General features: G+C 37.6%; 1 protein-coding gene across 3 annotated transcripts; it reads right to left on the bottom strand.

Moving 5' to 3' along the window:
* Positions 1 to 948: 948 nt before the first annotated feature.
* Positions 949 to 37429, bottom strand: SNX16 (sorting nexin 16). Of its 3 annotated transcripts, XM_013988064.3 has the most exons (9): positions 37360 to 37429; positions 35387 to 35634; positions 35154 to 35299; positions 30454 to 30540; positions 22005 to 22153; positions 14385 to 14454; positions 5173 to 5309; positions 4169 to 4288; positions 949 to 3454 (listed from the first exon to the last, which is right to left on the bottom strand). In XM_013988064.3, the coding sequence occupies exons 2-9, from the start codon at positions 35532 to 35534 to the stop codon at positions 3361 to 3363; spliced, it is 951 nt and encodes a 316-aa protein (XP_013843518.1). In that variant the 5' UTR covers positions 35535 to 35634; positions 37360 to 37429; the 3' UTR covers positions 949 to 3360. The 3 variants fall into 3 exon arrangements, 2 of the variants coding, with proteins under 2 accessions (XP_013843518.1, XP_001926737.1); XM_001926702.6 differs by having other exon boundaries at positions 35154 to 35634; XR_014843068.1 differs by lacking the exons at positions 949 to 3454; positions 4169 to 4288; positions 5173 to 5309; positions 14385 to 14454 and adding an exon at positions 19357 to 21419 and having other exon boundaries at positions 21700 to 22153; positions 35154 to 35634.
* Between the last annotated feature and the right edge of the window lie 23519 nt (positions 37430 to 60948).

Genomic DNA, 60948 nt, shown 5'->3' with positions numbered 1-60948 from the left:
GATAGAAAAATAAAGAAACATTTACTACACAAAAACATAATTCATAAACTTCTATATAATAGCTAGAGGTGAACTACGATTTGCTTAGAGCGTCCCAGAAAAACAAAACAGAGAGACAGTAATACAGTCTTTAGGATAAAAAAAAATCAAATGTTTAGGATTAGCACAGGTTTTACTGGAACTGAGACCTGAGAATTTCCTCCCATGAATTCTCATAAAGGGTACACAATGAGGTAGAGAAGGCATCAGTGTTAAACACACACATATGTCACTTGTGATGGAACATGATGGAGGATAATGTGAGAAAAAGACTGTCTATATATATATATATGACTGGGTCACTGTGCTATACAGCAGAAATTTACAGAACATTGTAAATCAACTATAATTTAAAAAAATGTATTGAAAATACAAGTTTTGATGACTGTTTTTGCTAGTGGAAGCCAATAACATAGAAGTGCAAGGCAGTAAAACTAATCCTATGAAGCATCAAAATGGGGATCAAATATGTAGCTCTCTGAAAATCTCTCGGAAGACAAATTTTAGTTTCCATTCTTTACCAGTTGGGAACACAAACTTTTTTTTTTTTTTTAGGACTGCACATGTGGCATATGGAAGTTCCCAGGCTAGGGGTCCAATCAGAGCTGTAGTTATGATTAACATCATCCAAAACCTCTATTCTATAAGTAATAAAAATCCATTTCAAAGCCAGACTAATTATTCTTAGACTTCAGGCCACTGTTCCTTTCTAATCTCATAGACCAATGGACCAGACTACAAGATTCACCTGATGACCCTGGTTTTCCAAATAAATGTGCTTTAAATGGCTAATCCAAATATAATAGATAGAATCCATTTAAAAATGCTAAATTTTATGGTTGTACTGCTTATACATGGACTTCGTTTTCAAAAGCTTAAATTAAAAGATTATTCACAAAATACTTTCTGTTTATGTTCAAATTCTTTATTAACATTAGGTACATTTGAAGTGCACTGCACCTATTTACAAAGACTTAAAATGATCAGAAATATAAAGTGTAAACTTAAAGAGAAAATCACAGACTCATTCCGTTCTGTGAAATGCAGCAGTTAACTATAATTAAATTTACAATAATTTTAAGGGATAGGAAGAGGAACTTAGAAACTGAAGGGGAAAAATGGTATTCAAGATCTGAACAACACAGCTATTGTTGTATTGAAAAAATAATTTATTAAATGAATATAACACTGGGAATAAAATGCATTATAAAAGTAAAAAAAAGTAAATTCTAAATATAAATAATAGTAGTTTCCCTAATTAACAAGTTGTTCTTCACACATTCAAAGTTTTAAATATAATCTTCTGACTTTTTTGGCCACCCCCTTGGGCATATGAAATTCCCAGGCCAGGGATCGAATTTGAGCTAGAGCTGCAACCTAGGCCACAGCGGTGGCAATGCCGATCTTTAACCCACTTCACTGGGCCATGGATCAAACCTGTGCCTCAGCAGCAACTACAGTCACCACAGAGACAATACCAGATCCCTAACCCACTGTGCCACAGCAGGAACTCCTGAAAGGCCAAATTTGGAAACTGTATGGTTCACTTTAAAACAGACATGCATGCAGCCCTATAATATCTGGTATTTAACAAAGATGATCTTGTTTTATCAGACTGAAAATGATATTAATTTAAATGATTGTTCTTTTAAAAACATTAAAGTCTAGAATAATATTTTGAAATGAACAAGTAGATCATTTTATTATATTCTTTCTGTCTGCCAGGATAGTAAACATATTTCTAATACAGTTTGTGGAAAATATTCTGAGATGGAGCATACCTGTACATTTTGATGAAGACTTTTAAAACTGTTGGTACTTTGGTAAAAAGTAGTCTCCTTTTTAGATCAAAGCTTAACAAAAGCCATAGTATCTATTAGTTTATGTCAGTAGAATTTTAACCACCATATCTTAATATGTATATCAAGATACTAAATTTTTAGATAGTGAAGAAAAAAACGGAGATTGTCATTTCACTTCTCTAATAAGTTCCCTTCAGTTTTTAGAAAGCACATGTAGTTCAGTATATCAACTGTGATTTCAAAATGCTAGCATGATTACAATGTTATTCATAGCAATATGCAAAACAGTAGAAACACAAATTAAACGAATAACTTCATACTATAAAAATGAAACAAGGCACTTTCAACAACTATATGCAAAGCTAAAATAAACATTTTTTTTTCATAAAGCAGACACACAGGCCCTAAAGAGACCTCTGTAAAAAGTGAAATAGTGAAGGCACTACATCTTTTTCCTAACTCCACTTACTAAAGAAATTCACCAATTAAAGTTGGCACAAAAGAGTTTAATTATCATAAAGTGCATCACTTGGTTAAATATATTATGAAAACCAGCATCAATACATTATAGCATCATATTCACATATACAGAAACAAAACTGCAATGCCAGGAACTGACATAGGAACTCTGCAGGATATATGGCTTTTTCTCTTTTTTTTTTTTTCATATAACTGCCTATTTGCTTAGAATCTATATTTTCAAAAGAGTATGCCTTGATTAGCAAAAAGAGGTAGTGTTCTGAAAAAGGCAAACCCACTGATTCTATAAATAGAGATTCAAGATAAAGGTTATGTGGAAATTAAACAAGTACAACATATAATACACTGGTATACTTATTATAGTATTTTGACATTAAACCAATTAGCTTTTAAAATCAAGGCTATTTTATCTCATTAGCTATGTTATTATAGCTCTTTCAAAGAGTTTTCTTTGGTACTAGAAAGTTTTCTTCTTTTAAATAGTAACATTCCAAATAAGCAGCTTTTATTTAGAGGTGATAAACATGTAAGTATTTAACACTCAATTCATCTTTATCAGTGATTTAAACCATTAATGAAAATGTATCATGTCAGAGACACAAAAAGTATACATCCAACCCAGATAACAACATGCAATTTGCAATTTATGTCCACTTAGTCAATATAACTGGTGATTTAAACAGACTTGCATATATACACATACACAAACAAGTGTGTACATCCACATTCGTCTGGGGCAATATACAGGCAAAACACCAAAATAATTTATGCACAGTATTTAAGGATGTGGGCCTTGAAGACAGAACTCCAGATTTTTTTAAGTGTATTAAACACAAAGATTGGCTAAAAGACAATTTAAAGCAACAGTGAATATATTTTTTACTCCAATAACTTAAAAAAAACTTTATGTAAACTTTATACATGTGCAATCTTGCCGTTTTCTGTAAATGCTTCAGTCTCTTTTTTTCTTTTTAAATATTTGCCACTCTACTCTAAATTTACAGAAACATAAAAAATGGAAGGAACCGCTTAAGATGCATTAGTCTTCCGCATTATATGCTACTTCTGCTACTTCTATGTCTGATACAGAATTATCAGGTTCACTAAAGCTTGAGCATTGCTTATTATCAGCTCTGCAAAAAAAAGAGAAACACAATGAAGAGACTGGATGCATATTATTTCACTTCACTATTACCTTTACAATTTTTCACCTCATGTAAAGAAGACTTAAATATTTAATGGAAAAACATTCAGTGAAAAAATATTTCAGTAGGAAGTTAATATTTTAAAGTTGTCACTGCCAAATAACACCTTTAGAGATGTATTTTTAACTCAGGTCCATTTTTCAACAAAAATCTAGTTTGTAATGACTTTTGCCAACATAAAATTTGTTTTCATAATTACAGCTTAACCATTATCACTAAAGTATTAATGGTGACCTTGGATTTATAAGTAATAAAAATTCTATGTGCTTTCAAATATACTGTCTTTTTCTCATTCTTATTAGATAGGCAGGGTGGCTGATTTTAGTCTTCCACTTTTTGCATGGAAAAGACTGACATTGAGAGTGATTAGAGACTTTGTCAAAGTTACAAAATTAATGAATTAACTGAGTCACAGCCTAGTTAATTCAGGCTTACTTTCAAAAGAAGAAATAAAATTTACAGCCTGCCTGTGAAAGATTGATTTTTAGGGACATCCTAGAATAGCTATAGTCTCCCTCTGTTTGCTCAGCAGATTCATGATAAAATGACACCGAGTTGATAAAAACTTACTCTGTAGAGTATTATGACTATTTCCTCCAATTATTTGGAAAATTATGCTATAAAAAGGCAAATATTATATACCTAGATTCTTTGTCCAAGACATCCTGATCAACCTCAAGTGCAGGGGACTCCACCTTTAGGATCTGTCCACCTTCTATTCCTGACACGAGTAGTGATCCTTCAGGTTCTAGAGATAATGTCCTAAAAGTAAGGTACAGCAAGAGGTTATTTTCTATGAACAAAACAGGTATATTTATTGTTGTCAGTGCGTGTGCGTGTAGCTGTGTAGCTTGAGTGGCCTTCAGTTATTCCTTTTTTTTTTTTTTTTTTTGGTCTTTTTGCCTTTTCTAAGGCTGCTTCCACAGCATATGGAGGTTCCCAAGCTAAGGGTCCAATCAGAGATGTACTCATACTCTTAATAAGCTGCTGACTCTGGGAGTCAACAGTAAAATCAGTACTTACGATTTTAAAGGACTTTTTTTTTTTTTTCCTTTGATGGCCACACATGTGACATACGGAAGTTTGCAGGCCATGGGTTGACCTGGAGCTGCAGCTGCTGGTCTACACCACAAGCCATAGCAACACAGGATCTGAGCTGTATCTGCAATCCATACCACACCTCACAGCAAAGCTGGAACTTAACCCACTGAACAAGGCTAGGGACTGAACCCCATTCTCATGGATACCAGCTGGATTTATTACTGATGAGCCACAAATGGGAACTCCTAAAAGGATTTTTAACATTAATTCAATACATGCTGATGTGAAGGCAGACTAGAAACTTAGTGTAGGAAAAGTTGGCATAAATGCCTAGAAACAAAGGTACTATTTAAATAGGTTAAAATAAATAATGATTATCTTGTTGAGCAGCTATAGGTCTACTTTTCCAGATGCTTTCTGGCCTTCAAATGTTCAGCCTCCTAAATAAGTAATCCAAAAGCAATTTTTCCAATCTACAAGGAAGTATACCAAGAGTCTAAGACTTTGGGAATCGGAAATTTCCTAAATTATATCAACCTTAGGGCATTTAGCCCAGAGTATCAGGCTGAATTAGTGAGACTAAAGATGCAGGCATCACAACATACCTGATTCTGTTTTCTAGAGAGTCTATATGAAGTTGTTTCTCATTGAGCAGTTTCTTCAATGATTCCAGCTCCTTTTGTTTTTCAAGTAGTTCTTTTTGAAAACGGTAGTTTGTTTCTTCTAAAGTTTCACAGAAAGCCTTAAAAACAAACAAACAACAAATAAAAAACACATACAGAAAAGGAATAAAATTATTTATGCAGTATCTTTCGCAAGAGTATAACCGAAGAGGAGTTCTTGTCATGGCTCAGCAGTTAATGAGCCTGACTAGTATCCGTGAGGACAAGGGTTTGATCCCTGGCCTCGATCAGTGGGTTCAGGATCTGGTGATGCCGTGACCTGTGGTGTCGGTCACAGACGCAGCTCAGATTTCCTCTTGCTGTGGCTGTGGTGTAGGCTGGCAGCTGGATCTCTGATTCGACCCCTAGCCTGGGAACCTCCATGTGCCTAGGGTATGGCCCTAAAAAAAAATAAACAGTGTATATAACAGAAGAGTCAAAGAACACAGATAACCAAACTAATATGTATACAACCCGGATAATTTCTTCTCTACCTTCATCTTTTTAAGTCTCTTTTAAAAAAAATTTCATTAAGTTGTAAGCCAGGGCACCTGAAATGAATATGTGATATCCCTCTGGTGTACAACTGGGAAAAAATGACTTAAGAACCACTGTTTTAGTTTCTATTCTCCTTAGTCTGTTTTTGCCCAGTCCTAGATGATTACACTTAAAAACAAAAAACAAAAAACCAAAACTGTGGCTATTGATTCCATTTGTATTAGTTCAGGAGACATACCCTTTAATAACAACTTCTTTATCTGTGATAATGTTTCCCCTTGCTTCTCCTTTTTGTCATTCAAGGACATTCTTTATACCCAGGAAACTAAACACTGCTGAAATAAAGATTAAAACAAAACCAAAAAAAACCCCAACAAAATCATACTGTCATGAAAAATGATGTCATGAAAAAATATGGATTGCTTACTGTGATGAGCCGATCAATGCTTTTAATTGTCCCTAGTTATCTATATCATTCTCTGTCTCCTCTGCAACTATTTTAAACCTTCACCCCTGGCAAATCCAACATGTTACTGCTGGTGATCTCAAGCCCAGCAGATGATCTTTATTTCTATACCAGAAAAGTCACTGACTCCCAGAATTCTAAATACATGTGTATCCTGTACTTGTCCTCAAGAATACGTGCCTCTTCAAGTGAAGTCCTGTGTCTGTTGGAAGCTTGCCCCCTCATATACACTCCCTTCCTGCCTCTCTCTCTTTGGTGTGTTTGTCTTGGCCACACCAGCAGCATTGGGAAGTTCCTGGGCCAGGGACTGAACTCCAGCCATGGCAGTGACAATGCTTAGTCCTTAGCCTCCAGGCCACCAGGGAACTCCACCACACACACACACACACACACACACACACATACACACTCTCTTTCTCTCTCTCTCTCTCTCTCAAATTTTCAACCATTTCCCCTCTTTTGGTCCTTAAGTTTACTTGACTAAAGTTTTAAGTAAACTCTAAAAATATCTCCATTAAAAAAAAATACTCTCTCGATATAAGTCTCTCTAGCTACTAACTTCTCTTGCTCCTTTCAAAACGAAAAGGTTTTCCACAAAAAGGTTCTTATCAGATTAAGAGTTTTATTCTTTTCTCTACTAATTATGCCCAAGCAATGCTAACAATGACTTCTAGTCGTCAAATCCAAAGTTCTGTTTTTCTCAGAGTTCCCTTTGTGTGCAGTGGAAATGAATCCAACTAGTAACCATGAGGTTGCAGGTTTGATCCCTGGCCTCAGTCAGTGGGTTAAGGATCTGGTGTTGCCATGAACTGTGGTGTAGGTCACAGACGTGGCTTGGATCCTGCGTTGCTGTGGCTGTGGTCGGCAGCTGTGGCTCTGATGAGATCCCTAGCTTGGGAACCTCCATATGCTGCAGGTGTGGCCCTAAAAGAGCAAAAAAAAAAAAAAAAATTTGTTTCTCTCAACTTCATAGTATATCACTACTGACTTAAACACTTATAAAAAATGTATTTTAAAAATGGAATCCTCTTTCATTGGCATCTGTAAAACTTTCTGGTTCCCCTTACTTTTTAATCGCTCCTAGTTTTCTCCCTGTTCTTCATGTGGGTATTCATCTGCGTTTTATCTTTGATTATGTATTCTCTTGTTCTATATGCCATCCTTAGACAATTACTGTTATCACTTCAACTATAACCTATGTTATATGCTATCAACTTCCAATTTTGTTTTCTGTTAATCTCTAGCCCAGGCCTTTCCTGAGGACATAGATGTCATTCATACGCCTAATGGTCCTCATCTTTAACTGGATGTATCAATGGTAAGTCAAAATGCATTCCCAAGGGAATATCTGCTCTATCACCTCATCATCAAGGCCACTAAGCAGGCATCTTAGATCACTGCGCCTCCCTACTTTCTATGACCTAGGTAACCCAGGCTTTTTCACTTTCCCCCTCTTCTCCCCCAATGTCTCCTTAATATCTCTGTGCTTTTGTGACTTACTGTCTCTATTCATTTCTATCGTCTTTGGTTCTTAACCAAATTACACCACCAGTAAACGAACTGGCTTAACTATGTTCACTTTGGCACTTCAAGCTGGCTTTCTTAAAAAGAGATCTGATCATATTACCTATGATTCAGTACTGCCTAAAGGACAAGGCCAAATATCTTACTTTGGAAAATAAGGTGCCTTATGATGTGAAATATATGCCTTTCACTTCCATTTTGCACTTGTTCTACTATTTTTCCTTTTCTTCGGTCCTCCACATATTCCATGTTGCAATATGCTATATACTCCCATCTATAAAAACAAAAATATTGCACCTCCCTACTTTTTATGATCTAGGTAACCCAGGCTATAAATATTGTTTTTATAGATGGGAGTATATAGCATATACCATTCTGTGCTTGCTGTTACCCAACCACATAAGATGGACGTAATAAACATTCCCAAATTTAAAAACCTGGATATATTTACATTATGAAAAAAAAAATGGACAGTTTTCAACTATCACACAAACAGAAACATAAGACCATAGAGAAAAACAAAAGAAATGAACCACAAATAACTTCCATTGATAAATAATATGGTTGACTAGATAAACTAAGGCCTCTAGCTATAAAATATTTAGTACAACCCCAACTTTTAAAACAGCCATGTGGGCAAGTAACAAAGCTAAATCTCAGGGGGCAAAAATGAAGAGAAATCAAAACAAGTGTCATCACATGGGCACTGGCACTCACAGCGTCAGGCTGCTCTGTGGTAACCTTGAATCTTGAACACTAAAATGGGCAAGAGATGAAGAGTAGTCAGGCACACTTTGGGGGCAAGTGGTAAGAAACGGGACACTCAGTATTGTCTGTCTCATCCTGGCCTCTGAGCTGGGAGAGAAAAAGTCTTTCCTGAAGAATCTATAATCAGGGGCTAATGCCTCAGGTGGATGTTGGGTCTGAATTTATACTATCACAATTTGTCAGAAGCATCCAAGCTGTGAAAAGAACATAAAAATTGGTCTAGGATTTTCTGCTGTGGTGCAATGGGATTGGTGGCATCTCTGAAGCACCAAAACACATGTTCAATCCCTGGCCTAGCATAGTAGATCAGTAGATTAAGTATCTGGTGTTGCCACAGCTGCTACAGAGGTTGTAACTGTGGTTCAGATCCGATCCTTGGCTTGGGAACTCCATATACTGAGATGCAGCAAAAAAAAAAAAAAAGTCCAAGATCAATGATACTCAACATATCTCTGCAGAAGGACATAGCCTCAACCTCAGCTATATGGCACTCCTACAGACCAAGTTCTAATCAAAGTGAATATATAATCTAAAATTACAAAACACAATAGGAAATCATCCAACAAAAGAGTGGACAGACCCAATAAAGAGAAAGATGAAAATCTCATAAACTTAAAGATAACATAACTACTCAATAGAGACTATAATATATGAACATCTTGAAAATATTTTTAAAAAGCCACTATTTTTTTTTTTTTTTTTGCTGCATCTCAGTATATGGAGTTCCCCACTTTTACTTGAGACAAACCAAATAGAGTATCAAAACATGAAAAATATAATCAGTAACATTAAAATCTTTTTTTTTTTTTGGTCTTTTTAGAGCCACGTCCACAGCATATGGAGGTTCCCAGGCTAAGGGTCAAATCAGAGCCACGGCCTACGTTGAATTGGAACTATAGCTGCCAGCCTACACCACAGCCACAGCAATGCCAGATCCGAGCTGCATCTGTAACCTACACCACAGCTCATGGCAACGCTGGATCCTTAACCCACTGAGCAAGACCAGGGATCGAACCTGTGTCCTCGTGGATACTAGTTGGGTTCTTAACCTGCAGGAATATTTCAGTGACATAATTCCAACGATACATTTAACAAATACACAATGACAACAAGTGAATTCAGTATACCACTTTTGGCAATTAATGAATTAAATAGAAAAAAAAGCTTGTAAACATTTAGAAGATTTGAATAATAAAATTAACAAGCTTTAGCTGATAGCTAGATATTGAACCCTGAGCACAACAGTTAGGAAATAACAAAAAACTTTTTTCAAGTACACATGTAAAATTTAGAAAATTTATCAGGTATATGTAGATCTTAAGATTACAAAACACTGTCTCAACAATAACAATCAGTGTCATAGAGAATACATTCTTTGACAACTCAAATAGATGACAAAAGTCAATGTTAGAAAAAGCTTGAAAAACTTAAGAGAATTCTAAATTTAGGGGACAAAGAAGATAGTTTAAAGATTGTGTAAAATATGATTACAAAAATACTATTTATTAAGACTCTCCTCAGGCCTCCTTATTCTCAGAGATACAACACTATGGTTTTGTTTTTGGTTTTTTTTGCTTTTTAGGGTAGAACCTGCGGCATATGGAGGTTCCTGGGCTAGAGGGTCTAATCAGAGCTGTAGCTGTTGGCCTAAGCCACAGCCACAGCAACCCAGGATTTGAGCCGCTTATGCACCTACATCACAGCTCACGGCAATGCTGGATCCTTAACCCACTGAGTAAGGCCAGGGATTGAACTGGCATCTTCATGGATGTTAGATTCATTAACCACTGAGCCATGACGGGAACTCTCACAACACTATTGAAATTAGGCCAAATAATAACCAAACAATGGCCTCTAAATGTTCAAGTGAAATGAAGAGTTGCATGACTTACTTTAAATCAATAGCTGGACATAATTAAGCTTAATGAGGAAGGAATGTCCAAGAGTCAAGACAGGCCAAAAGCTAGGCCTTTTGTGCTGGTTAGCCAAGTTGTGAATGCAAAGGGAAAGTTCTTGGAGGGAATGTGCAGTGCTAGTCCAACCAGTACATGAATGATAAGAAAGCAAAAACAGCTTTATTGCTGACATGGAGAAAGTCTGAATGGTCGAGACAGAAGATCAAACTGACACAACACTCCCTTAACCAAAGCCTGATCCAAACAAAGGCCCTAACTTATCACTTCTGTGAAGGCTGAGAGAGGTGAGGAAGCTGCAGAAGAAAAGTCTGGAGCTAGCAGAGACTGGTTCATGAGGTTTAAGGGAAGAAGTCATCTCCATGACATAAAGGTGCAAGGTGAAGTAGCAAGTGCTGATGTAGAAGTTACAGCAAGTTAGGAGATAATTAATGAAGGTAGCTAACTGAAACAACAGACTTTCAATGTACATGGAACCACTCTATATTGGAGAAGATGCCATCTAGGACTTTCATAGCCAGAGAGGAAATGTCAATGCCTGACTTCAAAGCTTCAAGGGACAGTCTGACTCTCTTGTTAGGGGCTAATACAGCTGGAGACCTTACGGGGACGACAGTGCTAACATACCATTCCAAAAATCCGCTATTACAGCTCTTCAGAATTAGGCTAAATCTAATCTGCCTGTTGTCTGTAAATGGAAGAACAAAGACAGATGAGAGTACATCTGTTTAAAAAATGGTCTACCGAATATTTTAGGGCCACTGTTGAGACCTACTGCTAAGAAAAAAAAAGACTGATTTCAAAATATTATTGCTCATTGACAATGTACCTGATCACCCAAGTACTGAGGGAGAGGGACAACAAGTTGTTTTCATGACTGCTAACCAATGTCCATTCTGCTACCCATGTATCAAAGAGTAATTTTGCCTTGCAGGTCTTATTATTTAAGAGTTACATTTCATAAGGCTATAGCTACCATCAATAGTTATTCCTCTAATGGATCTGGGCAAAGTCAACTGAGAATCTGGAAAGAATTTACCAGTTTACCGTTCTAAGACGCCACTAAGAACATTCGTGATTCATGGAAAGAGGGCAAAATATCAATATTCATAAGATGTGGATGAAGTTGATTTCAACCTTTTTGGATGACTTTGAAGGCTTCAAGACTTCAGTGCAGGAAGTAACTGCAGATGTGGTAGCAAGAGAACTAGAATTAATTGTGAGCCTTAACATGGGACTGAATTATTGCAGTCCATGATAAAACTTAACGGCTGGGGAATTTCTTCTAATGGATCAGCAAAGAAAGTGGTTTCTTGTCTTTTTTTTTTTTTTTTTTTGTCTTTTTGCCTTTTCTAGGGCTGCTCCAGGCTAGGGGTCTAATTGGAGCTGTAGCTGCCGGGCCTATGCCAGAGCCACAGCAATGTGGGATCTGAGCCACGTCTGCAACCTACCCCACAGCTCACAGCAACACTAGATCCTGAATCCACTGAGCAAGGTCAGGGATTGAACCCGCAACCTCATGGTTCTTAGTCGGATTTGTTAACCACTGCGCCATGACGGGAACTCCAAAAGGGGTTTCTTGAGAAGGAATCTACTCCTAGTAAAGAAGCAAATAAAGTGGTTTCCTATATATTTTTTTTTTTTGTCTTTTCCAGAGCCATACCCACGGCATATGGAGGTTCCCAGGCTAGGGGTCCAATTGGAGCTGTAGCTGCTGGCCTACGCTACAGCCACGTGGGATCCAAGCTGTGTCTGCCACCTTCACCACAGCTCACAGCAACGCCAGATCCTTAACCCACTGAGCCGAAGCCAGGGATCGAACCCGCAACCTCATGGTTCCTAGTCAGATTCGTTAACCACTGAACCATGACGGGAACTTCCGGAAAGTAGTTTCTTAAGATGGAATCTACTCCTAGTGAAGAGGCTGTTAAGACTGTTGAAACGACACCAAAGGATTTAGAATATTACATGAAACTTAGTTGATAAAGCAGCAGCAAGGTTTGAGAGGATCGACTCCAGTTTTGAAAAATGTTCTACTGTGGGTAAAATGCTATCAAATAGCATTGCATGCTACAGAGAAATGGTTAGTGAATGAAGAGTCAATCGATGTGGCAAACTTCATTGTTGACTCATTTTAAGAAATCACCACAGCCACCCTAACCTTCAGCAACCACCACCTTGATTGTTTAGCAGCCATCAACAATATTAAGGCAAGACCCTCCACCAGCAAAAAGATTAGGACTTGGTTAAAGACTTAGATGATGGTTAGCATGTTTAAGCAATAACTTGTTTTTAAAGTATATACATTGCTTTTTTAGACATACTGCTATTGCATACTTGATAGACAACAGTATAGTGTAAACATAATCTTTATATGAACTGGGAAACCAAAAAATTTGTGTGATCTGCTTTATTGCAATATTTGCTTTATCACAGCAGTCTGGAAATTGAACCTATAGTATCTTTGAGGTATGCCTGAGTCCTGAAGAAGACTATTTTAAGATGCATACTGTAATACCTACAGCAACTGCTCAAAAATAACTAAGAAAAAGTAAAAATTTCTACAGGGGAATCAAAATGGCATATGAAAAACATTAATTTTAAACAGTAGGCAGTAAAGGAGGAAAAGGATCAAAAGAGATAAGACAGAAAACAAACTCCAAGATGGCAGATATAAAAGGCAAAGAGGTCAGACTGAATAAAAGGCAAAGATCCAACTATATACTGTATACAAGAGACAGAGCTTAGATTGAAAAAACACAGGCTGAAAGCACAAAGGTAGAAAAAGATATACAATGCAAATCATAGTGGTAAGAGAGCTGTAGTAAATAAGATTGCATGGTATTGGCATATGGATAGATAATGAGATCAATGAAAGAGAATCAAGAGTCCAGAAAAAGCCCCTTCTTTTCATATTCACTTGACTTTTGATAAAAGTGCCAACACAATTCAATACAGTGTACCAAAACAATTAGATATCTATAGAACCTTAAGATTTTTTCCTCACACCTCATAAAAATTAGCTCAGGATGGATCATAGACCTAAATGTAAGAGCTAAAACTATGATTTTATTTATATGAAATATCCAGGAAACACATATTTGCAGAAACTGAGAGCAGATCAGTAGTCGTCTGGGTCTGGGAGCATGGATTAACTATAAAATGGCTTGCAGAATTTTTTTTGAGGTGATGGGAATTTCCAAAACTGGCTTATGGCAATGGAGGAATAATTCCACAAGCTTACTAAAAGTTATTATATTGTACATTTACAATGAAATAGCAAATAGCAAATTTTATGAATGAAAATGTTACTTCAATAAAACTTTTTAAAAAGCTATAGCATTCACTCTAACACAAAGAACTGACTCAGTTTAACTGAAAACATTACAAACAAACTTATGAATTAAATCTGTTCCATTTAAAAACTATTAAACACTTGAGGGAAAGACTTGCATAAAATCCTAGCTAATCTATTACCACCAAATCTGTTTGTAAATCTAGTCAACTTTTTCAAGAAACAGGCCACTTTAACATGTCAATTAATGCAATTTGAGTAGCGTCAAGGTTGAGCTGAATTGATAACAAGATAATAACGGCTACCTCTGAAGATTAGTTTGATTTTATCTGTAGGTTCTTTACTTTGATACTTAGATGGAAGAAAATTCAGAATACAAATAATGCGTTTAAATATAAAACAAACTTCCAAATAATTTTCTTTTTTTTCTGAAACAATTTGAAGACAATAAATGCAATATTGACTTTTAGAACTTCATTGACTAACATGTATGAATTTTTATTTTTTTCACTGAATTAGGCCCATGTATTTCAATGAAAGAAAGCTTTGACCTCAAACATTAAAAGCTTTATGTGCAAAACTACCATGGGCTGAAATTATAATTTTGCTGTTGTTCCATTCAAGAAACAATGTAGTTATTGTATGGTATTATTTGTTCCTCTTTTCATGTGATATATAATACAGCACTTACCCTGCTTTCTTCTAGGCTATCAAATGGACCTGGTGGATCATCCAGACAAAGAAATTCTCTCACTGCAAGGCTTTCAAAGGAAAAAAAAAATTAGCTGGGGCACAAATAAATTTACAAAAGACAGCAGAAAGCAAAAGTTACTTTCAAGCTATGTTTTAAGCAAGTTGGTTCTGCTGATAAAGGAAAATAAGCAAGATGGTTTACGTGTTTTCACACAAGTAACAAAATACAAATATAAAATCTGCAGAAGATACAAAGATTTTAGATCTTATGAACATAGAGATTGTGAATCTATGTTACATAAAAACTGTATGAAATAGAAGTTCTGGTGGCTGTGTGGGTTTATGATCTAACATTGTCAGTGATGTGGCTTGGGTCGCTGCTGTTTGATCCCTAGCCCAGGAGCTTCTGTATGCATGGGTAGGCCAAAAATACATAAATAAAACACTGAACTGTGGCACCAGCCCTTATTGATTAATGGTAATATAATTTCAATCCTTGTATTTTAAAGGATTAAGAAGAAAAATTTGCTAAATCAGGATATATGTGCAATAATTCTGAAAAGAGAACAGTAAAATATCTGCTGTGCTGATTGAATGATGTAATTATTTCATCAAAGAAATGGAAAGATATTCCACGATCTTGGGTTAGAAAAACTAATATTGCAAAAATAGCCATATTACCCAAAGCAATCTACAGATTCAATGCAATCCCTATTAAATTACCCATGACATTTTTCACAGAATTAGAACAAACAATCCACAAATTTATATGGAACCATAAAAGACCCCAAATTGCCAAAGCAATCCTGAAGAACAAAAACCAAGTAGCAGGCATAACTCTCCCAAACTTTGGGCAATATTACAGAGCCACAGTAATCACGACAGTGTGGTACTGGTACTGAAACAGACATACAGACCAACGGAACAGAACTGAGAACCCAGAAATAAACCCAGACACTTACGGTCAATTAAACTTCAACAAAGGAAGCAAGAATATAAAATGGGAAAAAGACAGTCTTTTCAGTAAATGGTGATGGGAAAACTGGGCAGCTGCATATAAATCAATGAAACTGGAACACACTCTCACACCATGCACAAAATATAAACTCAAAATAGCTTAAAGACTTAAATGTAAGACAGACACCATCAAACTCCTAGAAGAGAACAGAGGCAAAACATTCTCTGACATCAAACTTACAAGTTTTTTTTCTTAGGTCAGTCTCCCAAGGGAACAAAAATAAAAGCAAAAATAAACCAACGAGACCTAATCAAACTGACAAGCTTTTGCACAGCAAAGGAAACCATAAAAAAAACCCCAAAAAGACAACCTATGGAATGGGAGAAAATAGTTTCAAATGATGCAACTGACAAGGGCTTAATCTCTAAAATATGCAAACAACTTATAGAACTCAACAGCAAAAAACACCAACAACCCTATTGAAAAATGGGCAAAAGACCTGAAATAGACATTCCTCCAAAGAAGATATAGAGATGGCCAACAAGCACATGAAAAAATGTTCAACACCACTGATTATTAGAGAAATGCAAAAATCAAAACTGCTATGAGATACCACCTGGTCAGAATCGCCATCATTAGTAAGTCCACAAGTAGCTGGAGAGGGTATGGAGAAAAAGAACCCTCCTGCACTGTTGGTGGGACTGTAAATTGGTACAACCACTATAGAAAACAGTATGAAGGTACCTCAGAAAACTAAATACAGAACTACCATATGACTCAGCAACCCCACTCTTGGGCATATATCCAGACAAAACTTTCCTTGAAAAAGATACATGCACCCATATGTTCACTGCAGCACTATTCACAATAGCCAAAACATGGAAACTACCTAAATGTCCACTGACAGATGAATGGATTAAAAAGATGTGGTATATATACACGATGGAATACTACTAGCCATAAAAAAGAATGAAATAATGCCATTTGCAGCGACATGGATGGAACTAGAGACTCTCATACTAAGTGAAATAAGCCAGAAAGAGAAAGACAAATACCATATGAAATCACTTATAGCTGGAATCTAATATACGGCACAAATGAACCTTTCTACAGAAAAGAAACTTATGGACTTGGAGAACAGACTTGTGGTTGCTGAGGGGGAGGGAGTAGAGGTGGACTGGGAATCTGGGGTTAACTGATGCAAACTATTGCCTTTGGAATGGATAAGCAATGAGATCCTGCTGTATGGCACTGGGAACTATATGTAGTCATTCATGATGAGGATAATGTGAGAAAAAGAATGTATATATGTATGTGTTACTGGGTCACTCTGCTGTACAGTAGAAAATTGACAGAACACTGTAAAACAAGTATAATGGAAAAAATAAAAAAATCATTTAAAAATGCATTTCGAAGTAACAGAAGCCAGAATAAAATAGTAAATAGCAACATTTTAGCTATAAGAGATTATGCAATGAGACCTCCTTTCTCCATCCATCTTTACATATCTTTCATCTTGACAACCTGAGTTACATGCTATTTTTGGATACAGGACTGTGCCTATTCTCTTCTATGTTTTGATATAATATTCCCTCTCATTTGGAAAGTCCTTCTTTACTTTCTCTTTGTTGGTTCAAGTATCATTAATTCTTTAAACACCAGCTCAAATGTCACCCTCTAGGAAAGCTTCCTCTAATTCTCTCGGTCTAAAGTTCTCTCTACTTCTTCTGAAAGAGATCCAGCTCTATCCATCATTGTTTGTTGGGGGTATGTCTTTCTCCTTTTCAGTTTTCTTAAATAAAGGATTGGCATCTAAGGCACTTTTGTGTAGCCATAATACCTCATATATAGTAGGACCTAAATGTTTATTCGACAAAAAACCCAGTAATAAATCTATTTATCATAAAATATCAACATTTTAATCTTTTTTCTTACTTTGTATTCTTTAACTGCATCTGAAATATTCTCTTAAAACATTTATACCAACAATTCTTAATATCCTTTCAAGTTATTTTCTTTCACTTCTGCTGTGTTAACAGAAAAGTTGTAATACTAAATAAGAGCTGCCAGTTGTGTAATGGCAAGCTCTTAGTCAACATGATAGTTAAGAAATTACTGTGTTGTGAGGGTCTAAGGAATCAAAAAGGAAAGTGAAAGAAATATATAATGAATTAATATCAAATAATTGTTTGTATAAAGATAATAATTTTCTATGCTGCCATTCCAACTCTAATTAGGAAACTAATAGGCATACCAATAGGTACAACAAACTAATAGCTATTTTAAATAGTGATTCTTAAATAAATAGTTTCATGTTTTTATAAAGAAGTGCTGTGATTTTGTTTTTTTCTCCTTTCCTCCCCTAGGGGAAATTCATAAATGGCTGTTGGGCACCTCAGACTTTCTAAGTATTTTCTAGTTATCTCTTCTGACTTGTTTTCATCCTCGTATTTATAATCTTAATCTAGCCTTCAAGGTTCATATCCTACTCCCTTCTTCTAGTATTGCTTGACTCATTGCAAACAGGGCTGAACATCCTCTTCTCTGAATTCCTGCTACTTTTATAATCTGTATCATACCATGTAGCACTTTACAAATGCAAAGAATTCAAATCAGTTAAGTATTTCCTCAATTTCTTCAAAGAATTCAAATCAGTTAAGTATTCCCTCAATTTCTTTTATAATCTTCTTAGTATAACAAGGGGCAAATGCTTAAGATACAGATTAATAACCCTCTCCTCTATATTTTAAACATTAATTTATTAAAAAACTGCTTAAGGAGTTCCCACTGTGGCTAGGGAAAAGTAATCTGACTAGTATCCATGAGGACGTAGGTTCTATCCTTGGCCTCCCTCAGCGGGTTGGGGATCCAGCTTGCTGTGAGCTGTGGTATAGATCACAGATGCGACTCGGATCCCTTGTTGCTGTGCCTGTATTATAGGCCAGCAGCTGCAGCTTCAATCTGACCCCCAGCCTAGGAACCTCTATATGCTGCAGGTGGGGCCTTAAAAAAAACCAACCCCCCCCCCAAAAAAAAGGCCATCATGGAACATGATGGAACATAATGTGAAGAAAAGAATGTATATAAATGTAAACTGGGTCATTTCACTGTACAGCAGAAACTGACAAAACATTGTGAATCAACTATAATACAAAAAGTTTTTTTTTTTTTTAAAGAAACTGCTTAAATTGTGAAGTAAAAGAACACTACTCAGCACCTACAAAAAAGACAGTGAGTACCCTAGAAAAACAAGATATACACACCTTATTTAGAGTTCTATCTGAGTCATCTTACTATATTCCTTAAACATCTGAGACATGATGAAAGTAAGTAGGGAAGTAAATGTGAGGCACACAAGAAGCTTTCATGCAAGGCTTTTAGAACATTTAATATTCTAAGAATGTCAAATGACACCTTTCCCCAACTTATTTGACAAAGAAATCTTTCTTTCCTTGAAACATTTATTTATGAATTGAGCAAGACCACTGTCACTGTTTTAAGGGTTGCAGTTTTAGAAACAGGATCTTAAATGTTTAGTGTACCGAGATTTATGATCACAATTTTAAAAAAGAGATACATCTCAACTAAGATACACTTTTCCTATTTAAAAAAATCAAGCCTGGTGGCCTAGCGGTTAAGGATTTGGCATTGTCACTGCGGTGACTCCGGTTCGATTCCTGACCCGGGAACTTCCATGTACTGTGCGCACAGCAAACAAAAAAATCGTAAAGTCACAAGATGAATTCCTCAACCTGGTTCACACTATCTGATATTTCATTGGATAAAAGAAGTATAGTAATTTATAAAATAAATTTAATTTTAATTTACCATATTTTCAATACAGAGACATAAATAAGGAATGAGAGAAAGGGGGTGGGGTGCATTGACTTCTTAGCTGTGAAAGTCTTCTTTTATGGTGTGGTATAAAATATGTTGTTCTCAAAGGATTTCTCTATGATTTTAGAGTTTGTTGGTTTTTCTTCCTGCTTTGTGTATCTGAATTAACATTAACTTTTTTTTTTTTTTCCTTTGGAGAGATATAAAAAATATAGAAAAGTAGGAAGCATCTATGTTCACACCACCTAGACTTGGACACAGAGTTGCTAAGTTTTGTCATGTTTGTTTCAAGACTATTGAAAAGTTCTGAAATAGTACACCAGGAAATACTAATAGTTCTGCCATTCATTCATTCAATAGGTACTTATAGGGCATGGATTCTGTTAGCCCACTGATTGGTAAGTAAAACAGCCACATAGCCTACTACATGGATGTACCTTACAGCCTGGTGGGAGAATAGTCAAACAATCACAGAAATAGTTACTAACTGAAATGCTGTGAAAGTAAAGTACGAACCAACCTTTCTCAGCTAGGATTCTACAAGAGGATTAAACCTTACTGACAATGATGAAAGTGACTTTTTTTCTAATTCTTAAGATTCATAATAGGTAGTATCATTCTAGAAGTACAGGAAGGAATTTAATTCATTACATGCAATGGGCGTCTTGAGGTATTAGGAACTGACTTTCAGAACAAGCAGGGAAGATACTCTGAGAAAGACCTGACCTAGTTTTTGGTGGTGGTAGTAGGTGAGGGGTTGGTCAGGAGAGCCAGTTACCTGAGGAAGTGAAATCTGTGTTGAAACCTGAAGGACATATAGGAATTACCTAGGCTGGGGCTGGGGGAGCAAGGGGAGTAGTGTTGAAACGTTGTCTTTCCAGGGAACAGAATATTTGAAGGTCCTACAGGACAAAGAAGGAGGTGATTTTGAAAACTTAAAAGACCAATGTGGCTGATGTGCAGAGAATGGGGACAGTGAAGAATAACAAAACATGAAGTTGGAAAGACAGACAGGTAGTCAGGGACCAGAAAGATTGACCTAAACTGAATTACAAAAGATCACTGTGGCTCCAATGGGCTATAGAAATAAGAGTGGATGAGGAAGATGAATGGTAGGAAAGGAATAATTAAAGTGAGAGATAATTGCTTAGCCTAGAGTGGTGATGGCAGGCATGGAGAAAAGTACACAGATTCGAGTGGTATTTGAAATGTAAAGGCAGAGATGTATCAAGGATGACTTCTGGGTTTTGGGTAGGTGCTGCTTCTGAATATTAGGGGAAAAGTACACAGAGTAAGCTTAGAAGTTTGTTCTAGGTTTGAGGTCATGTTGAGATGTCTGAAGGACATGTCAAGGCGGCTACTGCAGATGTGAACCTGGAGTTGAAAGAGGGTGTGTCTAGTAGTTCCTTCATTAGAGAAAAGTGAGGGGGGATGGGCAGAGATCTCAAGCAGTCATTGAGCTTAGACTACACACAGGAAGAAGATGACGTATATGAATAGAACATGTGTTATGTGTATTTCAAGGTGATACACATAAAAAAAGACTAAGAAGAAAGGGTGGAAAAAGTGAGGGTGGTTTTCTTGTTTTTTATTCTTTTTTGTCTTTTTAGTGCCGTACCTGAGGGCATATGGAGGTTCCCTGGTTAGGGGTTGAATAGGAGCTGTAGCCGCTGGCCTTTGCCACAGCCACAGCAACGCGGGATCTGAGCCTCGTCTGCAACCTACACCACAGCTCATGGCACCCCCTGGGCGAGGCCAGGGATCAAACCTGCATCCTCATGGTTACTATCAGATTTGTTTCCGCTGAACCATGGTGGGAACTCCTTGTTTTCCATTCTTACGCCCCAAACTGCTAAAGATAGTTACAGATATATGTCTCTATATAATATGCTATATTGCTACATTGTAAATGCCCTCTGATTTTTTTCCAAAATGATTCTAATTTATCTAATAACATAAATTCCAAAATTAGATACCCAGATGATATTAAATGACCTAACCATTTTCTTATAAATATATTCTGATACTTAAAAAAACCCCATAGAGATCCTTTTCCTGTTTTTTCCTTTTTTTTTTTTTTTTGTCTTTTGTCTTTTTTTTGTTGTTGTTGTTGTTATTATTGTTGCTATTTCTTGGGCCGCTCCCGCGGCATATGGAGGTTCCCAGGCTAGGGGTCCAATCGGAGCTGTAACCACCGGCCTACGCCAGAGCCACAGCAATGCGGGATCCGAGCCGCATCTGCAACCTACACCACAGCTCACAGCAACGCCGGATCGTTAACCCACTGAGCAAGGGCAGGGACCGAACCCGCAACCTCATGGTTCTTAGTCGGATTCGTTAACCACTGCGCCACGACGGGAACTCCCTTTTCCTGTTTTTAATGGTTTATGGTATTTTCACTTTACTCTCTGTATAAATTAACCTGACTTTATAATTTTATCTTCTGCATTACTTTGGAGAACTATTACCCTCAAAATTATGTAGTGTCATATTACCAAAAATCTACCAATATGTGAGCCCGTTTATTTAAATTGTTACTTAAAATACTAAAATCAAGTTTACAGCTGGGTGGGGGGAGTATATGGCATACTGAATTTTCAACTTTGCTGACTTTTTGGAAGTTAACATAAATCAAACACCAAATAGAGTCCTTACTAAAAAAAGGCAAGAAAATTGCAGTTAGTATTTTATTAGAGAGAATAAGTAATTATATTCCTACCCTATACTTTTGTGCTTGAATAAGTATGGTCCCAAATTTATTCTTTAGTTTAAACCAGTTATTAGAATGCACTTATAATCTCTTAATTTCCATTTGTTACATACCAGTTAGCAATGTCCTTGTGAGCTACTAAATTTTGAAGAAATGCTTGTAATCCTAATTGTCTCTCTTCTAAAAAGTCGGCATTGTAATTATCTTTAAACCAGCGTTTTGGTGGAAGTGCTAATCGAAAGCCTGGAAACATCTCTTTTAACTGCAAAAGAAGAAAAAACACAATGTGCAACTCAATTTTATCAGTTCTACAAAATCGATCACGTTAACTACGTAAAACTATTCACAAAACAAGCTTACAATAAAAGAATTAAAATTCAGCTAAGCTTTTTACACCTTGATTGATTTACTTCTTGATTTCTACCAGTTGTGTATGCATAGGAGTACAGTTGTTCCACATCCTTGCTAACACTTGACATTGCCCATCTTTTCAATGTTAGCCATTCCACTGGGTGTGTAGCAGTATTTCACTGCGGCTTTAATTGCCTTAATCTGCATTTCTCTGTTGACAAATGGTATTAGAACCTTCTCCTGTGCTTGGATCTGCATATCTTCTTTGGTGAATTATCCATTCAAGTCTTCCAAACCCTCTGCTTAAAAAAATTACGTTGTGGAGTTCCCGTTGTGGCGCAGTGGTTAACGAATCCGACTAGGAACCATGAGGTTGCGGGTGCGATCCCTGCCCTTGCTCAGTGGGTTAACGATCCGGCGTTGCCGTGAGCTGTGGTGTAGGTTGCAGACGCGGCTTGGATCCCGCATTGCTGTGGCTCTGGTGTAGGCCGGAAGCTATAGCTCCGATTAGACCCCTAGCCTGGGAACCTCCATATGCCGTGGAAGCCGCCCAAGAAATGGCAAAAAGACAAAAAAAAAAAAAAAAAAAAAAAAAAAAAAAATTACGTTGTCTTTTTATTAATTGCCAGAGTTCTTTATATATTCTAGATAAAAGGCTTTTGTCAAGTAAATGTATGACAAATACATTCTCAGACTGTGGTCTGACTTTTCATGTTAACAGTCTTAATCTAATTCTTTTTTTTTCTTTTATGATATATTTTTTTTAGATAATATTTAAGAAATCTTTGCTCACTCCAAGGGTACAAAAATTTTTTTCTGTTTTTTTCTTTTTCTTGGGTGTTTATAATTTTAGCTTTCACATTTTGGCTTATGATCCATTTTGAATATTTAGCTTAAATTTTACTTTCTTAGGGAAGACTTTTCCACCTCCTAAGCTAGGTTAGATTTCCCTTTATACACTCCGACCAAGTGACTATAACTGGGTAACAAGTTACCTCAAAACTCAGTGGTATAAAATAACCATTTATTAGGTCATGGACTCTGTGTGCTGGTAATTCATACAGGGCATGGCGAGGATGGATTATTTCTGTTCCATAATGAATTAGAACCTCAGCTGGAAGACTTAAGTTGGGAGCTGGGATTACCTGAAGTTCACTCCTACTTACTTATAGTGGATGAGGCTGGTTGTTGACTGAGACCTTAGTTGGAGCTGTCAGCCACAAGCCTAACATGGCTTTTCCATCTATCCTGGACTTTCTCATAGCATAGAGGCTGGATTTTAAAGGGGAGAATCCAATATAGTTAGGATGAAGCTGTGTACATCTTATGATCTAGCCTCATCACATAGCATCAGTTCCACTGTTCTCTACTGGTTAGTCACAAGCTCACCCAAGCTTCAAGGGGGATGGGAAATAGTCTACCTCTTCATGGTCAGTGGCAAGATTCTGGAAGAGCATATTGTATTGAGAATACTGCTGTGGGCATTTTTTTTTTTTTTTTTTTTTTTTTGGTTAGGGCCACCCCGCAGCATATGGAGGTTCCCAGGTTAGGGATACAATCTTAGCTGTAGCCGCCCCCCTACGCCAGAGCCACAGCAACGAGGTATCCGAACTGTGTCTGAGACCTACACCACAACTCATGGCAACACCAGATCCTTAACCCACTGAGCGAGGCCAGGGATCGAACCTGTGTCCTCATGGATGCTAGTCAGGTTCAGTTTTGTTAACTGCTGAGCCACAATGGGAGCTCCTTGCTGTGGGCATTTTTAGAAAAGACAACCTGCCACACATTCCCAAATCATTATTTTTTAAATAACATTTATCATGATATAAATAATGCTTATTAAATTTTGGACTCTCTTACCAAACTTTGTGAGGGCTCAACTGTGGAACAAGCCCTTCTTTTCTGGGGATAATTAATGAGTATCTTATATTAATGACTGTGTCCCACTTCAGACATACTCGGATTTAATCAGTTGGGGAATAGCTGAGACACTATAATTTTAAAAAGCTTTCCAGGGAAGTCCAAGGTACAGCTAAGACTGAGGACCATTTTACAACACTGCAATGATTTTGTCTTATTTGGAGCTGCATCTTCAATGTCTAGCATAATGCCTGCTACACTACCAGCAGTCAACATCTATGTTCAATAAATGAATAAATGAAACCAAAGATTTTCACATTTCTATACTTAAATATAAGAAAAAATATCACAAGGTAAGAAAAAAGACTAGGAAAAATTCACAGGGTAAAGTGTTAAGTAAAAATATAAAATACAACATTCTGTCTCTATTTCTATACTGAAAACCCTGATTTGATTCATGTTAGCTAGACAGTTTTGACCTTGGAGTTTTGTTGTTTAATATGTTGGCAATGAAAATAGTAAAAGCCATGAAGAGGAAATAGTCTTTTTGTTAATTTGAAGCTTTAAAATTTAAATGTCACATATATCTACATGCATGGTTAGAATTTTTTTCCTTTAAAAAATAATCCTCAGAAAAGAGAGAGTTGTTCCACAATTGTTTCCAAAGCCTTTATATTACAGGTGCTTTTTAATAACTTTATTTTGAGTAAAGAACAACTTGGAGTTATACATTAGCTTGAAATAACTTTAATAAATGCTAGTTTTTATATTTCACCAAATTATAACATTAGTAGATTTTCTAGGAAAATATCATAATGGGCATTTACTGTTTCTATAAACAAGCCTTTAAAAAAGTAATGCACATGTTCTGGGAATTAAGATGGAAAACTCAGCACACTCATCTAATTCTATTTTTCTGCAACTCCACTAAAACTACAGTAAAGAGAAAAAAAAAAAACACAATATACTGCAAACTAACAAGTAGAGGGGAGAGCAGCAATTGACTTAGGAGAGCTAAGAAAACCCAAAGTGTAGGGAAATCCACACCAAATTTATTATGGACAGAGACCTCAAATTGCTCATGAACTGGCAGCAGAAGGCAAGAGACTGGAAAACACTTGTCTAGAGTTTGATCAACCCATGAAAAATGACCTAAAGATCCCGATCTCAGAAGTTTTCCAATGGCCCACCTTCGACATTCTACAGTGAATTTTATTTTAATTTTTTATTTTAAGTGAGAATTGCAACAATTTTTAATTTTTACTTATTTATTTTGCTTTTTAGGGCCACACCCGTGGCACCTGGAGGTTCCCTGGCTAGGGGTCCAACTGGAGCTACAGCTGCCAGCCTACACCACAGCCACAGCAACGCTGGATCCAAGCTGTATCTGTGACCTACACCACAGCTCACGGCAACGCCAGATCCTTAACCCATTGAGCGAGGCCAGGGATCGAACCTGCAACCTCATGGTTCCTAGTCGGATTTGTTTCCACTGTGCCACGACAAGAACTCCTACAGTGAATTTTAAAGCCAAATCAGCCTCACCCATGGAGTAAGAGATTCCAATCTGCTTTTAGTACCCAACTTTCAAACATGATGAGATAACCATTACTATACATCATTACTTATCATGGAAGACAAAGACAAACAGAAAAAAGTAACACAGACAACACAAGGAGAAAAAAAACCAGAAAATAAAAATAAAAACAATCAGTAATAGACTCAATGAATTAAGATATTACATTCAAGAAATAAGAATGAAATGACAAAAAGGGATATTCAGAGAATAAAAAGATACTCTTAGAAGGAAGAAAATCTCCAAAATAGCAAAAAAGAAAAAGAGAATGAAAAAGGGAGAAAAATATAAGGAATTAGAAAGGGAGAACTGAGAATGTAGGAGGGAAGAATTCATTAATCAAGCAATTGAAAAACATTTCTCTGCAACATGGATGGACACAGAAATTATTGTACTAAGTGAAGTAAGTCAGGGAAAGACAAATTTCATATATCATTTATATGTGGAATCTAATGAAAATGACACAAAACAACTTATTTATAAAACAGATACAAACTCACATTTCAAAATAAAAGCCATGGTTACCACAGAGGAAACCGTGGCTGGGGGCGGGGGTGGGGGAGGGATAAATTAGGAGAATGGGAATAACATATACACACTACTGTATATAAAACAGATAATTAACAAGGAAGTCCTGGATAGCATAGGGAAATCTACACAATAGTCTATAATAACCTATATGGGAAAAGAGAATGGATATATGTATATGTATTCACTTTGCTATATACCTGAAACTAATACAACATTGTAAGTCAACTATATGCCAATCAAAAAAAACAAAAAAGCAAACATTTCTCTGAACGAAAGGACATGAGTTGCTCAGCGTGTCCAAGATAGCAGAAGAAAAGAAATGTACAAAAAGGCATTGTGAAATTTCAGATTAATTACAAAGAAGATTCAACAGACTTCCAAAGATGACAAAAACAGGTAACATAAATGATCAGGAGCAAGGAGAGCTTTGGACTTCTCAGTAGTGGCACTCAACACTAAAAGCAAGATGACAATAGTTTAATGTCTTCAAAATTCTGAAAAAGATTATTTCCAACCTAGAATTCTACATACCCAGCCCAAATTTCAAGCAAGTCTGAAGACAGAATGAGAATATTTTTAGACGGTGTGGTCTAATAGACATTACTATTTATGTAATTTTCACCAAGAAATTACTGGGGAATTAATTCTACTATGAGGAAAGAGTAATTCCAGAAAGAAGATATGAGATAAAGGAAAAAAGATCTAACAAAGGAGAAAAGTGAAAAAATTCTCAGAAAGACAGTGAAAGGCAATCTAAGGATGCTACTTATGAACTACATGCTGTCAATCAGTTCCGCACAGTACAGGACAGCGTGACCCAAGAGATAGACATGTTGAGGATTACCGCTGAATTTTTTTTAATGGGAGGATTAGCCCAGATTTTCACCGTCCATTATGAGGATGGTGAGCTGATAATGGTTCTGCTCCCTCCCTATGCTTTGCTGCCTGGAACCAACTAAGAATAATCATTTTTTACCTCACAGCTTCAATCTACTCTTGCAAGTTGTAAATAGACAACAGTGAGCTTTTAAGCAGAATATAGAGAAAACCCCACTTTTCATTGCCATATTTCTGCAAACTATTTATTGCCAGCGTGCCCTACAAGGCTGCCAGATGTCTCAACTCTAAAAAGTCCTATGTGTACCAGATCTTGCTCATAATTTTGCCCTCTTTCTCACAAGAGGATCTTATAAACTTCTAGAGAAGCTGAAGCCAGATTATAAGCCAGGAGAATTAAAAAAAAAGAAAAGAAAAAAAAAATAGCGTCCTATAGAAAATTTCCTCTTTCTAAAGAGTGTTATTGTTAAGTAATTTTCATATTGTTAACTATTTTTTTCCCCTGCTACTACAGATAAGTGGAAAATTTAAGCTCCTCAAAATTAGAATCAGAGCTGCATAGTTTCTATTCAGTACTGAATTCCTGGCACAGCGCTGAACTCAAACTAGTTGTTTCACAAATAATTCATGATTAGTTTTATAAAATGAAAGATCCTACGATTTTACTTTATTTTTTAACAATTATAAAAACAATAACTACCATTTAAACTGTGGCTGCTGGTGTTTGACACACATTTTTGATTCTTGCCAGTAAAATCGGGTGATGGGTAGAGCTCTGGTACCTAGAAGACTGACACAGACACATTAATTTTAAGTGCCCAACTTAAAGTATGAAGGAGATATTTACTAGATTTAAATTAAACTACTAACAACTTTCTTCAAAAGCTTAAGCTTTTGTTAATCTTTTTTTTTTTACCTTCAGCTTTTATTTTTTTAATCTTTATTTTTATATCTTCAGCTTGCCGAGGATAAGAAATATTTTGGCAATAAAGGTGAATCTGGAGGGATAAAGGGAAGTAAACACTAAATAATAGATGAGTCTTAAAAAGAAAAATAAGAAATCATAAAAAATTGAAACTTGAAATGAATAACAATTTCATAAGAAAGCTAAGAATTCCACTTACTATCTAGTAACTTCATGAATTACTTTGGTCTTCTCGTTTGTTTAATCATTTAAAAAATGAACAGAAGTAAAGAATTATAGTTTTTTAAATTGTCAATGTAATAAGAACTTAGGAAGAGTAAATAAAATTTATATATAATAGCAGTAATATATTAGAAATAATACTTTAAGTATTTTCACACACTGCAAAAAGTCATTTTAACAACACTTTGATTAAGCTGAGCACTTTATCTTTTACCTTTTCATTCAAACTGAGATTTCTGAAATGGCAGAAACTTTTTGGGACTCAGGCAGATGCAAAGTCACATAAATGGAATTTCCCACTACCAAACATTTGAAGCACGTATCAACTTGAGAAGTTTTGAGTAGACCACTAAGAAGAGTGGGGAAGGTGGCAGATAGAAGAGAATAGCACCAGTAAAATTTCTTCTACTAAACATCTGTCAAAATTAGGAAGGAATTTTTGGTCCAAGGTCATTTTATTTGGCCTCTCAGAAGCATCATAAACCACTTGCTTCTTTTGAAAAGATGTTTTTCTTTCGGTTTCTTAAATACCAAACACCCTCACCTACCCCACCTGATTTCCCTCCAGCTCTGTGAACACCTACCTCAGCTACTGTTTGTCTACTGAATTCTTACTGCAATTCTTTTTTTTTTGCTTTTTAGGGCCGCATCCGAGGCATATGGAAGTTCCCAGGCTAGGGGTGGAATCAGAGCTGTAGCTGCCGGCTTACACCACAGCCATAGCAACTCGGGATCTGAGCTGCATCTGTGACCTACACCATAGCTCACACTAAGGCCAGGGATTGAACCCACAACCTCATGGTTCCTACTCAGATTGTTTCCACTGCACCACAACGGGAACTCCCTTACTGCAATTCTTAATCAATTCCCTATTGTTGGAAATTTAGGTTGGTTCTCATTTTTAACTATTAAAAACGAAAGAAAACATGAACAAAGAAAATAATAAATAAAAAAGCGTAAGTACCTTTAGGGCTAAATCCAGACCATATCCAAAATTTCTTATATAGGATAAATCCCAGAAATGTGATTATAGTGTCAAAATTATATATAGCTTTAGGGTGTTGTCTAGGAAGACTCATTATTTCCAACAATGGAAATTCAGTTTGACAGGTAAAAAACAGTTTCTTAATTTTTTTTTCTTGGTGTATTTGTGATATTAAATGTTTTCCAAATTTACTGGGCATTTATATTTCTTCTGTGGTTTACTTTGTTCATACTATTTGCTGAATTTTCTACTTTTGGGTTTATAAAAAAAAACCTTATTTTTAAGAGTTCTTAATCTACTTTGTTGTTATCCTTCATCTGTCTCACATGTGCAGTGGGAAGAATTCTAGGTGGCCCTGTGACCTTTGCCCTTGGTGTTGCCTCTGTGATTTTGTTATGTTACACACAGCAAAAAGGATTTTGTAGATGCAATTAGGGTACTATTCAGTTGGCCTTAAGATAGGAAGATTATCTAGGTGAGCCTAATCTTATCACACGAGCCCTATAAAGGTAGAGCTTTCTTCCTAGCTGGTGACAGAAGAGAAAGTCAGAGACATTCAGAGCATGAGAAGGGCTTGATCTATTCTTGCTGACTTTGAAGATGGAGGGTCATGTGCAAGGGCTGGAGAGCTGTCTCTATGAGCCAAGAACAACTTCTGGCTAACAACCAACAAGGAAACAGGGACCCTGGTCTCACAACCCAGAAACCGAACTCTGCCAACACCTGAATGAGACTGGAAGCTTATTCTTTCTCGGTGTCTCCAGATAAAAGGCCAGTCTAGCCAACAGCTTGATTTTGACCTTGTTTGACCCTAAGCAGCAAACTTTGCTGAGCACTCCAAATCTCTAGACGATAAACAGATGTGTTTTAAGCCACACAGTTTGTGATAATTTCTTATATAGAAACAGAAAACTAATACAATATGCTAATTTTTTTGTTCATTTTTCTGCAGTCATACGATCTGGGGGTCTTATTATACACATACATCTTTTCAAACTTCCAAGATTATATAAATAATCACTTATATTTGTAACCAATTTCAAACTTTTCATGTTTTTACATTAAAAATGTTTTTGGTTCCAAAAAGAGAAAGTTATGTGTAGAGATGGGACTATGGGTTATTAAAAGTTAAATGAAACAATCAATTTTCTTAGAAAATAGAAAAAATTTTAGTTAGGAGAAAAAAAAAAAACAAATATAACAGCAGAACTATCAGAAACAGATAATAATTCCAAATTGAAAAGTCAGTATTAGATTTACTAAAGTACTTACTTTATCATTAAGCCTAGAGAAGTCAGTGTACCGTCTAAAAACCACCCAACTTTCTTCTGGGGTCTTCTTTACTAGTATTTTATATACCTATGCAGAGAAAATGAGAGACAGAGGAGTTTATAAAAATATATTTATGTAAAAATATTTAAAAATTCAAATCAAATAATTTGAAAACGTTTACTTGACAATCCAGATCATAACAATTATATAAAATATCAGAAATTAATGTATAAATAATCAATGTAGGGCACCAAAAGATTTTTTTTCTTAAGAAACATGACTGACAAATTTGAGATATTTTTTTGCTTTTTAGGGCCACATCTGTATGGGAGTTCCCAGGCTAGGCGTCAAATCGGAGCTACAAATGCCAGTCTGCAGCACAGCCACAGCAATGCGAGATCTGAGCCACGTCTGCAATCCACACTGCAGCTCACAGCAATGCTGGATCCCCTACCCACCAAGCGAGGCCACAGATCAAACCGGCATCCTCATGGATATTAGCTGGATTGTTTCCACTGCATTACAACAGGAACTCCCTAAAATGCTTTTTTGGTACATACTAATAATAAATAAACTCATCAGCCTCCAAAATACATTTTATGCTAACATATTTTAAAATTAATAAAATGGGGTTTCCACTGTGGAAATGATCTGGCTTGTCTCTGTAGAGGTGCTAGTTTGATCCCCTGGTATAGGATGCAGTTCAGGCCTGGGAATTTCCATATGCGGTGGGTTGGCTGAAAAAAAAAAGAAATAAAAGAACCAATCATGTTTGAAGAAACTATGAAAAACAGCCATTCTTGTCTTACAGAGTCAATTTAATTTTTAAACTCAGTAACTGCCAAGCAAAGTTTTCAAATAAATTAGATGATGTTTTACTACTCATATATGAAAATTTACTTATATAAAAGCTTACATTTCTATAATTATGTACAATTATCTATTGAATAGAAAAACCTGGTTGAAGCAAGTCAATATTTTAAAAAGCATGTAAGAAAAACTAGATTCTATTTTTCAAAAGCATAATTATAGAATTTATTATGAGAAAGTACTACTTATAACAAAATTTTAGAGAAACATCCCCCAGTAGTTTTTGGTACAGTATTTTGAACATGACACATAAGAAGTACTCAATAACTATCTACTGAATGAATGAAACTCTTTTAAAAAGAGTACTTTTTTTTTTTTCCTCTTGAAGTCTGCTATGCAATATTGTAGCTCTAGAGCTACACACTTTAGGCAGAATTGCCTATAGAGCCCTAGAAATGTGAGTCCAAACTGGTATGTACTATGAGTATAATATACACAGGACTTTGTGTGAAAAAGGTGTAAAAATACTTCAGTAAAGTGATTATATATTGGCTATATGTTGGTCATATTTTAAATATATTAGGTTTAACAAAATACATTACTACATATAATTTAACCAGTTTCTTTTTTTTATAACATGGCTACCAGGAATTTGAAATTATATTTCACATTATGATGCTATTGGATGATCTAGAGACAATTCATTATTTAGGGACTGTAGATCATCTCTAAATTATAGACTTCTCTTTCAGCTTTGAAGGAAGAGAACTGGCAAGGGTTAAGGATGAATCCATGAGTTTTGAAGTAAAACCTAAGTAATTTATCTGTGTTAATATATAAAAGGTGAGGAAGAAGAAGATTATCTGGATACCCTTTAAAGTCTCCAGAAAGTCTTGATGTAAAACAGTCACAAAGGGGATACAAAGGAAACATTCTTTTTAGGAGTTACTAATTCAGACAAAAGGGATAAAAGGGCTTCAAAACTTTTGACTCTGAGTAACTGATTCATGAAAAAAGTTGACTTCACATGATAATTAGGTTTATCTACACATAATACATATTAATCTTATTTTCCTGTTTTAAAAAATGAGCCCTTGTCTTTACCTGTTACCTCAGTTCCTACATCTCTCCTCATTGCTTATTCTGCTGTCAGCTACAAGGGTCTTGGCAGTTGTGCCGCTGTCTGGAAAGCCTTCTCTTTTTTTTCTCAGATATTCTCATGGCTCATTCTTAGTTGTTAACATCTTTTCTTTGAGGCCATAACTCACAATAGTATTTAAACTGCAATTCCAGTTTCGAGAAATGGTATTTCCTTTCCCTCTTTTATTCTTCTCTATAGCACTTGTCACCATGTGACATACAGGCAGTTGAAAAAAAAATTACCTATCATCCATCGTTCATTCATTCAGTTGTGTAGCTATATCAGTATTAGGACCTGGCACATAATAGGTACTCCAAAAGTGTTAAATTAATAAGTAAATGATTAGGACTAATTTCATATTTGTCATTGATTTCTTCCTCTGCATTGTCTTGAAAAAGTTCCTATTTATATACCACTGACTTAAATTTGCCTATAAATTTTTCCCACGTCACCTCCATGAATGCTCATTTCTTCATACAGAAGGTAGGTCAATGTAAGGACACGAGCCACCAATTTATTATAATTTCCAAAAATCACTTGCAAAAAAGTCAAGTCTCTGCAGATTTCCCATCACATCATCAAGTCTTCATTATTTTAATCTGAAGATTGTATCTTCATCAATTATTTAAAATTTTTTTTCCTGGTGGTCCTTCCATACTAACATAAATTTATAGCATGAAATGTTGAAATAAACATGAAATCATTACTTTAAGAAAATCCAAGAGAAAGAATAAACTATTTCAACTTATAAGTGACTTTAGCAAGGTCACTGGCTACATAAATATATAATATCATAAGAGACCAAAATATATAAACTAGCAATGAACAAATAGAAAACATTAAGATATCAAGAGATTTATTTCTCCAAAAGATATAAGGTCTCTGCCCTGGAAACTATAAAATATTATTAAAAGAAGTTAAAGATTTAAGTAAACAGATTAGGTACACAGAATAGAAAACTCAGTACTATAAAGTTGTCAGTTCTTCCTAGATTAGTCTATAGAATCAATACAATTCCAAGGCGAAGGGCCAAGACACTCATGAAGAGGAACAGAAAGCTAAGTATTTAAGCTACCAAACATCAAGACCATGGTTAGGCTTCAGTACTTAAGACTGTGGAATTGGTAAAGGAGGGAAAAATGGAACACAGAATCAGACTTATACATTTACGGTCATGTGATTTATGATATAGGCAACGGGGCAGATGCAGAGAAAAAAAGAGATGTCCTTTCAATAAAACCCTAATTACTTGATTCCATATGAAGAAAAAAATTGTGCCTTGACCCTTACTTCACACCATGGACAAAAATTAATTCCAGATCTAACTGTGAAAGGTCCAACCATAAAGCTTTTAGAAGAAAACCTAGGACAGCATATTCATAACTTGGGAGTAGGAAGATTTTAAAAAGTGCTAACTGCAAAAGAAAAATTTAATAAGTTAGACTATATTAAAACTAAGATCTCCTGGAGTTCCCGTCATGGCTCAATGGTTAACAAATCTGACTAGGAATCATGAGGTTGCAGGTTCGATTCCTGGCATTGCTCAGTGGGTTAAGGATTCAGCGTTGCTGTGAGCTGTGGTGTAGGTCTCAGACACAGCTCAGATCCCACGCTGCTGTGGTAGCTGTGGTGTAGGCCGGCGGCTACAGCTCTGATTAAACCCCTGGGAATTTCCATATGCCATGTTGCAGCCATAGAAAAGACAAAAAAAAACAAACAAAAAAAGCTAAGATTTCTTGATTATAAATGCATCATTAAGGAAGTGAAAAGGCAAACCAGAGCAAGAGACATATTATGAACATAGTCATAATACATATTCTCAGAAGAGGGCTTACGCCCAAAATGCGTAGAAAACTACAAATCAAAGTGGTACGACTTCCTAAAAGAAAAGTGAACAAAGGTTTTAAACAGATACTTCAGAAAAGAACATATCCAAATGGCCAAAAAAAAAAAAAATAAAATAAGGCTTTACATGCAAATTAAAACCACAATGTGATATTATCCTATGCAGTAGAATAGCTAAAATGAAAAAGACAGAAAATACCACATATTGGGAGGGTGTGGACTAACTCTCATACACACTGCTTAAAGGAGTATATATTAGTACAGCTACTCTGGCACACTGCTCATCAGTATCTTTTAAAGCTGGGCAGATGATCCAGTAATTTTACTCCTAAGCGGCTATCAAACAGAAATGAGAATATGTGTTTACTGAGTGACAAGTACCAAAAGGTTCATAACAGTAGTATTTGTAAGAGTCCCAAACTGGAAATTACCCAAGTGTTCATCAATAGTGGACTAGGTAAATAAATTGTAGTATATTCACATAAAGGAATAACACCAGTATTAAAAATGAGCTGCTTACAATTATATCCAGAACCAAGGATGAATCTTACAAACGTAAGGCCAAAGAGACCATACTCAAGAGTATATACTCAGTAATTCCACTTATGTAAAGTACAGAAATAGGCAAAATTAAGTAGGCTATCAGGAGTATGAGTAATGATTGACAGCATGGGGGGGGAGCCTTTTAGAATGTCATAATGTTCTGCTCTTGATATGTGTGCTAATTTCATAGCTGTGTCTGGTTCATGAAAATTTATTTAAGCAAAAATTCACTACAGTAGGACAATTTAAAGGGTAAAAACTGTTTGAACTTTAAGTTCAAGAAATTAAAGTATCAGCTAACAAGTTTAGAACTCAGGTTAATCAATCTTCCATCTTCTACTGATGTACAGTCAATACTCACAGTAAACTTAGCTCTTTCTTCCATCACCTCGTAACCCAGGATAGTAGGTGTAGAAGGTCTATCTTCCCAATTCACTGTTTCAGGATTTTGCTCTTCACTTTCTCTTTCTCTTGGTCTAGCAGAATACTCAATGGAAGAATCTGCACCTGTAAATTTAGTCCTAATGAGGGGACTGCTACAGACAGATGAAGTACTATCCATTTGATCAGGTACACTTGTCTGTTTCGAATTACCCATATTTGAGTCTTCTAATTGGCCTTTGGAAGAGTTTGAGCTTGTTGAGACACTTCCAAAAGAAGAACTTCTTTGGTTTCTGTTGGTTGCAAAACTGGAAGCAGAGTGCCCTATAGGCATAGGAACTGGGACATAAGGCGTTGCCATCTTCTTTTGGCTTTAGCAACAAACCTGTACCTTTCTGAGTCCAAACAATTAGAGAACAAGTAATATGCAATCCATTGTTTTCTTCTTAGGAATACACTATCTAAAAATGAGAACATATTGAAAGATTAGTCTTTAATCTGGAGGATTATCCAGAAGAAAACAAAATGTTCATGCCCATTTCTTTTAATTTTGTAACACTCTTATTACTTTATTTGGAATGAAAACACACCCCAGATGTCTTCCTTTAATCCCCAAATACCCTGTCTAAGAACTCTCCTTCGCAAGGTAAAGAGAGCAGAACTCCACACCCTTTTTCTTGACCCTCATATTATATGTTATCCCTCCCCCCCTACTTTCTTTGCGTTGGATCTCTATGTTCATCTCTTCTATGTAAAAGAGCTGGAAAGAGGAAAAATAATAAAGATGTTTCTGAAGCTCTATTCTCTGCTTACGGTCCTGTCACTAAAGGGACAGTACAGTAAAGGGACAGCAGTACAAGGAGGAAAGGAGAAAGGGAAGTAAAGAAAGCGAGAAAAATTTATATTTCCTTCAGATTTAATTAGTGAAACTGAAAAATTTCCTAGAGCAATGACAGTGAACCAGAAGCTTAAATAACTTGTAAAGGTAAATAATAACAGCCTTTAAAGAAACAGTTTATTAAACCCAGGATCAAATGGATTTGGGAAAAAAAAAAAAAAAACTTGGTCAAATGAAGTTCACCAAATAAACCGCAATGAACATTAAACTTATATCCAACAAGACTAAATGATGACAAGTTTAAATTTCCTACATAGTTTCCCGATTCTGCTATGCTGTAAACTGCAAGTACTTAGCAAATCGTCATACTTAGTAAGCTCTGTTGTCAAAAGGACGAGTTTATCTTGTCTCAAAATAATTCATAACGATACGAAGGAAAAAAGTTTACCACTAAGCTGTTAAATACTAAACCAAGAAATGGCAATAACTACAGACCAGGGAAAAGGCACATAACAACGGGTCGCCTGTTCAACTATATCAACGCAACTCTACTGGTGAAAAAGGTAGAAAACAAGCTGCTCAAACTCGGAGAGATGCTGAAAAAAAATTTCAACCCAGCACGTGGCTCTGGGTAACCTTCCCCACCATCAAAAAGAGTCGTGAAACCTGAGCTGCTGATTCACCACTCCTCGGTTCTGCCTGAGGGCCTCCCCCAAAAGAAGTAAAGTCTGCAAGCTCAACCCCCTAACCGGCGGTGGGTTGCCCTACCCTTGGCCACTCCAACACCTGAGGCCACAGGGCTAGGCGTACTACTCAGGCCAACACAGTGCTGACCTTGCAAGGAAGTGAGCGCTACCCAAACGTTATGAAAAGGTACTGGGCTCATTACAAGTGTCCCCACTTTTGCTCTGCCATCGACACGCTCTGAGGAAGAACATCTCAGCCCTACTCCGGAGAACCTCGGACAGGTGAAGTGGCTGGAGCCTGAGGAACACGATGGGCGAGAGAAGTCGCTGGTGAAAGCAAAAGGGAGAAACCTGGGCTTAGCTCGACCCCAGGAGTGTCTGGTCGGTGTCTGAGCAGACCAAGGGTCTTGGGCTCGGTGGATGGCGAGATCCACTGCTTCGGAGCAACTTGGGGCCCCCAAGACAGTCCCACCTCCGCCTCGCGATGTGCTATCAGCACCTCCCAGATTCACAGCGGAGTCGGCGGTGGCCTGAGGTTGGCCTGGGGACTCCTGCCGCGCCTCTCCTCCCTTCTGGGGAGCCAGCCCGCCGCCCTCCAGCCACGGGGGCTCAGGTGTCACCCGCACGAGCGCCCAAGACAGCGCCCGCCGCCCGGTCCCTACCTCAGCCCTCTTGGCGATCCAGCTCAGGCGCGCTTCCCAGTGACGGTTAAATCCGACCCCCCCCTTTACTGCAGCTTTTCGTCTCCACCCACAACACCGAGACGCCTCACGTGACCGCCCCTGCTAGAAAACAGCTGCTCCCCGCCTTCGCCGGCCTCTGCCCTGGCTGCGGGGCCCAGGATCCCCGCGAGGTGGAGGGCGGGGCTAGGCCTGGCCTCCTATCCAGGAAGTGACGTCAGGCAAAGGGTGCCCGCCTCCAGAGGTGCGCACCGGAGTTGTGGGACCAGCCCTCTCTGGAAACTACGTTGAACGTAGTTTTGTGGTAAGAATTTTACCATATTTTCTGTAACTTTATTTTATAAGTTAACTTTTGGGAAATGGAGGCTAAGAAACGTCATTTGCCCGATAGGTGAGGAGAAGACTACAACTCCCAGGAGGAATTACGGCCAGCATTGGCCGCGGCTCCTACTTTGCATCATGGGACTTGTAGTCATCATCGGCTTGAGCTGGTTCTACTAGGTTACACATTGTTTCTTGGAATTAGCAGGGCTTTAATGGATGGCAGTAGATCCTGGGTGTGGGAAGATAGAATGCTGCTTTACAACCTATTCTCCCTACATAATTCGGAACTCCTTGTTGGCAGAGAACTTCTGAAATTCTTCAGGGTGGTGGTGCTGGTCTCTTTGCTTGTTTGTTTTTTAAAATCATCTTGAGAGCAATTTTATCTCAAATAATGTAGTCTTGAATTTGTTAGACGTGCACATATAAAGACCTGAAGATTATAAGGAAATTCGTCTTTTATAGCCAAATATTAAAATTCAGATCAGCCTGCGAACCTGTTTATTATTAGAATTGAGTGATTTGATTTAAAAATCATTTTATGATTTTTAAGGCTTTGGAATATTCCCAAGACTGAGGAAAATTGAGAGTTGTAATTTCCAAATGAGCGTAGGAAGATAATCTGGTTTATAGCATAATAATGGTTTTGGACTGATAATTTTCTCTTCCAGTGTGAACGAGAGATAAAAAGAGAATTCTATAGAAACAGTAGATTAAAACATGAGGTAGTTTTCAGGATAAACTTGGCTGTCTTGGCCCTGAGATAGCAGTTATATCCATGAGATCTGTAAGTGAATAACATTATAGAAAGAAAAGAAAAGAAAAATGAGCCTTGGGATATTTCCCTCACTCGCGGTCAGGGCTGCAGGTGGGAGCAAAAGATACGTTTGATGTGGAAAAGCTGATAGTCTAATATCAAGGAGGCCAAGGCTTATTAAACTTTTAAGTCAAGGTATATGAATATTCTAGTTGGCAGGAGGATAAAGATCTAGACTAGAACATTGAAATTGCCGAAGAAGAACTTCCTCCACAGATTATTGAAAGGAGCATAGAGGATATACATCCTATATGTATGCTTTATCTTTTGGAATATCTGATATGATGAATATCTAGATTTTACTTTCAGAAAATGAACTGAACCTTTCTTAAAAATATTTTAAAGGATGTAATTGACATATAACATATTAATTTCAAGTGTACAACATAATGATTCATATTCGTATACACAGTAAAATGATTATCACAATAGGTCTGGTGAACATCTGTCACCATACATAATTTGAATTCTTTTTCATGTGATGAGGACTTTCAAGATTTACTCTCCTAGCAACTTTCAAATATGTAATACAGTTTTATTAAATGTAGTCACTGTGCTGTACATTACATACCCATGACTTACTGATTTTATAACTGGAAGTTTGTAGCTTATAACCAACTTTCGCTCATTTTACACAACCCCCATCTCTGGCAAAGCTAATCTGTTCTCTGTGTCAGTGAGCTTGGTTTTTAGTTAGTTTGTTTTCTTTTTCAGCTGCACCCCCCTGTGGCATAAGGATGTTTCTGGGCCCAGAATTGAATCAGAGCCAGAGCTGCAACCTATGCCACAGCTGTAGCAATGCTGGATCCTTAACCCATTGCCTCTGGCTGGGGATTGAACCAGATAGGAGCTCCTACTCATCTCTCAACCATCTCAAATATAATCTCATAAGTAACACATTCCTTTTCCTCAGATGGAATTAAGTAAGCTCGGCCTCTATTAGGCCACTGGATTTGGTACATGAGTGAAGGCACCTTATATGAAACCTGAATAAGGCAGGTACTTCATGTATAGTCCCCATAATAACTATTTTTTTAAATACCTGGCCCATCTTACTTAATCACCTTTCCTGCAATATCCTTCTAGACATTTGCGCTTTTTTTTTTTTTTTTAGCTATTTCTTGGGCCACTCCCGCGGCATATGGAAGTTCCCAGGCTAGGGGTCGAATCGGAGCTGTAGCCACCAGCCTACACCAGAGCCACAGCAACGCAGGATCCGAAACGCAGGATCGGAGCCGCATCTGCAACCTACACCACAGCTCACGGCAACGCCGGATCGTTAACCCACTGAGCAAGGGCAGGGACCGAACCCACAACCTCATGGTTCCTAGTCGGATTCGTTAACCACTGCGCCACGACAAGAACTCCCATTTGCGCTTTTAATTCCTGGTTTAGAGAGTAAGATCCAAATTCTTTGAGTAGGCCCGTGAACCCCTTCATGTAATGACTTTTCTCTCCTTTACAGTCTATTTCCTCCAGATTAATTAACTAGTTAATTAATTGACCAGCTATGTATTGAGTACCTATCACATGCAATGAATCACAAAGTCCAGCTATATCAATCAATTATTTCTTATTCTGAGCTTTTCACTTTTTTTCTCTTGCTAGTATATCTGGTTGATTTTACCTGAGATTCTCTTTTTCTCATCCCATTTTTGAAGCTCAGTTCTAGGTAATCTGCTCCCCAAAGACTTGTCTGAATACCTCTCCACCATGTTCTCACAGGCCACTCTACAAGCTTCTGCTGTGGCCTTGCTCCCATAGGATGTGGTTATCCCTATATGACTGCCTTCCTAGTTAGAACATGTGCTTCTTCTTTTAACTGAAGTATAATGAATTTACAGTATTGTGTTAATTTCTGCTGTACAGCAGTGACTCAGTTTTTATATACATGTATATATACTTTTCTATTATAGTTTATCGTAGGCTGTCAAATACATTTTCCTGTGCTATACAGTGGGACCTTGTTGTTTGTCCATTCTATATGTAATAGTTTGCATCTGCTAATCCCAAACTCCCAATCTGCCCCTCTCCAGCTCTTCTCCCCCTTGCCAACCACAAGTCTTGTCCCCTATGTATTTCTGCTTTGTAGATCAGGTCATTGGAGTCCTGTTTTAGATTCCACTTATATTCATATAAGTGATATCACATGATATTTGTCTTTTTCTTTCTGGCGTACTTTCCTTAGTATGATAATCTCTAGTTCTATGTTGCTGCAAATGGCATTATTTAATTCTTTTTTATGGCTGAGTAGTCCGGCACTGTATATATGCACCACATCTTCTTCATCCATTCATCTCTTGGTGGACACTTAGATTGCTTCTGTGTAGAATATGTGCTCCTTAAGGTGGAAACTATGTCTTTTTCTTCTCTGCTGACTGGTAGAATCTTTGGCATATGTTGGGGCAAAACTGAATGGATAAATGAATAAAAATGGGTGACTAAAATTTTCTTATTGGCTCAGCTTGGTGGTTTAATATAAACAAACGCACATATAGGCCAAACTGGAATTTGGTTTCAAAGACCCATTAAAGGGAAACTTGCTCTATGTAACAAATAAAATGAAACAACTTTGCTTAAAGAGAAAAGATCCCTTCATCTGTTCAGAGTAATTTGTAAACAACTGGCCTAGTTATAGATGATTTCTAAGATCTAATGTTTTATGAGTTCATGTGTGTCATTTGAAACCTTAAGGAGATAACCAAACAAACATTACAGCCTGATTAAAATCTAAAAAAAGGCGTTAGGCAGAGCAAAAATAAAATGAAACCGAAAAAAGCTAAACTATTGAAATTAAACGGACCAATGAATCAGGTACTATTGTACATTTAAGTCTTTGTCTTGATTAAATATGAGATATACTGCAACTCCTGGCATAAGGTAGAGAAGGAATTTTGTTTTTTGAGGCCCCAATGCCAGGTTTCAACATCCCAGTATGTAAGATTCTTCCAAAAAAGAAAGTTTCCTGAGAAAAAAAAAAATATAGCGTGGGAAGTAACAAGTCTCCGATGCATTAATACAAGGTTTCTCACTCATCTTCTTGGTCAAGTATCAACCACTTCAGGGCAGGCTTAAATCACCTGGATTACTTGTCATCTTCCAACTATGTTTCATTTGTGGTATCTGACAATAATAGTTCTTCCTCCTAGGACTGTTGTAAAAAAAAAAAAATAATCTTGTTTGGTAAGTACTTAGTACAGTGCCTGGCAGAGTAAACAATAGCTATTTTTATTATCTTGAGTCAAACAGGTAGCTCAACTACTTTACAAAGATAGGTGAAATTAATAATAATGTAGCTATTTGTAGAATGAATGAATGAATGGTGGTTAACTGCGAACAAACTGCACTATTGGTTTTATGTACATTAACTTATTTAACCCTCAGAATAATCGCATGAGTCAGGTACTATTATTATAATTGATCCTTTACAGATTGAATCTCTAAGACACCAAATAACTTGTCCTTTATATATGAAAAGTTATTCTCTGAGAAGTTACGTTTGGAAAGGTTGGGACTCAAGCCCAGTTCTCTCTGTCTCTGATGCCCATGCTCAGACTCTCCTCCACCATACCTTCCCTGTCATTGCAGAGAGCAGAGCCTAGACCCATAAAATGCCACACTTGGCAAGACATTGATTGAAAATGGTCTTTGGACTTAGTTCCTAGAGCTCCTGGGCTCCTCAGTGCATGTAGCACTGGCCCAAATGATTTCATTTCCTTTATCTTTCTCTTTGACTATTAACCTGGCTCTAGTATAGTTTATGCATTGTAGTTTTGGCTCCTAAAATAATGTGTCTTGATAAACAGATGTTCTTCTGTGCCTCTTCTGTCCTCTGCTTCTCAATTGTTATTTTGATATGCTCTCTGATATTCGTTCTGAAGTCTCCTTTCTTTCATCTACCTTGTTGAAGAACTGGATGGACCAGATGAACTGGGAAGGAATTAACCAGGTGGAGTATGTGTCTGGATGGGAAGCGAGGGGTGTAGTTGGGAAGAGGAGTATCTTAGGCAGAAAAAGTGTAGAGGATTTGTTATAGATACTGTTTAATAATGAGAGACAAAATTGTTTGAATTGAAATAAAGACTTATACACATGTAGTTTTAAGTTTTATGTGGTATCAAATAGCCTCAACTCTGAGGAGCCAGATCTTCCTATTCATTCAACAAATATTTGTTGCCTGCCTACCAAATGTTCCAGCTATTGTTCTAAGCCTGCAGGAATTTACCAGTAATAACAGGAGCAAAGCCACTCTTCGTAGGGGGTCCGCATTCGGTAAATGTTTATGTGGGGACAGATAATAAATATAAGAGTAAGTTTTAAGAATTTAGCTAAGTTTATATGCTTTGAAGACAATAAAAGAGAAGAATATGATCAAAGTGTCTGGGACAAGGGGACATTTAGCAATTATCCACTGGAGCATGAAATCAGACCTCTCTGAGGATGTGTCTGATTGCTGAGATTTGAATGCCTAGAAGAAAACGACTTTGCTAATATAGGGTGGCAGAGCATTCTAGGAAAGCTGCCTCACATGTTCTGTAGGAGGAAGAAGGAAACCAGTTAGCAAAAGTACTCCCTTTCCCTTTTCCTAAGAACTCTGATTCCAGGAAATAAGATAGATGCCAGATGTTTCTCTTATTGCATATGTGATCCTCATGTCTGAGGCATTAGATTTTAACATTAATATTCAAATCTTGGTAACTTCAGCTTCCTGCTTCCTTTTAAGGAAATCTAGTCTTTTGTAAATTTTTCCTTTTCTACATTTCCCTAAACTCACCAAGAAATATCTTCTGTGCTCCAGGCAGTCTGTTTGGGTTATTGCTGCTTTTGCCACTGGCCGAGTCATGCTTGCCTTGACACCTCCACACTGGCCTTTTCAATCAGAAATGAGTCAAACTCTTACACCATGGATGCAGCCATTCAGTGTCACCTGAGTCAAACTTACACCACTGATGCAAGAGGAGATCGTGCAACAATGCTACCTGCCCTACTTAACTGGAGACCCACTAAGCATCGGTCTGCAGCCAACTGAAATAGAGAACTTCCTTTCACTTTTGCTTGACTCCCGAAGTGTTACCAGGATTGGCAAGCAAGCCCTTGAGTTTGTTCACTTAGTCCCCTTTCCCCAGGGAGCAGCATACCATGTGGGTGGCTGACTTGGCAGAAGCTCCTCTTACAGTTCTGCAGTGGACCTTCTTGGATGCCAACTATTTGAGTGTCTTTCTGTGTCTAGAGAATTCCAGCCATCTGAATCTTGGTAAGAGGTCAGAGCCCTCTTCCTACTATAAATTCTAAATTGCCATATCCTTGGTTTCTCAGTCTCCATTGCAGTTGGCTAGAGAACATGGCCTCAGTATTACTAATCAGATGAATCCTTTCCTGTGCCTGCTGTGTTGGTTGTCTTGAGTATAGGGACTAATGCTTAGTGGTAGCAACACCCTCATAAAACTCATTTTACAGTTTGGTTGTAGGCTTTCTTCCTGGCTGCATCGTCCCCAAGATTCCCAGAGGCCCTGTGAGCTAGTCAATATCGTAACGTTTTTGTTTTTTCTTAAATTGGACAGATCCTCATTGGGGCTACTTGCTACATAGGCAGGTGAAGAGAAGGGTCAAGAGAAAAGCGAAGAAAGGGGAAGGATTTAATTCCTGTGCTTGAGGGGGAATACTTTCTTCTCTGCCTTTGGCTACGAACAAGGCAGCACAGAGTCTTGACCACCATTGGCCATCTTCTCACAATTGCTAGAGACTTGGGATGAAGCCAGAGTAAAGTGGGGGTAAGCATCTTGATGGCATCATAGAGCCTTTGATTTTGCTGTGTCTAGAGTCTGCTCTGCTTCTGGACTTGAACTGACTTGAAATAATAGATTTCCTTATTGATAAGCAAGCTTAATTAGGGATTTCCTGTTGTTACTGCCTTTACTACAATATATACAAATAATAATGCCTGTACTGAGAACATAAAATGTTGCAGGCACTTTTTATTCAATCAACAAGTACTCATTGAGCACCTACATATATTAACTCATTTAATTACTATAACTACCCTGATGTTACAACAATGTAGTGTTATGTATGCACCTAGATGTACAGACTCATATATACATCGACATATGTGTTGTTATAGATATGTGTATATATATATATTTGCATAGATATAGACAGATGATGTGTATAAATATGGGTATAGGTGTAGATGTAGGTATACATAAAGATATGTAATTAGATGGTACATGAGATTTATTGCCTATGACAACTAAATCCCAAAGATGAGGATTCCAGTTGCTGAGTACTCCATGTCTTAAGGATGTAGTACACAGGTTGTTGGAGCCATATATTCTTTATTTTTAGCACTGCACCCCTGGCATATGGAGGTTCCCAGGCTAGGGGTTGAATCAGAGCTGTAGCCATTGGCCTATACCACAGCCGCAGCAATGCGGGATCCGAGCTGTGTCTGCCACCTACAGCACAGCTCTTGGCAACACTGGATCCTTAACCCACTGAGTGAGGCCAGAGATCAAAGCTGCATCCTCATGACTACTAGTCAGATTCATTTCCTCTGAGCCATGATGGAAACTCCTGGAGCCAGAATTTCTTACAACTGCCAGTTTAGAGAATTATGGAAATGTGCCATGAGCATCACCCAGGTAATATGTGAGGAGGCCTGAAGAGAGAGAATGGTGTGCCCTTCTGGAGAATTCAGTGTTTGTGAAGAGATGCCATTACTTTCCCATCACAACAGCTAACAGTTTAACCAATAATTTTTCATCCTTATAATCAGGTTGGCCCTCTCCTCAGCTTGGATATGCCCTGGACTTAGCTTCTTTCAGCTAACTTCACTTCTTTTTTTTCTTTTTATGGCCACACCTGCAGCATATGGAAATTCCTGGACTAGAGGTCGAATTGGATCTACAGCTGAGGCTTATGCCATAGCCATGGCAACACCAGATCTGAGCTGCATCTGTGACCTCCTCTGAAGCTTGCAGCAACACTGAATCCTTAACCCACTGAGCGAGGCCAGGGATCAAACCCACATTCTCATGGACATTGTGTCGGATTCTTTACCTGCTGAGCTACAATGAAAATCCTCATTTCACGTTTTATTTTCTGCTTTTTCAGGGCTGCACCTGCAGCATATATAGAGAAGTTCCCAGGCTAGAGGTTGAATTGGAGATGCCACTGCTGGCCTATACCACAGCCACAGCAACACAGGATCCAAGCTGCATCTTTGACCTACACCATAGCTAATGGCAATGCCAGATCCTTAACCCCCTGAGAGAAGCCAGGGATCAAACCTGCATCCTCATGAATACTAGTCAGGTTCTTAACCTGCTGAGCCATGACAGGCACGCCCTTATTTCATGTTTTAGTACCAGACTCTGAATCAGTTACTGTAACTTTGGGTATAAAGTAAAATAAAATATGAGTCATATTTGCTGAAACATTAATAAGCAAATCTATTGACAAAATTGCCCGCAAATCCAGAAGGAGTTTGGATTTTAAGCTTGGGTGAACTGATGACTTAATGGTTCTGTTCTCTTTCCTGTGGTGTTAGGCTAAAAAGCCTCATGATGTAGGACAGCTGCCAGTAGTGATGAAATAGGTATGTTTCCCTGTTAATTCATGTGGGAAAAAGAACTTCCATTTGAAGATTCCAGGCAAGTTCCTGAGATTCATCCTGGTTGGACTGTTTAAATCAGATGCTCAACACTGCACCAGTGACAGTGACCAGGGGAATAGAACATGTTTGCTGGTTTCAGTCAACCAGTCCTGAGGTAGCCAACTTTGAATGAGCTTTATGCAAAATCATGAGTTGTATGGGGAAGGAGTGTATGTCTGAATAACATTCTGGATGCTGTTAGGAAGGGGGGATGGAACATGGATGCTGGAAAACAATCAATAATGTTCTTTGCATGGGGAGGTAATGACATAATGAAAGGTGATCAATGATGGAGCTATACGTAAATCCTAAATAAAAGAGAGGCAGAAGAACTTGGGTGGTGTTCCAATTAATGGGTAAAGATGGACAGCTTTTGGAGGAAGATTGGATGGTTTTCAAGAATTCCTTCTCAGTAAGGATCAGTTTATACTTCCATTGGAACTTGTATTTGTTTATGGAAAGTCAGGTTAGGTGGAGTCTAGTACAGATCGAGGACATATATCTTCCTCTCTAGTGATCCACAGGAGAGGCACCTGCTTCATTGTGGCTGCTGAGTGATGAGGAGCATTTGCCTGGCAGCCAATGGTCCAGCTGGAAAAAATGGTAAAGTTAGCCCCCCACCTCCAGTTTTTCCTTTTCTATAAATGGAGAGAATGGAAGGAACATACCACTTGGGCTTCTTTCCAAAAGCTGGTTGAGCATTTCTTCTAGAATGTCCCAATCGCACTTTCATGTCATTAATTCTCAGTGTCTTCCTGCTCTTTACCTTGATGTCCCCTCCCCTCTCTGCTTTTTTTGGTGACAGTATTTCTACCTCCCAGATCATCCAAAGCAGAAAACTGAAGAATTGACTGAGATTTCAATTTCTTCATTCCTTACCTGTCAGAAGCCATCTCTGACAATTGTTTTAAAAATACTTTTCAAAATTATTTTCTCTTCATTTATCACTACAAACACCTTCCTTTGAATATCCCATATGTATTGCCTTGGAACAGTACAATTGGTTCCACATCAGTATCCTTTTTTTTTTTTTTTTTTAATTTCTTGATTCCTTCATTTTATTTTTTTTCCACTTTTAAATTTGTATTGAAGTATAGTTGATTTACAATGTTATGATAATTTCTGCTGAACCACAAAATGATTCAGTTGTACACAATCCATTCTCTTTCTGATTCTTTTCCCACATGGATTATCACAGAATATGGGGCAGAGTTCTCTGTGCTATATAGCAAGTCTGCATTGCCCAATCATTCTGTATTCCTCAGTATACATATGCCCATTCTAAACCCCCAGTCCACTCCCCTCACCTGTCCCCTTTGGTAACCGTAAGTTTTTAAAAGTCTGTGAGTCTGTTTTTATTCTGCAAATAAATTTATTTGTAACCTTTTTTTCAGAGTCCACCTATAAATGATATCATATCCACATCAGTTTCCTTAATATTAGACATTTATTCTCCACTTTTGTGACTAGTGTGAGGAGTCTGGAACACAGTTCTCCATGCATCATAATTCACTTGTTCAAAGTGCTTAATTATTACAAATCACTTATGAAATCAAATGCAAAATTCTTTACTGTGGCAACTGGCACTGAGGACTTTGTCATCTGCCTACACTCTAACCTCCTCATTCCTGATTTTTTCTTTCTGTCTTTTTAGTCCAGATACTGGATGATTCACTTGTCATAAATGTGAAATGTCTCCTTTCCTTGGTCCATGCTATTTCTTCTCTCTCCTTTGAAAGATTCTATTCATAAAGCTCACATTTTAAATCCTTCATGTGTTTTTTTCATAAGTTTCTCAAGCTTCATTGGCATTTTTTCCTCTGTACTCCTATTTGTCCTTTGTGTAAATTTTGGCCTTTACATGCTGTGTTGAAATTGTTTCCATATTTCTCTCTCCAGTCATTTATTCAGTCAGCCCACATTTCCTGAGCACCTTGTGTGTGGGAAGCGTAATTCCAAGTACTGGCCATTTTAAAATAAATGCATTATGCTTATCGACTTCAGTTAGCAGATAAGTAGAGATAGGCATTTAAACCAATAGATATGAATGTGATGCTAGGATGAATGTTTCAACAGGGTGCCTGATCAGCATAAAGAAGAGAGAGGCAATTTTACTTGGAGGTGGAGATTGTGTCATGTTCAGTGCTGGTCACTTTACATGTATCTCATTTATTCTTTTCACCAACAGCAGATGTTTATTAAACACTTACGGTTGTCGTACTCTGAACCAAGAGAGACAGTGGTAATAAAAACAGAATTAGAGTTCCCGTTGTGGCTCCGTGGGCTAAGAACCCAACAGAGTGTCTGTGAGGATACGGGTTCGTGCCATGCCTCACTCACTGGGTTAAGAATCCAGAATTGCCACAAGCTGCCTTATAGGTCACCGATGCAGCTCGGGTCCGGTGTTGCCATGACTGTGGTATAGGCCAACAGCTGAAGCTCTCACTCAACGCCTAGCCCAGGAACTTCCATGTGCCGCAGGTGCAGCCATAAAAAGAAAAACAAAAACTAAAACAGAAACAAAATTAGTTATTGCCCTCATGGCATTTTCAGTATAGTTTGGAGGAGACTGACCAAACAGGCATTTATAATACATCACAGTAAGCACTATAATGGGTAAAGTAGAGGTGCTCCTACAAAGGAGGTGGGCTAACCCAGACTCCAGAGTGGGTAATCAGTGATGACTTTCTGGGGGAAATAACATCTGAGTTCAGACCTGATTATTAAAAGTTAGGCAGGTGAGGGAAATGGGGATTGGAAGTGGGGGAAGGGAGGCATTCCAGGCAGGACAGTATTTCCTAAGGTCTGGTAGTGAAAAACATCATGGTAGAATCAAATGTATTAAGGGCAAAACATTAGGAATATATGAATGTGTACAATTTTCCATACCCCCTTGACCTTAAAGAAGTCAATATTGCTCTTTTGGTCTTTTGCATAATATAGTAATGGACTGATTTTTTATTTTATTTATTTATTTTTCATTTTCAGGGCTTCACTTATGGCATCTGGAAGTTCCCAGGCTAAGGGTAGAATCAGAACCACAGCTGCCACCCTACACGACAGCCATGGCAACATGGGATCCCAGCCGCATCTGTGACCTATACTACAGCTTTTGGCAATACCAGATCCTTAACTCACTGAGCGAGCCCAGGGCTCATACTGGCATCCTTATGGATATTATTACAGGTTCTTAATGCACCAAGCTACAATGGGAACTCCAGTTTTTGTTTTTGTTTTTTTTTTAATAAGTAAAGCCACTAAGAAGGTAGCTGAGACTGCCTTTTTCAAGAAGTTCCATGGGTGCTTCCTTTCTGAAGACATGAGAGAAACCAACTGCTGGGTACTCCAGCTGTCCTAGACCATCCTAGAATGGATTACCTTAGCTATTGGGCTGGGGTGGAAGACTGGGGACCAGGATTGGTACATAATGGGGGTGGGATAGTATGGAGGGAAGAGCCACATGGGGACAAAAATTCTGTCAGCTGCTCAGAATGGAGACCCTTCAGGGGAAGGAAAGGTGAATAAAGGTAATGCTTAGGTAGCTTTCTGTAAAATTCTGTGTGAAACTCCTGTGTCCCTCTTGAAGAATGTCATAGTTAAAAACTACCCTTTCCTTCAAACTTTCAGACATAAGGCTCATGTTTCTGTGGCAAGAACACCACATAGAGACTGGACTGACTGGGGATTCTTTGCATTTCAGAAGGCAGTGCAAGGAGAAAAATAGAAAAAGTTCACAGAGTCAACACTTCAAAGTGTAGGGTCAGGGAAGGCACAGGATGAGGCAGAGGAGACCAGGTCACAGAAGACCTTGAAAGCAGGGCTGAGGAGCATAGAAAATCCCTATTAGGAATGGGCAATAGGAAGATAGGAAAAAGAACCTGTGGGACTTCAAGACTTCTCCAAGGAAATTAAACGCAAAAAGCCTCTGGCTGAGATAAGAATTACCAGACCCTTATCATCCCATCTGTCTCACTGTCTTTGTTACAATGTTCCTAAGGACTTTCCCACCCCAGCAACTACACCTACTCCTTCTTGCCCCCTACTAGGAAAAGTATGTGGCCCACTCCTCACCTCCTCCCTTTGATCAACCTGGCCTGCTCTTTCCTGCCCCTACTAGAAAAGGTATGTAGCCCATGCCTTGCTCTGCCCTATAGGGGTGACATATGCTCCCAACCAGCAAGTGTATCCCAAACCCTATCTTTCCCCAACCAACCAGTAAGTGTATCAGAAGAACCCATTCTTCCCCCACCAGTCAGCAGTTCAACAGGTGTGTGGCAAGACCACTCCTCACACTCCTTTGTCTTTGGGCTATAAAAACAGACATGACCATGTGCTCAGAGTCTGTTGTCCCTGCTTATCAGGATGTCAGCTCACTATGTTAATAGTGTCTCTTGCCTCAATAAACTTGTCTTTTCTACATCTTGGTTTAAATCCAGAAAATTCTTTCTCCACCCACATGCATTGAGCACAACAGAACCCAGGATTAGATTTGCATTTCAGGCAGATTTCTCCATCTCCGGTGTCCAGAAGAAATAGACAAGTTTCAAGGTGTCAGCTAAAAAATATGCACGACCTAAAAGTTGAGAGTTTTGTTTGTTTGATGGGCAAAACTGAGGACCTAAGCCTGGGAGGCAGCATCTCAAGGAACCTTGAGAAAACTACTCCAAGGAGGCCATGGGGGAGCTAGGATATATAGGAATTTTGCAACAAAGGATAGGTAATAGGAATAAAAGATTACAGCTAATAACAGAAAACTAGATATCTCAAGTCAAGGAATTTAGCGCTTTTCTTTGTATGGGAAGATGCAAGGTCTGGGCTCATTGGTATCATTCCTTTGATAGGCACCTCAGCTATCTGGGGCCAATATCCTGTATTTTCACATCCTGAGTTTTCTCATGGCTCACCATGGGGAATGGCTGCAGTCTGATGGTTGCTAAAAGGTAGATATTCTTTATTTCCTTCCCAAATTCCTTCAGGGTTCACCAGCTCACCCTTGGAGGTGGCTGCAATCACTGATGACTGTGACATCCTTTATTTAATGACATGGCAGACAATATTTTATTTCTCAGAGGTGATTTGCGAGGGTATATAGCAATCCTTGGAGGGCACGTATTATTACCTTGATTTTCCAAGTGCAAAAGCAGAGCTCACGGAGGTGTTTGGTAGTAAACAGAGAGGAAAAGGACTCTGGACCATCTGGCTCCAAAGTTCATGGTATTTCTTAGTAGAGCATACTGTTCCTGTGTACTTGACTGTACTACTCCTTAAAAAAGCTGGGCCTTCTTATTGTGGGTTACAGTGCTTGTCCTGGTTATCTATTAATGAGTGGATAACCATGACAAAACTTAGTGGCTTAAAACTATAACATTTATTTTACTCAAGCCTCTGCAACAGGCGCAGGACTTGGGGAGACAACTCAATTCTCCTATACTCAGTGACACCTAGTGTGGCCTGAAGGCTGTGGTTGGAGTCACATGTGGGGTCCTTCTTAGGCATGCCTGCCAGCTAATACTGCTGCCTGAGTCAGTTGTTGGGGCTTTTGGCCAGAACACCTCCATATGGACTCTCTCTGTGTCCTGTTCCTTGTTTCCTCACAATGTGGTGTCTGGGTTCCAAGCTGAGAAAGAGTGGGCCATGCTGAAATTGTATTGCCTTTTTTTTTTTTTTTTAAGGGCCATACTAACACATTTGGAAGTTTCCAGGTTAGAGGTCTAATCAGAGCTGCAGCTGCTGGCCTGTGCCACAGCCACAGCAACGCCAGATCTAAGCCGCATCTGCCACCTATACTGCAGCTTGTGGAAACACTAGATCCTTAACCCCACTGAGCCAGGGATGATACCCACATCCTCATAGATATTAGTAGGATTCTAAACCTACTAATCAACAACAGGGACTCCTGTATTGCTTTTTTTAAACTAGCCTTGGAAGTCACTGCATTCTGCTTGTTTGGGATTCCTTACTAAAGCTAGCTCATATCTAAAGAACAGAGAATTAGACTTTTGATGGGAAGAGTGTCAAGATATTTGATGATTGTGATTTACATCAATTACAGTGCCTAATAATAATAGCCAATTCTTATCAAGCACTTAAATATAGCAAGCACTTTTATACTTTTTACTTATATTGAATTATTTGATATGACAGTCTTGTATTATTATACCCATTTTATGTGTGCATAAATCTGGATACAGTAAGTTAAGTATTTCACCTAAGAGGACACAGATAGTAAGGGGTAGAATTACTATTGCACCTAGACAATTTCCCTCCAGGGTCTATGTTCTTAAATCACTCCACTGTGTTGTCTGTTGCAGAGTTTGGAATATAGTCTGGACCAATATATATTTGTTGAGTGAATGTTTTGTACTTTGCACTTCCCTCAAATGCTAGTAGAGACATTGCTTAAGTGAATGATTTCATATTCCTCTCTTTACCTGATATTGATAGGTGGGTAAACTCTTGTACAGGTGAAAAAGGTTCAATCATGGATGCCAAGGGAGTGATGAAATAACCTAATCAGGGTGCCTTCCATATAGGAGATGCCTTATGTATATAGTCTACTAAGGCTACTCAGGAGCCCGAGTATCTTTTAGATAGATACAGTAACCTTCTCTCTCTCTCACATACACACAGGCACACACAGTCACATATACATAATTACATACAAATCATTGAAAAAGCGTGTAATTGTATGTATTACATTTTTTTCTATTTTTTCCAAAACTGGCTTTATCACAATAATACTCACTTTAAAAGAACATATAAGAGATAATATATTCTCTATGGATATTGCTTTTTCAGTGCTATGTACATGGTACAGTTAATTTAGAATCTAGAAAGAGCCACCTTGTGGTAAAATTTAGCATTTCACAGATCTATATTTTGAAGAAAAAATTATAAGAAGCTTTAAAAAGGAATCTACTGGAAAGCAAAATGAAAGGTACTGATATTATATGCAAGTAACTTAATATGGTTTCTGAGATATATAGTTTGATTTTAACTTAGCAGATGTTATCCAAAGGTATTTATTGAGAACTCAAAAAGCCTAGATTAATTCATTAGTGCACTATATGCAACACTAATGGATTTATATTTAAAATGCACATTTCAAGGTTTCAGTTATTTTCAGTACACTCAGTTTTGGCTCTGATTTGGAGCTTAAAAATGAAATTTAAAATATATATCCAATTGTATTTTTTCTTAATATTTAATTATAATACAGCTTAAATTTTATTATCTGTTTCAGTATATTTATATGATGTGAGTTCTAATCATGTTTCAGTAACCAAGAGTACTAAATTTCCTTTTTGGTTGATACCTTTGCAGTTTTTCCAAAATTTCGTTCTTACACTCCAGCAATTCACTGAATTCTCCTTTCACTTAATGCTCATATTTTCATGTCTTGCATAAAACCTTGATCAGTTATTAAGTGTGGTAGTAAAGAGTTTGCAACTCTCAATGAGTACTCATAATGTATACTGAAATATGAATCACCACACCATTGTAGGGCATCCTTTCTCTTTCTCCTTCTCATTGGAACTTTGAAATTTGCTGCATGCTAAGAGGTTAATTCAGCATCTGCCTATCTGCCTTTCCGTTCTCCTGCCGCTTCTCATTTCCTCTATTCCTGTTCCCCAGATTTTATCTAACAATTTGGTTCCTGTCTGGTAGTGGTGGCATTGAGGTAGGTGGTGATGGTCTAAATATTGGCATGGAAACGTAGCAGGGAGATCTGCAATCTAAATATCATAGTCTAGAGGGAGAGGAGGAGGTGAGTTGGATTGAAAAGGCGAGAAAGGGAAAACACAGGGACATGCTGCTTCTCCTCACTAATAACCCCTGACCCTGGCTCCTGCTTTGCTAATTTTCAAGTATGTTTATCCCTCTCAAACCTCCAAGGATATATGGCTCTTTGGGGGGCTCTTTTTGCTTATGTCTGTTCGCATTTCTGGATTGCCAGTTCTTCAACTCCAAATCTGGGGTATGTGAGGTTCAGTGCAAACATAGGTAACTCACTACCCTGTGGTTCCTTGGTTCTCCCCATCCCTAGCTGATTTGCCTTCTCTCCACTTTTTAGAGTCATCTTATTTTGTTTTATATATGGTGTCCAGGGTTTCTAGTCATCTTATTTTGTTTTATATATGGTGTACTTAATGGGAAAAATAGGGGGAGGAAGATCACTTTTTCTTCTTTAAGCAGAAATCTTTTTTACTTTCAAATTTACTTTTTATAAATTCCTTTTGTTACTATGTGGAAAACAGATTCAGAAGGGAAGGGAATAAGTTACAATACAAGATGGCAGGGTAGGAAGACCCTGAGTTCACCTTCCCCATGGACACACTGAATCCGTACCTACAATGCAGATGTAATTACATTTAGAGCAATTCCTCCTGAGAAAGAACTAAAGAGAGATGGAACAGCTTCTGCACAACAAATAATAGAGGGACCACATATAGACAGGTAGGAGAGATGAGACCTGGTATCAATCGGAATCTCACTTCTGTTGTAGTGACCTCCAATAGGGAGGAACATCACTGAGTGCAGACTTGCCTGCCCTAAGGTATAGCAGGAAAAGAATGATTTAAAGGGCACCTAGACTATACATAAAGGAAATCCATTTGCTAACCCTAGAGCATCTGTCATACAAGCTGGAACTTGGAGGGACTTGCTGGAACGCTCTTGGGGGCCAAAGGCACTAGAGGACATCATTTTTTGCATTGTCCCTCCACCTTGATAGCATAGGCAGGAAGATGGTTCAGCTGCTCTAGCTGGCCTGCCAAGGCCATTCCAATATGCCCTAGACTTTTGGCCCACACCTCCAAAGGTGGCCCTAGCAAGGCATGCTGTGAGACCTCCCCCAGGTATGTGCCTGCTGCAGGCATGCTGGCAAGGTGGCCTTGATGTGGCAGCTGTGGAACACCCTGGTCTTTACATGTTCCAACTCCAGCTTTTCTACCCGGACAACCCCTGGACTGTACCCTTAACTGGCCCCTGCTCCAGCTCAAGCCTACTGTACACACCTGACACATACAGTCTACATCAGGGACTCTCCTACACAAGGCCACACCTTCAAGATTGGGAGAGGTAGCTCTTTCACTTAATTCAGAGTAACAGAGAAAGTTGGACAGAATGAGGAGACAGAAAATGTGTTGCACAGTCATCAAAACAGTGTGGGACTGGTATCAAAACAGACAGACAGACCAATGGAACAGAATAGAGAATCCGGAAATAAACCCTGACACCTATGGTCAATTAATCTTTGACAAGGGAGGCAGGAACATCAAATGGGAAAAGGAAAGTCTATTCAGCAAGCATTGCTGGGAAACCTGGACGGCTGCATGCAAAGCAATGAAACTAGAACACACCCTCACACCATGCACAAAAATAAATTCCAAATGACTGAAAGACTTAAATATACGACAGGACACCATCAAACTCCTAGAAGAAAACATAGGCAAAACACTCTCTGACATCAACATCATGAATATTTTCTCAGGTCAGTCTCCCAAAGCAATAGAAATTAGAGCAAAAATAAACCCATGGGACCTCATCAAACTGAAAAGCTTTTGCACAGCAAAGGAAACCCAAAAGAAAACAAAAAGACAACTTACAGAATGGGAGAAAACAGTTTCAAATGATGAAACTGACAAGGGCTTAATCTCTAGTATATATAAGCAACTTATACAACCCAACAGCAAAAAAACCAATCAATCAATGGAAAAATGGGCAGAAGACCTGAATAGACATTTCTCCAAAGAAGATATACAGATGGCCAACAAACACATGAAAAAATGCTCATCATCGCTGATTATAAGAGAAATGCAAATCAAAACTACCATGAGATACTACCTCACCCCAGTCAGAATGGTCATTATTCATAAATCCACAAATAACAAGTGCTGGAGGGGCTGTGGAGAAAAGGGAACCCTCCTGCACTGTTGGTGGGAATATAAACTGGTACAGCCACTATGGAGAACAGTTTGGAGATACCTTAGAAATCTATACATAGAACTTCCATATGACCCCACAATCCCACTCTTGGGCATCTATCCGGACAAAACTCTACTTAAAAGAGACATGCACCCGCATGTTCATAGCAGCACTATTCACAATAGCCAAGACATAGAAACAACCCAAATGTCCATCGACAGAGGGTTGGATTCGGAAGAGGTGGTATATATACACAATGGAATACTACTCAGCCATAAAAAAGGATGACATCATGCCATTTGCAGCAACATGGATGGAACTAGAGAATCTCATACTGAGTGAAATGAGCCAGAAAGACAAAGACAAATACCATATGATATCACTTAGAACTGGAATCTAATATCCAGCACAAATGAACATCTCCTCAGAAAAGAAAATCATGGACTTGGAGAAGAGACTTGTGGCTGCCTGATGGGAGGGGGAGGGAGTGGGAGGGATCGGGAGCTTGGGCTTATCAGGCACAACCTAGAATAGATTTACAAGGAGATCCCGCTGAATAGCATTGAGAGCTTTGTCTAGATACTCATGTTGCAACAGAAGAAAGGGTGGGGAAAAACTGTAATTGTAATGTATACATGTAAGGGTAACCTGACCCCCTTGCTGTACAGTGGGAAAATAAAATTAAAAAAAAAATAAAAAAGGACATGAAGCTTACCTGTAATTGAAATGCATTGCTTATTTTTGTGTTAATAAAAAGGAATACTATGCGTTAAAAAAAAAAAAAGAAAATATGTTGCAAATGAAGAATGAGATAAAACCTCAGGAAGAAACCCTAGTGGAATAGAGATAAATAATTTGCCTGAAAAAGAATTCAAAGTAAGTCATAAACTTGCTTCCTGAACTTTCAAGGAAGATGGAGAAACACAGTGAGAACTTCAAAAAAGATTTAGAAAATAAAAGAAAACCAGTTATATCTGAAAACCACAATAATTGAAACAAAAAATATACCACAGAGAATCAACAGCATATTTTAAATAATAATGAAAAATAGATCAGTGATCTGAAAGATAGAATTGTGAAAAGCACACAATGAGAACACAAAGCACACAAAAAGAAAAATTACTTTAAAAAATTAGAATAGTTTAAGGGACCTCAGAGACAAACATCAAATGCACTAATATATAGGGATCTCAAAAGTAAAAGAGAAAAAAGAGGCAAAAAACTTATTTCATGAAGTAATGGTTGACAACTTCCCTAACTTCGGGAAGGAGAGAGATATCCAGGTTGAGGAAGCACAGAAAGTCCCAAACAAGATAAAACCAAAGAGATTCACATGAAGACTTACCATAATTAAAATAGCACCAGTTAAAAAGAAAATTTTAAAAGCAGCAAGAGAATAATAACTAGTCATGTAAAAAGGTACCCCCATAAGGCTATCAGTTAATTTTTCAGCAGAAACTTTGCAGGTTAGAAGGAAGTGAAATGATATATTTAAAGTTCTTGAAGGGGGGCAAAAAAAACCCTTACAATGATGATTACTCTACTTGCCAAGGTTATCATTCAGAATTGAAGGAAAAATAAAGAGTTTCCCAGACAAGCAAAAACTAAAGGAGTTCATCACCACTAAACTGGCCTTACAAGAAATTTTATTTATTTATTTATTTATTTATTTATTTATTTATTTATTTATTTATTGTCTTTTTGCCTTTTCTAGGGCCACTTCCATGGCATATGAAGGTTCCCAGAAAACAATTAACAAAATGGCAATAAGCACATACCTATCAATAATCACTTTAAAAGTAAATGGACTAGGAGTTCCCTTCATGGCTCAGCAGGTAATTAACCTGACTAGGATCCATGAGGATGTGGTTCGATCCCTGGCCTCGCTCAGTGGGTTAAGGATCTGGTGTAGCTGTGAGCTGTGGTGTAGGTTGCAGATGTAGCTCAGATCTGATTTTGCTATGGCTGTGGAGTAGGCCAGCAGCTGTAGCTTCCATTCGACCCCTAGCCTGGGAACTTCCATATGCCCCAGGTGCAGTCCTAAAAAGCAAAAATAAAAAATAAAAAATAAAAGAAATATAAGTAAAAGGACTAAATGTTCTAATCAAAAGATATATGGTGGCCAAATGGACTGAAAAAATAAGACCCATTTGTATGTTACCTCCAAGAGACTCAGTTCAGACCTAGAGGCACTAAAAGACTGAAAGTGAAGGAATGGGGAAAAAAAAAATCCCATGCAGATGGAAATGAAGAGAAAGCTGGGGTAGTGATATTTATACTAGACAAAATAGACTTTAACACAATGACTGTAATAACAGCAACAAAAAGGAGGTCATTAAATAATGATAAAGGGGTCAATCCAGGAAGAAGATAAAACATTTCTAAATATTTCTACACCCAACATAGAAGCACTTAAATATATAAAGTGAATATTAACAGATGTAAAGGAAGAAATTGACGATAATACGATAATGGTATGTGACTTTTATATCCCACTAACATCAATGGTTAGATCATCAGGCAATAAATCAGGAAGGATTTGCCTTAAACAAGACATTAGATATCTAGATCTAATAGATATCTATAGAATGGTCCATTCAGAAACCTCAGAATACTGTCAAGTGTATGTGGAACATTCTCTGGACTATATTACATGTTAGGCCTCAAAACAAGTCTCCTTAATTTTTTTAAGTTGAATTATAGTTGTTTTACAATATTGTATTAATTTTAGGTAAACAACATAGTGATTTAATATTTTTATAGATTATACTTTGTTTAAAGTTATTGCAAAACGAGTATATTTCCCTGTGCTATATCCTTGTTGCTTATATATTTTATACATAGTAGTTTGTATCTCTTAATCCCATACCCTATTTTACCCCACCCTCCTCCCTTCACCCCAGTGGCAACCACTAGTTTGTAGATTTTTTTTTTCCTTGATGTTTTGGTTTGTGTATTTTTTTTCCTTTAAAAAATTTTTTTTTGACTTTTTTTTTTTTTAGGGCCACACCCATGGCATATGGAGGTTCCCAAGTTAGGGTCAAATCAGAGCTACATCACAGCCACAGCAACACAGGATCCGAGCCATGTCTGTGACCTGTACTACAGCTCACAGCAACGCCGAATCCTTAACCCACTGAGCGAGGCCAGGGATTGAACCCACAACCTCATGGATCCTAGTTCAATTCATCATGCCACAAAGGGAACTCATAAAATTTTTTATTGTAGTTGGTTTACAATGTTCTGTCCATTTCTTCTGTACAGCACAGTGACCCAGTTTTATTATATATATATATATATCATATCTCATATATATGTCATATATATGTATATATATATATATATATATATATATTCTTTTTCCCACATTATCCTCCATCATATTCCATCACAAGTGATTGGATATAGTCCCTGTATTATACAGCAGGATCTCATTGCTTATCCACTCCAAATGCTATAGTTTGCATCTAGTAACCCCAAACACCAGTCCATCCCACTGCCCCCCCACCCTTAGGCAACCACAAATCTGTTCTCCATGTCCAGACTTTTCTTTGATAGGTTCATTTGTGTTGTATATTAGATGCCAGATATAAATGGTATCATATGGTATTTGTCTTTCTCTTTCTGGCATAGTTCCCTTAGTATAAGAGTCTCTTGTTCCATCCATGTTGCTGCAAATGACAACATTTTGTTCTTTTTAATGGCTGAGTAGTATTCCATTGTTTATATGTACTACATCTTCTTAATCCATTCATCTGTCCATGGACATTTAGTTTGTTTCCATGTCTTGCCTGTTGTGAATACTGCTGCAGTGAACATAGGGGTACATGTATCTTTTTGAATGAAAGTTTTGTCCAGATATATGCCCAAGAGTGGGATTGCTGCATCATATGGTAGTTCTGTATTTAGTTTTCTGAAGTATGTCCATACTGTGCTCCATCGTGGTTGTACCAATTTACAATGTATCCATTGAGATTTCTCCTTTTTCATTTCTTATTTTGTTTATTTGTGTTGTTCTTTCTCTCTTCTTCTTGGTGAGTCTGGCCAGAGATTTTTCAATTTTGTTTACCCTTTCAAAGAACCATCTCTTGGTTTTAATGATTTTTTTCCTATTTTTTTGGGGGGGGGGCACCACACCTGTGACATATGGAGGTTCCCAGGCTAGGGGTTGAATCAGAGCTGTAGCTGCTGCCCTAAGCCACAGCCACAGCAATGTGGAATCCAAGCCATGTCTGCAACCTACACCACAGCTCATGGCAATGCCAGATCCTTAATCCACTGAGCAAGGCCAGGGATGGAACCTATATCCTCTTAGATACTAGTCAGATTCATTTCTTCTGAGCCATAATGGGAACTCCATCTATTGATTTTTGAATCTCTATTTTATTAATTTCCTATATAATCTTTGTGATTTACTTCCTTCTGCTGACTTTAGGTTTTGTTTGTTCTTTTTTTAAAAAATTCTTTTAGGTGGTATGTTAAGTTGTTGATTTGAGATTTTTCCTCTTTTTTGAGGAAGGACTATATCACTATGAAATTCACCCCAAGAACTGCTTTTGTGGCATCCATAGATTTTGAATGATTGTGTTTTCATTGCCATTTATCTTGAGGTGTTTTTAAATTTCTCTTTTGATTTTAATTCCTCATTGACCCACTGGGGGTTTTTTTTTGTAGCATATTTTTTAGTCTCCATGCAGTCAATTTTTTCTCATTTCTTTTCCTGTGGTTGATTTCTAGTTTCATGCCATTGTGGTCATAGAAGATGCTTGAAATAATTTCTGTATTCTTAAATTTTTTGAGGCTACTATTGTGCCCCAGTATGTGGTCAATCCTTGAGAATGTTCCATGTGCA

This window comes from Sus scrofa, chromosome 4 (assembly GCF_054392235.1).
Source record: "Sus scrofa isolate SSC_HxYL_T2T_F1_AM1 chromosome 4, Sscrofa_HxYL_maternal_Yorkshire_Landrace_v2.0, whole genome shotgun sequence".
NCBI lineage: Eukaryota > Metazoa > Chordata > Mammalia > Artiodactyla > Suidae > Sus > Sus scrofa.
This window is presented reverse-complemented; position numbering and strand designations above follow the sequence as displayed.

What these genes read in the sequence shown, in the direction of transcription:
- SNX16 (XM_001926702.6), bottom strand. Translation starts at nt 35,534, where the DNA reads ATGGCAACGCCTTATGTCCCAGTTCCTATGCCTATAGGGCACTCTGCT. An exon ending in CACAAGGACATTGCTAACTG is followed by an intron (nt 14,455 to 22,004) that starts GTATGTAACAAA and finishes TTCCTTTGAAAG; the next exon opens with CCTTGCAGTGAGAGAATTTC. An exon ending in ATAGCCTAGAAGAAAGCAGG is followed by an intron (nt 5,310 to 14,384) that starts GTAAGTGCTGTA and finishes TTTGTTTTTAAG; the next exon opens with GCTTTCTGTGAAACTTTAGA.